This window comes from Balaenoptera physalus (assembly GCF_965194825.1).
Source record: "Balaenoptera physalus genome assembly, chromosome: 1".
Taxonomy (NCBI): Eukaryota; Metazoa; Chordata; class Mammalia; order Artiodactyla; family Balaenopteridae; genus Balaenoptera; species Balaenoptera physalus.
Window position 1 is genome coordinate 164,146,789 of NC_138882.1, and position 54,131 is coordinate 164,200,919.

Below are 54,131 nucleotides of genomic sequence, written 5' to 3' on the forward strand. Positions count from 1 at the left end.
AGCAAATTAATCAATCTCAAGGAGGGGGTCATGGAAACCCATGATTTGTAGCCAAGTGGGATAGAAATTTTGGGTGACGTGGGGACCTACTACTTGTGATTGGCATCTGAATGGGAGATTCAGATGGGAGCAGTTTGTAAGACTGAGCCCTTAACCGTGGGATCTTACAGGTTCTATCTCCAGGTAGATAGCATCAGAATTGAGTTAAATTTTAAGACACCCAGCTTGTGTCCCAGAGAATTGTTTTGGTGTGGGGACCAGAAGTGTCAAAAGTGAAGTGTTCTGTGTGAGTGTGGTAGTGATGTGAGAGTAAAGGAGACACACAGGAAAGAAAGACACAGGAAGTAGAAAACAGGTTTTTCTTTTATATTGAGGATACCCCAAAACTTCATGAGCTAATTTCTGGGATCCCCCTCCAAGAGCTATCAGGAAGGGAACCAGATGAACACACTCACAAGGAATGAGGGGCGAGGACAATCTGTCTCCCTTTACAATCATAATCTCCGGTTTCCATCCTCTTTGTAGAAATCTATTGGGAGGGTAGAGAGAGTCTTGGGCTAGTTTTGAAGTTGAGCATCTCTCAGTAAACACTGCAGGAAGGTGGCTGAAACTACAGTCCTCGGTACTCTGAATTTATAATACCAGCCACTTATCTGCTTGCTCTAACTCTGTTCTCATCCTACTCTGCCCTCCTCTGTATAGCCTGGAGCTGGAAGCCTGTAAACTACATTTCTTAGACTCCTTTTTCAACTGGCTTCCCCTTAGGTTTGGCCAATCAGAGGCGCTGGTGGGAGTTTGGAAGACAGAAGGGAGAAGCCTTTTTTTTCTTTCTCCAGCAGTTGTAAGAGCAGCAAAAACAATGAGTGGCTGCAGGCTCCTGGGTTCCTGCTCAAGCAGCACTCTTCCAGAGGTGGTAGAGGTGGCTGGCACTCCAGCAGCCTCAGCAGCATGGTGCTCTTGAACTCTAAGTCTGGCAGTGTCAACAGCAGCAGCAAGTGACTTCAGCAAGGGTGTGAGCTCCTGGCTTCCTGCAGGGCAGCAGTGGTGGTTCTAGTAGTGACAGCAGCAGGTGCACCAGCTGCCTTCGCAATGCAATGAACATGGGCTCCGGAGAGCATCATCTTCCTTTTTACCCCTCCAGCCCACTGGTGGTAATGCCGTCCCCTAATTAGACATCTCTGGGTAAACTCACTGTCTGTGTTTTGTTCCTAGAGCCCTTCCAACATTTTTGTGTCCAATCTCTTGTATTAAATACACTCTTGGAAATACTAGAATCATTTTTGTTTTCCCTGGTACATGAAAGGAAGCGATATGAGCCATTTCCAACTTCCTCCTTTCTGGTTCCCTTTTCACTGGCTGGAGACCTTAGGAAATGGTAGAATCACAATGTAGAAGGAGCCTCAGTCCGAAATTCCTATAAGAAGGAGAGCCACTCACCAACCTGACACTGACCCTAGACTGTACATAAACAAGAAAAAATTTCTATTGCGTTTGAGTTATGGTATGGTTGGATCTATTTGTTACAGCAGCTTAGCCTCTGCCCCAACAAATATAGCACCTTAACTGTGGTTTATATATTTATGTGAACATAGTGCTTACTTGTGCCAGGCACTCTGCTAAGCAATTTATCCTCCTTGAATGCCTCACATAACAAGTCATTCTTCTTATTATGCCCAATCCCACACGAGGAAAAAGAATTGCAGAGAAGTTAAGTAACTTGTCCAAGGGCTGTCTAACTTGAAAATCAATGCACTTGAAAGTCTGTATATAGAGAGCTACTTAGTATACATATATATGTGTGTATCCATATCTATATCATCTATTTATTTCCCCCATTAGGTTTGTTCTCTGCTTGCCCCCACTTTCTACCCTCTCTGTGCTGCCCCCGGAGACTGACTTGTGAACTTGCATCAACTGGGCTACTTTGCCCTCTGGCTTCTTGTTGTGTTTGGCCAATGGAAGACATGAGTACGAGAATGGCACATGGGAATAGAAGGAGGACAGTGTATTTATTCCACCCACCCTCAGTCTCTCTGTACCAGGCCAGGTGTTGGCAGTGACTCTGTTCCTTTACCGAAGGCCATGGATCCCACTGGAAGACTCTCCTAAAGTAACAGCTCTGTTCCCTTTCTTGCCACGTGAGGCCTAGAAATGGTCATGACTCTCCACTGGCACTAGCCCCAGGATGCTTGACAATACCTTGCTGATTTCTCAACCCTGCCCATATCTGTGTAAATAGTTCCCCCATTGACCTATCTTAGTTATCTCTTTGAGTACCGTCTGTTTCCTGTCAGTACTCTGATAGTATGACTTGTATGTGTTTTTATAATTTAGGAACTTCTGTTGTCCTTGGTAAGAACACCCTCCTTCCCTACTCTGGAGACACACTTCCTTTGGGAGGAGTTGACCTTACCTCCCAGTTCTAGGGGTAGACAAGTGACTCAGCCCTAGCCAATGAAAGCACTGCATCCCCCTGTTTTCAGCAATTGATTCTGAACTTAGCCTGTCCCAAATCAGGCCAATGAGAACCAGCCCAGGATGTTGACTAGCTGCCCTGGGGAAGAGAAACTCTCTTCTTTTCTGTGGGACTCCACCTGAAAGGATGTTGGCTAGAGATGATGGCAGATATCTTGCCTTTATATGGATCCCAAGAACAAAATTGACATTGACACAAGTGAGCAAAGCGAAGCCCTAGAAAGAGGTCAGATATTAATCACATTGTTTAAGCCCCTGAATCAAGCCACCCCTGAAGTCCAGTCTACTCCTGGGGTTTTCCCTTACTGGAGCCACTACATCCTTTTTTTGCTTAGCCCATTGTGGGCTGGATTTTCTGTCATTTGCAACCAAGGGTCATAACCGATAGAGAAATATGACAAACTCATATGAACTTTCTGCAAGCAAACAGAAATCACCTCTAGATAGCTTAAGTTTAAAAAAAAGAAAGAAAATAAATTTGGGGGGAGGGATGTGAAATGGCTCACAGAGACAAAGGAAAAGCAGAAGTAGGTCTTGGAAGACATGTGTACCAAAGTGATCCCTGGGGATTCAGAGAACAGGAATGAATGTACAGTGTCATCAGGGCACTGCTCTGGAATAAATCAGAGCTAATTATCTACCAGCTTTGAGTCACCTTACTCAAGATTCAGATTAGCTTGGGAGAGAGAGAGAGAGAGACTATTTAGCCTTACCTGCATCTCATGCCCAACACTTGTCCATGGGAAGGCAGGACACCGGATTGATAGTCCCACCAAGACTGTGTACAATGGGGGCTAATTCCCCAAAGCAAAATTGGTTCTAAGCGTTTTGCATATATTAACTCATTTTAATCCTTAGAGTAGCACTTTGAAATAGGTACTGTTATTACTATCCCTATTTTACAGATGAGGAAATTGAGACATAGAGAGATAAAGTAAACTGCCTGTGGTCACACAGCTGGAAAGTGATAGAGCTGGGATGCAAACCCAGGCAGCCTGGCCCCAGGGTCTATACATTTAACCCACTACACTATAGGGCTTCTCCAGCAGAAAGTGAGTGAGGGCAGGGCCAGCCAAAACACAAGGTCCCCTGCAGGTAATGCTCAAGGGAGAGAGTATGGGGAACTTCCACCCTCTCTGTATTATTTTTTTAGCCACTATGCATTAACAAGAAAAAAAAAATTAATAGATTTCTATTTTGGAAATTAAAAAAAAAAAAAAATCCTGCTTAGCCAATAGAGAAAGCGAAAGAGCCCAAAGCTGGTGATCTTACTCTCTCCCAGCTACTAAGAAGACTATGAAATATCTAGAACCAAGGTGAATTCCAGCTGTCACACCAGGCTGCACTAGCCAAGGCTGAGGAAACCCAGGGAGTCAGGAAGGCATTATCCATCATAAAGGCACAGTTTGGGACCAACAAGGGGAGGAATGCTAGCATTTTGGTGAAGCAAATTGAAGTGGCCACAGCCTGCGAACTTCTGCCCTCATCGAAACCCTGATGGGCTCAGTGCCTTCTGCGCCTCCTTTTTGGGGTCTCCCACACAGACACACTGTTCCTTCTTCCTTGCAGCCTGCTCCACCCTCCTTATTCTGCAGAGCCCACTCCCTCAACATACGTAGTAGGTATTGCCAAGCCTGAGAACAGAGAGGCCACAACAAAGTTTCAGAACTTAAACCTCATTCCTCTGGCTCAGCCTTTAGCCACAGAACAGTGGAAACAACAACTCTTGTTCTGGACACTCTCCTTTCCCAGGAATACAGGTCAGTTAGTGGTTAAGACTGTGTGCTCTGGAGTCAGACCTAGGTTGGAATCCCAATTCCGTCACTAGTGGGCTGTGTTACAATGGGCAAGTTGTCTAACATCTCTGAGCTGCCATCCACTGCCGTGAAATAAAGTAATGATACCAGCACTGAAATTCTGTCCCTACATACTGGTACAGCTGGTTGTTAAAACATCAAAATATTTGCAAATTGATTGGTAAATAGCCATAGCCTTGGGTCCCTACCTCCCTACCTTCTCTCCTGCCTGCTCCCCTTGATCCAGTAACTAAAGTGTTCACTCTTGGCAGAACAGAGTCCTTGATCTAGCACTAAGGCCAGCATCTGTTCTGATTGGTAACACCTGTGCCTCAACAGAAATGACCCCTGGCAGAGGTCATTTCTGGGATGATGCAGATAAAGGACTAGGCAGAGTTGTTACGGGAAGGGGGACCCCTTCCCGGGCCCGAGAGTGGGCTCTTGTCTCACATTCGGAAATGAATTGTCCGAGGAGACACACGTGCTGACACAGCAAGAGACTTTATTGGGAAGGGGCGCCCAGGCGGAGAGCAGGAGGGTAAGGGAATCCAGGAGGACTGCTCTGCCACATAGCTCACAGTCTCAGGTTTTAGGGTGATGGGATTATTTTCCGGGTTGTCTCTGGCCAATCATTCTGACTCAGGGTCCTTTCTGGTGGCACGCACAACCGCTCAGCCAAGATGGATTCCAGCGAGGAGGAATCTGGGAGGTTGGTAGGACATGTGGACTGGCGTCTCCTCTCTCCTTTTGACCTTTCCCATACTCTTCCGGTTGGTGGTGGCTTATTAGTTCCACGTTCCTTACCAGGATCTCCTGTCGTAAACTAAGTCATGCAAATTGTTACTGTCTTTGCCTGGCCAGGGCAGGCGGTTTCAGTCAGTGTTTCCCCTAACAGAGAGTCTGGGACATAGTGAAGCAACTCAGTCAATGTCAGTTGCTATTGCTTTAAACATCGAACCTAAAGGGCAGAGGCAGGATCAAGATCAGGGTCTCAAGTATTATAAGCTTGTGAAGATGGGTTATGACTGGCAGTTCAGGAACAGTCACAGGGCCTGGGATGAGTCAAGGGCAAAGCTGTGTGGGTGGTCCTACCTGGTTTAAAGAGCCAGAGCAAGACCAATATATCCTGCTGGGCTTTGTCTGTTTAATGCCTTGGGGGATCAGAAAAGAATATTCCAATCCAAGGCCCCTCCCGTTGAGGACTTGAATGATCTTAAAGAGAGGTGGTATTGTGTACTGGCAACAAGTCTGGGCTCTGGAGCCAGACTGCTTGGGTTCAGATCCCAGCTCTGCAGCTTTACTAGCTATGTGAACTTGGGCTAGTCACTTAACTGTTCTGTGCCTCAATGTCCTCATCTGTTAAATGGGAGTGATAAAAGTACCTGCCTCGAAGAGTTCTTATGAGAAATAAATTAGGCAATACATATAAAGTGTTAGAAGAGCATTTGGCACAAAGTAAACTATCTGTATGTTACCTATTGTTAAGAAGCTCACAGGTGTAGGGGAGCAGTCAGATTCATGCCCACATAATTCTGTCCAGGGTGACAAACAATCTTTCTTCACCCTCCTAGTTGAAACTCTTCCCCTGCTCTCCTGGGCCTCCTGTACCAGCTCCCACATTTTACAGACTGGGAGGCACAGAGAGAGAAGGGTCTTGCCCATGGTCACATGTGGGGTCATTGGCAAAGATGGGATTTTATTTTAGTGTTCCAGAGACCACTTCCATCATCTCATGCTGCCTCTCCCCACTTCCTCATGCCTTAGATTATGGTATCTGTGAGCAGGGATGAGCTTTTGCCTGTCTCTGGGTCCCCAGGGCCAGGTGCTCAGAACGTGACAGAGTCAGGGCTTTCAAACACCTGTCTCTCATAAATCACCAAACAAAGGGGCCAGGGACGTGCCTGCTAATCGGTGCCCCAGGTATGCTCTCATCCTGCTAGGACCCCAGAGAGAAGACATAGCCTGCAGCTGGGAGGATGGACAGCAAAACAGTTTTCAGGGGGAACGGGACGATTCCTAAAGAAAAAGAGAGAACTCCACTGGCTCCTCCCCAGCGAGCCTGGCCCTGAAGTTTCTGGGATCAGCCAGAGAAACCTAGCCTCCCCTCTTGGCAAGCTGGTCCTCATCCCCTATCGCGCAGCCCACCTCAACACTCGCTCAATTGCTCAATTGGCAGAAGCCCCGCCTCCCCCGCCCCCCAACCCCGCGCCCCAGCTCTTCAACATCCGGGCTCAGATTCAACCAATCCCCAGATGCCCCGCCCTACTTTTGTCAGATGCTTAGCAGTGCCTCCCCCGCACGTGGCCCAACCTGAGGCTATCTGCACCCCTTTCGCCCCCAGTTTGGAGTAAAAGGATTCCTTCTCATTGCCTTGGGTCAGAAGCTCTCAGCTGCCACTGCAGCTGGGGCGGCCGGGCCCGGCTTTGGGGAGACCCCCAAGTGCGGGGAGGAGGTGTTCCCAGGGCCCTGAAACCTTCCAGACCCACTCAGTGTAAACTGCCTCTGGCTTGTGTCAACATCAGAGGCCGGAGACTGGCGGCTGGGGACAGGCTTCGTCTACGCGACGGGAAGACGGGAGGGTGGGGAATGAAGGGGTTCATGAGGTAGGCAGATCCTTCTGGGGGAGATTCCGGGAGGCCTCTGGGACTCCGTGAGAAATAAGGAAGGGAGGGATCGGAATTAGAGGCTGTAGGGGGCCCACGGCTAGCATGGGGCTAGGTAGAGGCTGGGTACTTCGCCATCCTCGCCCACCCGCCATGGCTTGAGGGGAGTGGGTGTGTTGGGGGAGGGGATGATGCGAAGGCGTGGGCTGCTGACCACCTCATCTCTTCCCTCCCCAACTCAGCTCCTCGCTGCCCTCCTCCGATTTTGGGTGGGATATGGGGTGGGGGTGGGGGTCACATCTTGTGACTCATCCTCTTTTCCATCCCCACCCCCGCTGGGGCCCAAGAAGGAAAGGCTTAGAGACTCAGCTTTGGCTCTTCCGTTTCCATAGTAACCATGAGGTTGTTTTTGCGAATCCAATTCAATCGTGGACACTTTTAACCTCAGACGATGGCCCGGGGTCTGAGCCTCAGGACGGGGTACAGATGGGGGTACAGCTCTCCGCTCTTTCCTCGCTACTCTGGGAAGCTCAGGGCGGGCGGGCGGAGCGCTCTCCTGCAGCCGGGCCTCACTGGGCACCAGGTCCCCACCTGAAACCCCGCCTGCCACTCCGCCTCGGCCGACCCAATCAACGCCCAATCTGCCCGGGATGAGGCGGGGCTTATGCAAATCGTGTCGCCTCTGAGAGACACATAGTGATACAAGAGCTGGGAGGCGGCTCGGGCGCGGACCTTGGAGAACCTGGCCGCCGGCCCGCGAGCCAGTCTCAGTCTCCGCGGCCCGCCGAGGCTCAGAGTCATCCAGCGACCCGGCGAACGGCCTCAGGTAACGTGGGCAAGGCCGGGTGGAGGCCCTTGTCCCTTCCCCCTCCACTCTTCATTCCCATTCCCTCGTCTCCTGCCCCCTCTGATTCATCTCCCTGGCCCCTGGTTCCAGCATAGGCGGCAGCATGTGGAAGGCTCGCCCCTGGCCAGGGGACCCCCACTCCAGTCCACGCCCCACAGGTCCCAGGGAAGGAGGCCGAGCTGCCTCCTTTCCCCCCGAGCAACCACTGCTCTGGCCCCCAATACACAGTCACACGCACACACACACACGGGGGTGTGGTGTTGCTGGTGCTAGAGAGGAACCCATCACCCTCCCTCCTTTGCAGGTGGGTAGTCCGCTCAGCCCCATGGCAACCTCCCACTTCCACACATAGCCCCTACCCACACCCTACGCAGCCCCACCGGCAGCTCACTGCACGTCACATCGCAACGTCCCTGCCCCAAAAGACAGCCTCCACCTCCAAAGAGAGCCCACTCCCACTTCACACTGTCCCCTCAGACTGTCCCCACCTCCACCCCTCAAGGTGACAAAGCTCACAGCATACCTGGGGGAGGGAAGAGGCTCACCACCCAGTTCTCCTCCTTGTGACGCTCTCTCAACAGGACCCCTGCCCACGGTCTCAGTGCAAGGCAGAGGCCCCATGTTTGGCCTCTTTCACCTGGCTTCAAGATAAATCAGGGACACCATTCCCCAGCAGACCATCCATACCTTTCAGTCACCACTGCCAAGGTCCCAAACCTCCTCCGTTCCCCTGACTTCTCATGGCCAAAGCACCAAGTTTTCTCATTCCACCTCTCAAATATCTTTCTAATTCGTACCCTCTCCGGCCTTCTTGCTCCCAGCCACTCCCTCTCTCCTATCTTCCTGTGTCTCAGTAGGGATCGTGCCAAAGCTCCGTGTGGACTGTATTGCTCCTTCCCTAAGGCAGCCTGAACCTGGAGGACAGAAGAGCGGGGTTCAAATCTTGCCTTTGCCTCAGTTGCTGTTTGACTTTGGCCAAGTCACTTCCCTCTCTGATCCTTCGTGAGATGGGGAACAGGGGGCAGGGTGGGCAGGACAGAGAGTGGACTTGATGAGATGATCTTGGACAGCCTTCCAACACTGATGCACTCTGGTTCTGTGGTTGATTATGAGAAAACAGGACCCTTTCTCTCTTACCCTGAACCATTAGGACATTTCAGAGAGGAGGCTTTAGTCTTCACCAAAAGGACATTGCTTCTTACCCAGGCCTGGGTACGGGCCAACCCCTTCCCACATACTCTCCAGGCCCAGGCTCCTCCTCAGCAGTTCGGAGTCCCTCCTAGACCATCAGCCTGCATGGCATGGGCAGCTCCAAGGTGGAGGTGCTCAACAGGGCCCACCTTTTGTTTATCATTCCCTGTCTCTCACTAATAAGGAGAGGAAGAAGACCTGGCTTTTGCTGCTATGGCCGTTGCTTGGAGAAGAGCAAAGGGAGGAGAGGAAGGAGAAAAATCTCCTGACCAGGGAGCTGTTGTCACCATGGCAACAGTCTCAGCACCAGCTCCTCTGAAGCTGGGTGAGGGTGTGGGCTTATTGCCTCCCTCAGTCCCTCCCACCCTCCCTGCCACCTCCCCATTTGGAGCCCACAACCCTGAGTCCTGCCCTCTGAAAGAAGCCTCTGAGCCCAGAAGGGCAGCGGCTTTGTGTATGGGGCAGTGCCAGCTCCTTCACAGCTGGAGGGCAGCTCTCAAGAAGAGCCTGCCCACGTGCAGCCAGGCCACAGCTCCAACAGAACATGCCCCCAGTGGGTTCTGGCCTTCGCCTTTCTGCTGATAGGCTCTACTTGACCTTGGGTGAACTCTTCCTTTCCTAGGGTCTGGGTTCCGTTGTCTCTAAGTGGGAGCAATGGCAGGAGAACACAGATAAACAAAACAGCCTGACGCCATTCCAAGGAGAAAGAAGGGGGTTCTGCCCCTTGCATATAATCCACAAAGGGACATTCACTGAACATCTCTGTGTTCCAGATGTGGCCTTTAGGTCTCTGCAGAGCAGTTCTGTGTTGCCACAGAGGGCAGAGAGGCAACCTGTGTGGGGCAGCTACAGGAGGGCAAGTAGGAACAAGGGGAGAAGTACCTGTCTCACTGTCCAAGCTGCTCCCAAACAGACTGGGTTATATCGGGAGGGAATAAGCTCTTTGCCATGGAGCAGAAGGCCTGGAGAACTTTTTCTGGCTCAGACAAGAGTGTAACGCAAAAGTCTCTGCCAAATCAGGCTCCATTCTGGAATTCTAGAGCAGCAGGTGAGGGTCAGAGAGCTCTGGAGTCTACGCACCTGTGGGGCTCAAGTCCATGGCCTCACGGGGTCTACTCATGCCCAGAATGCCAAGTCCATGCTTCTGACTGTTCACTCTCCAGGCTGGGAGAGGCTGATCATAAGGAAGTGGGCTTCATCAGGCCTGAAGGCTGATTATAGCTGCATCAGCCCCGAAGAGAAGAGAGGATATTAAGGAAGATGGAAACAGCTAAGCAATAGTTGAAGTAGGTTCTGGCTGTGAGAAGACTAACTTGAAAGTATGTAGTTGTGAGGGGAGCAATGGGAGGTGAGGCAAGACAGGTGGACACCTTGACACCAGATTCTAGAGGATTCTGGAGTTTCAGGGGCCCATGGGCATGGCCACCCCTAGCCTATATTGTACTTCTGGGCAAAACTAGAAAAGACATTCTCATGGAACAGAGGAATCAGAAAGAAACACATTCCCTCCGAGGCAGTTGAGCCCACAGGATGGCTTGGCAAGCAGTGCCCCAGCTGGGTTTCAGCCCCCTTGGCTGTGCCCCTGGCCCTGACTATGTGGGGAGAGAGGACATGGTGAAGGTTCCAGGAACACTTCAAAAGAAGGAACAATAGGACTTGGAAGCAAGTTGAACCTAGGGAAAAGGGAGAGGGGAAACTAAGGGTAACTATGATCGCATTTCCCCACTGGGATGAGGGAGGGAAGGAAGGAAGGGCAATGGAGAGAGAAGGACCATCACAGGTTGAGGTGAGTCTGGCTGTAGATGTGCTGAGTCAGAAGCGCTGGTGGGCCACTACAAAGGGTCAATATTTCCTGGGTATCAGATACTGTGGCCTGGAGCCACCAAGATGGTCCCACTGAGGCCAAGGGGGAGATCACAGCTATGGTTTTCCTGGAAGGCAGGTAGGAGTCTGTACTAAACAAGAGTAGCCATGATTTGGAGAGGGTGGTCCAGGCAGGTGGCATGGATTCAGCCTGGGTGTAACTCAGCCAGTTTTCTCCTCTCTCTGGGTTCCAGTTTTCACTAAAATGAGGGGATGATCTTAAAGGGCATCACCAGCTTTGGCCTGCTGACCTAAGAGCACTAGAAGGAATGAAGAGAGATGAAGGAGGAGTCATAGTCCTTGGTGGGCCTCGGATCAAATGGGCACTGAGAACAGGTATGGCCCCAGGAGACAGAAAATGGTAGGAAGGCAGCACAGGGAAGGAGGAGAAAAGGGGCAGGAAGTGAAAGCCACACAGACGCCATCTCACACACACACACACACACACAGACGTGTGCGCTCTGGCAGATTTGCAGTCTCATACGCTGATGTGCTCCCACCCACTCCCAGCCCTTTACGCAGACACTCAGGCACATCCCACAGCAGCGGAGGGAGAGGCTCTGCCTTCTCCGTAAGACGCTTCCACCCCTGGGTTCTTGAGCTTTCTTGACTATACCCTGAGCCCTCAGTGTGCTTTGGGCTGGAGGAGGGGGCAGCTGAGGATGGAGCCTGCCTCCTTCTGCCCATGCGTGTTCCACATGTACCCTTGACTCTGGCCCCAGGGCAGCCATTTTGGACCCCACAGTCCTAGGCTCCTGAAGATGGCACACCTCCCTCTCCCTGCCTTCTTCTGGGAGCGTATAGGACTCCTCATTCTCTGGGGTTGGTAAGTGGGAGAGGATGTTGCTACCCCTACTGCTCCTTGATCTGCCTCATGGTCCAGTAGAGGAATCTGAGGCCCAGAGCTATCCTGTAACTCACTGAGGTCACACAGCAAGGGAAGGGGGCATGGACCTGACCGATCTCAGATCTAGTTGTCCAGGGCACTCCCAGCAGTAAGGAGTAGAAGACACAGTGGCATGCACTGGGCTGTGGAAGTAGAATTCCTTCTGCCAGCCTGAGGGCTTCCTTTTCCAGAGTGTCTTCATGACAAGCTACCCTGCGGTTGGAGTCTGGCACCCTTCCAAAGAGACTCCAGGCAGGTCAAATTCACCTCCCAGGCCATGTCCTGGGAAACTTGGGCTCTAGTGGGACATTCCTGAATGTCCACTCAGCCTTCCGGGTCTGGTGGGGGCCTCACTCTAGCCAGGCTTCATGGGGAGGACCTGTACCTCCCTCTGCAAAAAATTCCTTGGGCACAGGCTACTTGAGGGGCTCATGTTCCCACTGGGGACTGACTTTTCATCCTCTCCAAACCTGTTTCTCAGCAACACCACCTCTATCTATTCAGCCCCAAATCTGAGCATTTGCCGCAATTCCTTTGTCCCTCTCACCCCCGCATCCAGTCAGTCCCCGAGTCCTGCCAAGGCCCCCTCCTAACATCTCTCAGTCCATCCACATCCCTCCACCACCCCTACCCTAGTGTCATCGTCTCTCACCTGAACTCTGCAGCAGGACCTCTCTGCTCTCCCTCCTTCCCCCACCCAGGTCATCTTGCACACTGTAGCCAAAGGAAAAACCCTAAAACACATTCCTTCTCTCTGGGTCCCCAGCACCATATTGTAAGTAATCTATAAGTGTTTGTGGAATGAATGCGGTCCTCTTAACCCTTGCTTTAAAACCCCAGGAGCTTCTGTCCCCCATGGGTAAAGGCCAAACTCCTTGGCGTAGATTGAAGGCCCTTTACAGTCAGCCGTCTACCTCTTTGACCCAATTATGAGTTAGTGAAGGTTGGCTCCTGTCGACTTTATCCCCATCATCGGCACAGGGCCTAGCACACAGTCAACCTCAATAAATGCTCAGGGAATGAATGAACTAATGAAAAGGAGAATGCAATCAGCGTCATCAGTGCTACCAGCTAGGACTTCTATTTGTACAGAGGAAGGAGGAAGAGAAGTTTCTTGCTGGGGTGGCCTGGAAGGCCTTGAGGAAGAACTTGGGAGACATGCAGGGGGAGCATGTGAGGAACCTGCCTGGTAGGAGAGGAGACTGCAGAGGTGGGTAGGGGCTGAGCGCGGAAAGCTCTGAATAGCAAGGAGAGGATTAAGACTCTCTCCTACGGGGGTAGGGAGCTATGGCAGGTGTAAAGAGGAGAGGAGAGGATGAAGATTGTAGCATGCAGACTGGTCAGTGAGAAGGAGGAGCGCTGAGACCTGGAAGGCTAGAGATCCTGGTTTCCAGGGGAGGAACCCTGCTGTGAGGAGAGGGGCGGGGCCTGCTGTAGACAGAGGAGGCCCTGTAATGAGGGGAAGCCCCCAGCCCAGTTGTGTGTAGGGGGGGGGGGGGGAGGTAGGAGATCCTATGGGAAGAGGTGTGGTGAAAGGACACAGCCCAGCTGTAGGAGTTGGGGGTTGTCCAGGGTGGTGGTGAGAGGAGGGGGACCCACCCTGCTATGGAAGGAGGGGTCCTGGCTGTGGGGATGTGGAGTTTGTTATGGGAGGGCACTGTGGTGGAGAAAGGGAGCCTTGTCCTACAGAGACCTGGGGGAAGGCTGCTGAGGTGAGGGCCTTGCCCTGGACCAAACTGAGGGAGCTCCCTGTCCCCTCAGGCCCTGCCATGGGGAAGACCAACAGCAAGCTGGCCCCAGAGGTGCTGGAAGACCTGGTTCAAAACACCGAGTTCAGTGAGCAGGAGCTGAAGCAGTGGTACAAGGGCTTCCTGAAGGACTGCCCCAGCGGCATCCTCAACCTGGAGGAGTTCCAGCAGCTCTACATCAAGGTAGGCGGAGCCAGGCACTCCGGGGGGCGGGCCGGACGGGCGGGGGCGGGGCCAGGCACTCTGCGGGGCGGGGGCGGGCCGGGAGCGCGAGGCCGTTGCTATGCTGCAACTCCAGCGTCCCCGCCTCAGTTCTTCCCCTACGGCGACGCCTCCAAGTTTGCGCAGCACGCTTTCCGCACCTTCGACAAGAACGGCGACGGCACCATCGACTTCCGGGAGTTCATCTGCGCCCTTTCGGTCACCTCCCGCGGCAGCTTCGAGCAGAAACTCAACTGGGCCTTTGAGATGTACGACCTGGACGGCGACGGGCGCATCACGCGCCTCGAGATGCTGGAGATCATCGAGGTGCGCTGGGGCGGATCCCAGAGAGCGGGGTGTGCTGGGGTGACGCGCTACCTGTCTTCGCTGCGGGGGCCCTTCTCTGGCACCGCCCTCTCCAGCCACCCTCCACTCAGGCCTCGGGAGCCACCTCGGGACACCCCACCACCCCCCTCCTCCCTCCTCCCAGGATCCAGTGGGTAGCATTGGTTGGGCGCTCAGTGTGGGACAGGTCTTGTGCTATAGTGCTTTACCCAACAACTCCAGGAGGTAGGTACTGTTAGAAATCCCATTTTACGGGTGAGGAGATGAATCAAGTGGCGGTTCATGATTCCAGTCTAAGGAGTCTGACTCCAGAGTCTAAGTTCTTAACTCATTATTATTTCAACAAATGTATATTGAGTGCCTGCCACGTGCCAGGCACTGTTCAAAGTTCTTGGTTTCATGGGACATTCCTTCTAGTGAGAAAATTTAACAACAACAAAACTTATGCTGTGTCAGGCAGTAAGTGTTATGAAGAAGGTAAGCAAAGCAACGTGAGGAGAGAGAGCGATGGAGGAAAAGCAATTTTGTGTAAGGTGAAAGGTGAGCAGCGACCTGGATAAGGTGAGGGAGCTAACCACATAGGTGTCTGGGGGAAGAGTGATCTGTGCATGGGGAACAATAAATGCAAAGACCCTGAGGTTAGACTGTGTTTTCAGTGTTCAAGGAGTGGCCAGGAGGCCAGGGTGGTGGGAGAGAAGTTAGCAAGGGGAGAGTGGTAGGAAGGGGGTCAGATAGGTAGCCAGGAGTCCGTCTCTTAGCATCATAGTCTGGGGTAGAGACTTGACTTTCTTCTGAGTGAGATGGGAGGCCCTTAAGGGCTCTCTCTATTCTCTGTGTGGAATAGGGGGTGGGAGGGCAGCAGAAGTAGGGAGACCAGTTTGGAGACTTCCACAGCAGTCCGGTCAGGAGGGGATGGAGGCAACAACCATGGAGCAGTGGAGGTAGTAGGCAGTGGCTGGTTATTGGACCTATTACAAAATTAAGGCTGACAAGATTTGCTGAAAGATTGGATATGGGTGTGAGAAAAGGAGCGTCGAGAATGGCATCAAGGTTTTTAAAATATTTTATTTATTTATTTATTTTTGGCTGTGTTGGGTCTACGTTTCTGTGCGAGGGCTTTCTCTAGTTGCGGCAAGCGGGGGCCACTCTTCATTGTGGTGCGCGGGCCTCTCACAATCGTGGCCTCTCTTGTTGCGGAGCACAGGCTCCAGACGCGCAGGCTCAGTAAGTAGTTGTGGCTCACGGGCCTAGTTGCTCCGCGGCATGTGGGATCTTCCCAGACCAGGGCTCGAACCCGTGTCCCCTGCATTGGCAGGCAGATTCTCAACCACTGCGCCACCAGGGAAGCCCAGCATCAAGGTTTTTGATCTGAACATCTAGAAGAATGAATTTGCTGTTCACTGAGACAGGGCATGCTGGGGCAGGAGCAGGTTGGAGGTGAAGAGTTGGGTAGTAGACATGTTTGGTGTGAGATGCTCATTAAATATCCAGTCTTAATGACCATTTATCACCTTCCAGTATCCTCACATCTCCCAGTGTTCTCCATGCCCACCCCCAGGCCCTTTCGTTCACCCCCAATCCTCCCTCCCCATTGTGAGTGTTCACCCCTCCCTCCTTGCCCCACCAGGCTATCTACAAGATGGTGGGCACTGTGATCATGATGCGCATGAACCAGGACGGGCTCACGCCCCAGCAGCGTGTGGACAAGATCTTCAAGAAGATGGACCAGGATAAGGACGACCAGATTACACTGGAGGAGTTCAAGGAGGCGGCCAAGAGTGACCCGTCCATTGTGCTGCTGCTGCAGTGTGACATGCAGAAGTAGAGGCTGGTGAGGGGCAGGGCCCCTGGCCAGGAGGGGCGTGGCCACCTCCCAACCCAGTGACCTCTGGCTGGCCCTTCCCCAAGGGGAGGGGGACTCCAGCCTCACTCTCTGGCCCACCTACCCCTCTGCCCAAGTCCTTGCTCCCCTCAGTCAAGATTCTTGAGGGACCACCTGACTCTGGAATAGAGACAGATCCTCAGGTACCCTATGGTCTAGCCCCAGCCCCAGTCTTGGCCCAGAATCAACATCCACTGGGCATAGGGGAGTTGGTTTTTGCCCCAAGGTGCAGGGTGAAGGAGGGGGGCTGGGTTCTGCTTTGAAATTCTGTTCTTCCTGGGATTGTGCTTTATAGGATGTGGTTCCACAGACCCTGGTTAAAGGGCCAAATTGGGTCTGTCCTTTGCTGAGGACCCAGATCCCTTAAAGGTGGTCTGTGTCCTGCCCCCACATGTCTACCTGGCCCTTCTGGCCCCAGCCTTTGGAGTGTTCATTCAGTCCTTTCTTCAGCTAACATTTATTGAGCACCTGTTCAGTGCCAGGCACCTCTAGGTGCTAAGGCTATGGTAGTTTACAAGACTCATTCTGTGCCCTCCGGCAGCTCGTAGGGTAGTTAGTGGTCAGGGTCTCAGACAGGGATGTTGAGCACAGGTGAGCCGAGGGTGCGGTGAGGCTGGTTAGTTTGAGAGGAACTATTAAATCTTTCTGCTCAGCGCCACACAGAGCTGCAGAAGGATGAAATGAAAAGTGTTTGGAAGTCTAGGAACCGTGTCAGGGGGAATTTTAAGAAAAATTGAAATTTATGTAATACTTATATTTTTAGTACCCTTTAAAAGAGCTAAAATCATTTTATTAGTCAAGGATATTAAAACATACTTTATATTACTTGGTTTCTTGTAAAATGATTAAATGAATACAGAAAATGCTAATTTTCAGGGAGAAAAAAGAACTGAGAAAAAAAGAGAGAAAATATCACCCAACTTACCAGATGACACTTTTTCTTATCAGGCTAAGTCCTGAGCTGTCACAGTCAGCAGTTGCTGCTGCTTCCTTTTTAATGATCTTTTTCAATTCAGTGAGCAAGTCTCTACTGTGCACTTATTCTGGTTAGGTGCTGACTTCAGAAACAGAGAACACAAGGTTTGCCAAGAGTGAGACAAGTGTAGTTCCCACATCTGGATTTGGTCTAGTTTAAGGATGGGCTTATTCTTTCACTGCTACAGAAGCAGACAGAGCTAGAAGAAGAGGACCAGCCGGCCGCTGTTTTGGCTGCCAGGCTGCATTTATGGACCAAATGCCTAAAAATGTGCTGGGCATGCTCCATTGAAAGGCTTTTTCTAACCCCAAATCCTAAGTCCACCAGGTAATTTATCATCTTCCAAGTGCACTGGCTTTGCTTTCCAATGTCTGCTTTCCAATTTTGGATCCATGAGCTATACAGCTGCATGCTTTGACTGCCAGAAAATTAATCTTGCTTCTTCATCAAGTCTTTCACTTTACTTTCTCCTGTGCTTGTAATCAGAAATTAGCTTCAATGTGCAGTGACAGTGGATTTTCTCTTGAACTGCTGGTGAAAATAGTCTAGTACACAGGTGCTGTCAGCCCAGGGTGGGAGCAGGGAATGATTGCTGGGTTGGGTGGTGCGGGATTGTATCTTCAGGAAAGAGATGCAGCATATCTCTTACTTTTGAGTGCTCACCTGTCCTCCGTCTCTGCAGGTGGAACTCTTGGGGATGCTGACCTGTGGTCTCAAATTCTATTAGACTTTCCTTCTTGCTGCCCTTAGGGGTGGCAAGTCTGCTGGGTTGCCACCCTCTTTTTATCCTGCCAATGACCAGCCACATGGTAAGACTGGGGAATTCACATCCTTGGGCAGTAACCAGCAAGTTTTTATCCAGTAATGTCTCAAGGGATGTTTCATTGCTCTCAGGAGCTGGCCATTAAGTGTGTCTTGTGCTGTCAGTCAGCACCAGAGATACATAGGGACTCAACAGCCCAGCTCAGCTGAGACTTCCAGTGGAAGGCTTTTTACAAAGTGGGGTTCCTATCCCCCCAACGTTGACTCTAACCTAACTCACAATCACACAGAACTTCATGGCTTTCGAAGGCTTGAATTGACCCCTCTCATTCTATCCTCACAGCCTAGGGAAATAGGATTTTTCATTCCATTTCTCCAGATGTAGAAGCTGAGGCACAGAGTAGAGTTCCTTGTGCAAGAGCACAGTCAGGAGGTGGCTCAGTGTCAAGACTTGAACCCAGGGCTCTACGAGGGTTTCTTCCCTTCAGAGTGTCTTCCCTGCTCATTCCTCTGACTCTGAGTTGTACAGAGGTTGACTGTAGGACAAGCTAAGTTGGTTTTGGTCTTTTACAAGCTTCCTGCTAAGAAGTTTCTGAGGCTGTGGTCTTCCATAAAGAAATAGGAGCTTGACTGAAGTCCCCACATTTTCAAGCGTCTTATTTTCTGTTTCTGGGCAGCCCTGCTAACAGGTCAGTGCTGTCCTAGGAGACCTCTGACTCAACCCGGGAAGCCTCTTTCACTGTCTTTATTATCTTCCTCCCTGAGAGAACTGTTTTGTTTTTTCCTAGATGGTGGGCAAGTCCTACCCATGAAGGCATGTGAGATCACTCCAAGCTTCTGGACATATACCCATGGGTGATATTTGGTCAGGCCAAAGATTCTCAGACATCCCAGCAGTGTGAACACATAGTGCCAGGCTGGGAACTGGGACCACCATCTTGCTGATGGAAAGAGCCACAGGCGGGCCAGACCTTGCTCCCACTTGCTCCTGGATGTCCCCAGGGACTGTGTGCTTGGGAATTCCTGTGGTAGAGCACCGGCCCTGCCTTGAGAAGAGAGGCAGGCCTCCCATCCCTGCCCCAGCTAAGAGGGACTTGCCACAGAGCACAGGGTTAGCAGAGACTGAAGTATGACTCGCCTAGACGCAAAAATATACAGTTAAAATGCTGAAATATCCAAACTCTCTTTTGAAGTTCTGTATCTTCTTGCAGCAACTCTGTGAATGACAAGGTCCCCAAATCTGCCTTCTAACTGTATTCTGTCTTCATTCATCCTTTTGGGCTAATTGAAGGCGGGCCCTTATTTCTTATCTCTAAAAGTCACCACCAAGGGCAACTTCAGATGGCCACTGTAGTCTTTTGAGCTGTACTCAAGATTATATGACTTACGTTTAAATCAAAAGTTAAGAAAAAGGAAGCCCATAAGCAAAGGCACTGAATCTTTTCCTGATAATGGCAGAGTCCCTAGAGGTAGAAATTCATCCTGCTGCAAAGAGAGAGAAGGAGGAGAGGGGAGAGAAGGGAAAGAGAGAGAAGAAGAGAAGAATCTGGGCAGGGTAGAAAGCTGACACTAAATATTTTTACACAAAAATTTACTAAAGCAACAAATATTTCCTGAAGATCCACCCTGGGTGAGGCTTTGTGCTGACCTTAGAGATCACTGTGGGGGCATGAATACATTTCTTACATATTTTATTCATCAGTTTTGAAAAACAAATAATTCAAATATGCAATTGAAAAGTCTCAGAAAAATATGGAATTTTTTTTTTTCTGAACTTTTCAACGTTTTCTTTTACCTTTGCCAGAGTGTTGGGGGCAGGATTGGGCCTCCCAGGGTGTATGGCCCTTCCTGCTTTGTTGGAGGCTGCAGGAGTGTGGAGGCCTGGAGAAGCAGGGGGGCTGGGTGGCAGAAGGGGGGCCTCCCAGCTCATTCTCCAGCGTGGCCCCCTCTCCCCTTCAGATGTGCTTCTCCAGGCTGTGCCTGCAGTGAATGTCCTCGGTGTTCGACCCTGTGCTGTGTGGTGTATTTTTTTTTTCACTGACAGTGAATAAAAGGTGTGACCATACAGAGGGCTCCTTCTCTTCCCTAAGCTGAGATAGGGCTGGGGTGAGGGGAAAGGGGGAGAAGAGGCCTGAGGGAGCTCGCACAGTGAGGGAAGCTCAGCATCCTTCTTGGGGCTGAGGGCCTTGTTCTAGGTTACGTGGAACAGAGACGCACTTGAGCTAGTTCAGAGAAAGGGGTGAGCAGATTACAAGGGACCCTAAAGATGGAAATTCAAGAATGTCTGGGCCTCAGGAGAACTGGAGCTGTCAGTGGGGCCTGTGTCCTCTCATCTCTGGGCCTGCGGGTTCTCATCCCTTTGGCAACATTCACATCTGTGCTCTCTTCTTTAATTTCTCTTCAGACATTCATGGTTTCCCAACACAAAGTAGCTGCCTCTCCAACTCTGTATCCAGGCTCACCAGCGACTGACAATTCCCTTCTGTGTCTCTTAATCCAGTTCTCAGGAGAAAGAATATGATTAGCTTTTGGTGGGAGCCCATGGTCCATTCATCGATGGCCAGACCAGAACTGATTTGCGGGGTCTGTGGGCAGAGCAGTTCCCCCATAAGGGAGCTAGTGGCAGGAGAACTTGGACTCAGTTTCTCCTTGTGTCCAGTGGAAGGCATCGTGAGAGCCCAGATGAGTGGATAGTGGGCAGCGGGGAGAAAGGCTGAGAGGCAGGATTACAAGTAGTCCATCTGGGGCTCTTTGCACGAATTAGGAAAAGGTGCCCCTTTGAGTGTAACAGTCCCATAAGCATTCAGCTGGGCCAATGGATGGCACCTTTGGGCTAATGAGAAAAATATACCCCTTTTCTGAACAAATACAGCCTTGTCATGCCACGATGCACAGCTTGGCAAGTGGCAGCCAGCCTGGATCTCAGCCTCTACCTGCCCTCCTGGTCAAGGGTGTTGTGTAGTGCAGACACTGTTCCACCGTCCACAGGAGCCCAGAGCCCTGAGACACCCTACACTGACCCAAATGTGGTGGGGTGGGGATGGGAATTGGTGGTGAAGTGTTTTTCTCAGAACGCCCCCGCTAAAGCCAGAGAAGCGCTATTCTCTGCAGGGAGTCCGGGGTGGGGGCGGGGGGCAGGTGCAGTGGCAGCTGGAGGTGCCTGCTTCCTCCTGAAACGCTCAATTACTTTTACAAGGGTTTTCTCAAGGACGCTTGGAGGGGGCCAGCTCCCTTGACAGGAAGCAATTAGGACAGAGGAATGAGGCTGACCTGGCCTCAGGGCAACCATGAACCTAAGGAGGTGACTCAGAAGCCTGAGAACTGGGGGGGGTCTGCTACTTGCAGCTGAAACCACACTGAGGGGAAAGGGAGTCGAGTTCCTGCCTGTCTTGAGGTCACAGGTCAGTCCAGCTTCTGCTTTCAAGTTTGCCCTCTGGACCATCTGCCCCTAAGGAACCAGAGTGATCTTCCTAAAGCACCAATCTGACCATGTCAACTCTCCAATGCCCCCCTTCTTCCCTCAGTATAATAAGCTCCTTCGAAGTCCCTCACAGCCCTGCATGATCTGTCCCTTGCTGACCTCAGAAGTCTGCTCTAACCCCCACCTCCCCCTCCTGCACTTGAGCCACCCTGAATTGCCCTCTGTTTCCCTAAGGGATCTCTTAGGCTTCTGTGCCTGTGCACAAGCCATTGCCCCTCCCTGGGCCACCCGTGTCCCTGTCTCAATGATCTCCTCCTCTGTGAAGCCCTCCCAGACCTCAAACAGTTGGCCCCTCATGTGTACACGGTCCATCATAGTAACCAAAGAGCTTCCCATGTGATTCCCTGTCAGCTGAGCTGAATACACTTTTAAGTCTCTATTTAAAAAAGAAAGAAAGAAAAAAAAAAGACAGGAAATGAAGGCTTAGAGAATGGATGGTAAGGCTGGGACCTGAACTCAGGTCTCCTAACTTCAAGGCCACTGCTCATAGTGCTTCCTCATCCACGGGAGGGAATCCAAATCTAGAGGTGAAAAGGGAGGTAACAAACCTTGAGCTCTGGGCATCAGAGGAGGGAGGGTCTTGCCTGGGGGGGCCAGGAGGTAGGGGAGGAGAAGGGGAGGGGGACAGGTAAAGGATGAAGGGAGGCTTCATGGAGGAGGTGGCTTCCACCCCTGGTCTTGCTAAAGACCAGCCCACAGGGGGAGCAGTTCAGGTGCGGGGATCCTGAGTCCTCTTCAGATGGGCTTCTCCTGCCACAGGGAAAGATGGGTCTCAGCTCACATTGTCCCAGATTAATAACCCCAGAGAAGACAGAGCCAAATCTCCCAGCATCCCTGTACAAGAGTCTGGGAGAGTGGCGCAGCTGAGGTCGCATCCCCATTGTGGCTCAATCACTGTGTCCAGGGAAATAGAGTTATATGACTGGGCAGCGTCACATGCCTATTCCTGTGACCAGGGAGGCAGGGCCTGTTGCTAGGAGGAGAGGGTGGGAAAAGTTGCTAGTCAAGCAAATCCAATAGCCACCACCTTTTTGAGGGGCATTTGTTGAAGCAATGTGGAGAATCTCATGGAAATTTAGAGATGGGCATTATAGCCAGGCTTCAGCTAGGACTTGGGAAACTATCAGGACCAGCAGCAGTTCCCTCTCAGGGCAGCACGGCTTCTCTTTCATGGGGTCTCTGCTGCCCTCTGCAGAAACCCTTTTCCATCTTTATGCTGATGGGCTCATTCTGCTCACAGAGTTTCTGCCCCCTCTTAGATTTATGTTGCACGTAACTGCAGCTTGCTAAGGCCCATCCAGGCCTCTTGGAAGCCAACTGTATTTCGCAGCATCCTTGGCTTCTGTTCTTACAGTTGACTATCCAGCCCCTGTTTCCCAATTCTAAATTCCTGAGAAAGAGGAATCTGGTTAGCCCAGATCATCTTTTCAACCCAGGCTACTACACAGGTCAAAGGTCACTGGACAGCATGGGGATGGTTCACCTTTGGGTCAGGTGCTCACTGCTATCCAAATAACTCTATACATTCTCCCTGATGACCTCCTCCTCCTCCTCCTCCATGAGGCACCTGAGAATAATTGACCCTTTCCTAGAGTTTCATTATTTATTGCTGTGTAACAAGCCACCCCAAAATGGAATGCTTAAAACGATAAAAACGTATCATTTTTCATGATTCTTTGGGTTGGCTGGGCTCAGCTGGGAGGTTTTGCTACTTTATGTGCTGTCGGTGGAGGTCACTCCTCCTGCTGCACCCCACTAGGAGCTGGGCTGGGGCTGGAACAGTAAGATGACCTCACTCATATGTCTGGCAACTGATGCTGACAGTTGCCTGGGAAACCACTGTTCTCCACTGGCTTCTTATCCTCCAGGGCCTCTCTGCCTCTCCATGTGGCCTTTCCAGACTCCTTTACATAGTAGCTGGCTCTCAAGAGGGCAAAAATGGAAGGTGCAAGGCCTCTTAAGGCTTAAGTTTAGAAATCACACAGCATCACTTCTACAGCATTCTATTAGTCAAAGCAAGTCAAAGCAAGATGCTGGGTCAACTCAGATTCAGCTCCACCTCTGGATGGGAGAAGTGTCCAAGTCACATTGCCAAAGAGCAAGCAGGATGGGAGAGAGTTTGAGGCCATCTATAGAAACAATCTACCAAGCCTGGAGAAGGACAAGTCTAAACATACTTCCCCCAATCCTAAAACTTTCTGTTATGATTATTTCTCCTTTTCTCCCATGCAAGGTTTGGTTGGTTCCTCCCAGGTCATGAAGGAGGCTGGGAAGACCCCTCTATTCTGTACCCCATCCCAGTCAGACGTCCACCAGGCTAAGCCAGTATTTTCTCCTGCTTCTCCCACCCACCTTTGCACACTTCTAGACACACACAGAGATGCCCCTTGTCTGCTTCCTAGCCTGTGCCTTGGAATGAGGGGCATTAATGTCTGCACCTCGGGGTCTGCACCAAGGAGGGCAATGCCCTAGAACTCCAGGATGTTGGTCCAAGACTCTTGGGTTCCTAGGCTCCTTTTCTATCCTCTTTCAATCCAGCCACTTCGTGGCGGATAACTAACCAAGCTCAGCAGGTGGTACCTGGGAGTGCGCTCCCCCTGCTGGCCATCAAGGGGCCAGCAGGAACCGGGGTCCCCGGGAGTCTCCCTGGTCTGGGTCCCCCGCCAGGCCAAGGGGAGCCTGGTCTCGCCACCGACTTCAAGGGCCCCTCCGCCTTGGCGGGGAAAAGCTGCCCGGCTGGGCCCTCCACTGTGCCCCCAGCTAGGAGCAGGCTCCTGCTCGTGGAAGGAGCTGTCCATCCACCACCTCCTCCCCCTCTGCGGAATGGACTAGGGTTTGAGGCAAGAGGACGCCGCTCAGGGTCCCACTGTCCTGGCATCAGAGGGGAAAGACGGGGACTAGCTTTTGTTTTGTGGGGGCGGCTAGCTTTGCATTTTCTCCTTTGTGGATCACCACCCCGGGGGAAAAAAGTTGGCAGGCCTCCCCCTCTCTCGGTGCCGAATAGCTCCTGCGAAGAACACGATCCCCGCAATCCCGAACCCGCAGCAGCCCGCAGGCCCGGCTTAGGCCCCCTCCTCCTGCGAGCCCGAGGGTCCAACCGCCCGCCTCCCCGCCCCCCCCCACCCGCCTCATTTCGGGGAAGGAGAGCGCAGCTGTCCTGAAATACACATCCACCAGCAACAGCAGCAACGCACCGGCTGCCGACAGGGCGAGCTGAGCACCCCAGCGGCCGGCCCCCCCCACCCCGCCCTCCGGCCGGCCCGCACGCGCACTCTCCACCGCTGCCCGCCCCCTTCTCACCCCCGGGACGCGCCTCCCTCCCGCAGCCCAGCCCCGCCGGCTCCGCTCTCCGCAGCCGCCTTCTCCGGCTGGGCCGGGTCAGAGCCGAGCATGGAGCCTGGGGAGACCCGGGAGCCCCGCGAGCCCGGGCCGGGGGCAGAGACCGCCGCGGCCCCGCGCTGGGAGGAAGCCAAGACTTTCCACGACAACCTCGCGCCCAAGAAGAAACCCAAATCGGTAAAAGCAGGGCATGGGTATGGGGGAGGGCAGGGGGAGGGTCACCGGAGAGGGGGTCGTCAGCCCTCTGGAGAGGCACCCGTGGTGCCCCTCCGAGAAGGGACGCAGCTCCTCAGCACCAGAATGCGCCAGGCCGTTGGCACGGGCTCGGGTTTATTTTTGGAGCTCTGCTCCGGTGTTTCTTTTATCTCGGGGCTCGGGTTCCACGCCAGGATCCCCCTCCCTCATGCTGACATCAGGGCCCAGCTTCAGGCCGCGGCCCAGCCCCTCCCCTTGCAGGCAGCCTGGGGCGAGCGGACGGCATTTGTTGGCAAAGCCGGTCAGCGGCGCCTGCGGAAGCGCCCCGGGCTCAGGTAACCCGGCTCCTTGCTGTGCGCTCCAGTTTCTGCCATCTGGGCACCGGGCTCCGGACCCGAACCTCTGCGTTTAGGGTCTGAGTCAAGGTCCTGCGCCCTGGGCTCGGGGCGCCGGGTTCCCCGCGTCTTAAGAGAAGGGAGCTGCACTGGAATCTGCTCTCTGCGCTTAGGGCTCTGCGTCCCTGGTTCTGGGATCCCGACGCTGGACTCTGCTCCCCAGCTCCGGGCTCTGCTCGCCTCACAGGGGAGCCCTCGCTGGCATCGACATCTCTGCGACCTCAGTGGTCGTCTCAGCCCTTGGGGATTCACACAGAGGAGGGAGCTCGTCTCCCCATTGGACAGATTCATGATGCCCTGGTTGGTCCCTGGGCCTTGCTCACTCCAGCCTCCCAGATCTCAGAGCTTGGGAAGGGGATAGAGGATCGAAGCTGGCTCAGAGCATCCTCCAAAGAGCTCCAGCCTGAGACCCTTCCCGTAAGGCCCACCCTGTCAATAGTCATTCCCCCAGAGCACCTCCAGGCCTGCCCAGCAGTGGGGATTGAGAATGAATTAGACTGAGTCCCCGCCTCAGGAGCTCACAGAGACCCTGGACATGGTGAGTGCTCAGGTGAAAGACCCTAGCCCTGGGAGCATAGAGGCGGGAGTGACTGCCAACTCAGGAAGTCTTTTAGAGGTGGCATTTGAGCTGATTTTAAAGCCTGAGTAGGTGGACTTTCCCAGGCAGAGAGGGAAACAGGCTGGGCAAAAAGCATGACTGATGTCTTTGAAACTGAGAGGATGCAGGATCTTAAGGAGAAGAGTTGAAGTGATGCCAGAGACCCACAGAGGGCCTTGAATGCCACATTAAGGAGTCTGAACCTTATTCAGTGGGGTTAGGGGTCTTAAACCTAGGTTCCATGAAGCCCCATGTTTCAGGGGGTCTACTCACATGTGAAGCCAATTCATTTTCTTTCTTCCTCAAACTATGTTTTACACAAGTAAAAATAGGTGATAAAACTCAACTTACTCAAATGTGTTATTGGATATTTTAGCACCTTGGAGACTGCCCACATATTAACTTATGCTACAGGTTGATTATCTTGTTAGCAAACCTCAGAATAAAGCTTTTCCTGTGATCTGTTTTAATAGAAGAGTATCTTGAGATTGCTGACAATCGTTGCTGAGTCTCCTGAGGGTTGTAGTTTAAAACAGAACAAAACAAAAAAGGCTTTTACCTGGGGCTTCCCTGGTGGCGCAGTGGTTAAGAATCCACCTGCCAATGCAGGGGACATGGGTTGCGAGCCCTGGCCCAGGAAGATCCCACATGCCCCGGAGCAACTAAGCCCGTGCGCCCTAACTAAGAGTAGCCCCCGCTCTCGCAACTAGAGAAAGCCCGCGCGCAGCAATGCAGCCAAAAATAAATAAATAAAATAAATTAAAAAACCAAAACAAACCAAACCTTAAAAAAAAAAAAAAAGGCTTTTACCGTTTGCAGCCACTTATTGGTGTGAATCAGGGCTTTCTCAATGCTGCGCAAAAACCAACAAACTGAAACAGAAACAAACTGACTAGATGATGAAGCTTAAATCCACACTGGTCTCCTGTATTCATTGGTTGACATTATAATAAATATATCGTGAATATGTAATACATTTGAATTTGTAGTATAAATTTATACCAATAAAATATGGTACTATATGGTTTACATATTGGGGTTCCTCCCAAGAGTTCATTTGCATAAAATGTCAACCTACTTTTAAAAAAAGTATGAAAACCATTATGGAGCTATCGCAGGACTTTTCAGCAAGGGATTAACGCGGTCCATTTTCATTTTAGAAAGGTCACTCTGAGGCTGTGTTGGTGGATGGATTGGAGAGGGTGTGTCTGGTAGCAGGCAGATCCGTGAGGAGGCTGGTCTCTGCCTGGGGAGGAAGCTGGACTAATGTCACGTCCTGGGGGATGGAAAGGAGGGGTTGGACATTGGGAACTAGGGTGGTGAGTGGAGCACGTCAATCTGTTTCCTCCCCAAGCACCAAGGAACCCGGGAGCTCAGGCCCAGTCGTCAGTTATGACCTCTCGGTCAGCCCCTGGCCCTCACTGTTCTCTGGGAGGCAAGGAGACTGGTGGCTTCTTGGGCCCTACTCCTTCCTGCAGAAACCCCTCCCCCCTACAAGCTATTCTGGGGGCTTTGGGCCTCCTGGGCCCCATCAGGGCCTGGCCTAGGCTTATTCTCATCCCCAGGAGCCTGAGTGAAATATTTAACCCCCTAAGGCCTATAGGAGGCCCTCACCTCATGAGGTCAGAGGACTACCTCAGTCCAAACCTGCTTTGTTCCTCTCTCCTCCGGCAGCCCTTCTCACTCTAAGTCCTTCTAGAAATAACAGCTTTTGGCTATGTTCCTATCTTGGGCCCAACAGGCAAAATCACTTTGGCCTCAGTGAGAGCTCCTCAAGCAGGCTGGGTGGGGCTGGACTGCCCTCCTTTATCCCTCCATTCCTGTCCCCGAAGCAGGAGTAATCAGCTGGACCCCCCAATACCACCCCCCTCCAGTGAAAGACAGGGAGAGCTGGCAGGACCTTGGCTCCCTGGAGCCCAGTGTTCCCAGGCTGAGTTCCTGGTCTGGGGTAGGGGGTCTTTCTGACCCAAGCTTCAGTCTGGCATCTGGACTTCTTTCTGATTTCTGGAGGAACTGTCTCTAGATGCACCTGACATCACGTGACAGGGTGGCCTCCCTCTGCAGCGAGGTCCAAGGGGGTGTCTTAGTGCTTGGCTTCTCCCCAGCTCCGACCAGCCCCTTTCACTTGTTCCTTCAGCTCCGCCTGGAGCCCAGACAGGCTGCTTCTCTCTCCCAGCTGGGATTCCATATTTCCCCCAGCAGCTCATGCCCGCTAGGCCCTTAGACTGCTCCTCACTTGTACAGAGTCAGAGCAGGCTGAGCAGGGAAGCAGGGTCCTTGCCCTGGGGCCCTCCATTCTGGGGGTAAAGAGAGCCCTGCCCTGAGAAACCTCACTCTGAGGGCATGGTGCCCCTCACCAATTCTCCCAGATCTGGGAAGGGAGGGCTGGGGTGTGGGGAGTGTCCCAGGGAAGTGCCTGAAGTAGCAGGGGTTGGGGTCTTCTGGGAGTGGTTGAGGAGGGGCATATGGGAGTAGAGTGCTGCTGTGTGGACAGAGGCCAGGCTGGAGGCCAGAGACTTGGGATCTTATCCTGGCTCTGCCTTGCCTTTGCTGGATGACCAAGAGTAATACTCTGCCCCTCTCTGGGCCTATTTCCCCATCTGTAAAAGAAGGAAGTGGAGACTCCTGGGACCAAGGCAGCTGGGATATTTTTCTTGCAGTGGCCAGAGGTGGGATGGGATGGGGTCTGGGCCGGTCAGCCGGAGGAGACCCAGAACATAGCAGTCTGGCAGGGACTGTGGGACAGAAAGTGACGAGCGAGACCTTGGCTGGCTGCCTGAGCTGGAGCAGCGGGCTTGGGAACCTGCCTGAATGAGCTGGAGGGTAGCTGGCTCTCTGTCCTTGAAGGGGTGTTGGGCCTGTCCCTGGGGCAGTAAGCCCAGGGGGCTAGGCGGTCTTAGCCCTTGTCCTGAAGGCCAGCAGGCTTCCTGGGTTTATGAGAGTGGGCCTCCCCACCCCCCCAACCATACCCTTACCATCCCTGGCCATCCCTCTATCACCCTTTTCTTTAATTTTTATCTTCCTTCCTTGAAGGCTCATGGTGGCTGAGAGGTTTGGGAGGTACCCAGCCCAAGAACACACAGACACTTGGGGGCGGTTGGCAGCTGGGAGAGTTACTGGGCTGAGCCCCAGAGGACAGGCACCTGTCCTGCCAATGCCTTATACTCACCCTGCTGGGCCCACACACCATCTTGGTTGGGATAAAAGTCAAATGCAAACTGAGGTCCACCTCCTGAGTTTGGGGACTCTGGTCTTCTATTCCTATCTTGAGGTTCTAAATCTTCATTAGCCACTAGCCATTTTTGGCTACTTAAATTTAAATTGATTAAACTTAAAATTCAATACAATTAAAGATTCAGTTCCTCTGTCTCACTGGCCATATTTCAAGTGGCTCCCTAGCCACATGCAGCCACACGGAGAGCACTGGACATTTCCATTATCACAGAAGGGTCTATTGGACAGTGCTCTTCTAAAGCATGCACAAATCTCTGCCTTGGGGGTAGATCATAAGCTCCATGGGGGCAGGGATCACAACTGTATGATCCCTGCCATGTCCCCAGCACAGTGCCTGTCACATGGTCATCACTCAATGTTGTCAACTGATTGGGACCCAGGCTTGACTCCAGAGAGAAGAAATGGGATTGAGTGCGTGACCTGCAGGGCTATAAGGAGCAGGCCAGAATGCAAGGTCCATTTATGAGTCTTGCCCCCAACTTGAGTCCCTGTTTCCTCATCTGTAAAGTGGGAATCATAGTCCCAGGATTGCTCAAGTCATAGAGATGTGGTGGGACTCTCTGGGTGTCTGTGAGTCCCTTGGGGACCCCAGGGATTATGAAGGGTCCAGCTGCTGCCTGTGGTGGCATTCCTCTCTCCCCATTCTGCTGGACGTGCCGAAGGAGTTCTGAGGCTCTCCCGGGCCCCTGAAAGAAGGCCTTCTGCAATCTAGCACCTGCCTACTCTTCTGGGCTCAACTACACTCTGCTCCCATGCACAGAGCTCTGCTCACCTTTGTGAAGGCACGGCGTATGTGCACACCTCCTCGTGCCTTCCTTCGCCCCACTCCTCCTTCAAGGCTTTGCTGAAATGCCTCCTGTCCTATGACAACTTCCTCTGAACACTTGTCATCGAGACTTTGCTCTCACCTGGTTCTAGCACTCATTTCAGTCCCCTTTGCATCTCCTTCTTTCTCCCCTACCAGCCTGTGACTCTGAGGGCAGGAGCCAAATCTCCACCAGTATCATTACCAGACAGAGCCCAGGTGCTTGGCACAAAGAACCAGTAAATGTTTGTCAAATTTGCATCAACCGAAACAATATTCTCTGAGCATTTACTATATTTCAAGCAACTTGAACAGATGAGGGCACTGCGCTGGAGTTTCTAGTTCATGTTAAATTTGGCATGGCAAATACTGTCTCTCATTAAACTATATTGCTTAAAAGTTCAGAGACATTAAATATTTACTGAGCACCTACTATGTGCTAAGCACAGTTCTGAGCACTAGAGATACTATAAATGAACAGGATAGTCCCGGTTCCTGCTACCTGAGAACTTAAGCATGGTTCCTGCTTCTAGAGCTCTGTCTAGAAATAGAAATAGTTAAATAAGTAATTATAATTTAGTGTTAAATTTTACCAAAAAGGAAATCCTTAGGAGAGGTAGCAAGCCCATGACTAGGGGTAAGGGAAGGCTTCCTAGAGGTGACTTGTAGTTTGAGACCTGAAGGTTGGATAGAAGTTAGCTGGAAGGGCAATCAGGGAAAGAGCACATCAGGCAGAGGAAACATCATGTGCGAAGGCTCAGAGAAGGTAGAGGGGAAGTGTGCTCAGACATGAGAAAGGTCAGATTGAGCAAAATGGGGTAATAGGAAGGTGACAGTGGAGACAGAGGTAGGGTCTGTCATGAAGGGCTTCCTACTCCATATTGAAGGCTGCCGATCAGAATGTGAGAAGAGTGGGTACCACTGAAGGGGGAAGCGGGGTATGATCAGATCTGAATCTGGGAACAATCCCCTGACAACAGTATGGACCACATATTGGATGGAATGAGAGATGGTGATGGGCCAGACCATGGTAGGGAAGACAGAAAGAAGTGAATGGATTCTAGTAGAGTTGGCATGTTTTGGTGACTGATTGATGGGGGAAGGGGGTGGAGGAAGAGGGAAGACTTGCGGTTGACTTCCAGGCTTCTGGTCTAGGTGATGAGTGGTTGGTGGTGCCAAGCATTGAGATGAGGAAAGCGGGGAGGGGACCAGGTTTGGGGGTGCAGAGAATGCTGGGAATTCAGCCTTGGGCATGATGAGTTTAAGTGTCTATTAGTCAACTGGGGCAGTTAGATATATGAGTTTGGAGCTCAGGAGAAAGATTTGGGCTGGAGATAGATGTTCTTATATAATTGTCATGTTTCTGGGCACCACTTCTTCCTAAGGGCATGTAGCTCCCATTTTGTGATGGAAACCATGTGGAGACCATCTTGAGCATCTGTCATACTTTGGCTATATACACTGTATTCATTTTTCTGTCGAGTCCAGATAGCTGGTTAGATTGCAAACTCCCTGAGGGCATGTGCCTCCCATCCGATTGTCCTCCTCCGTGGGGAGCCATCAACTCCCTCAGTCCCCAGTTGGGTCCTGCACAGAAGGGGTCCTGATCTAGGTCTGCCTCTGCCCAAGGCTGAGCTCCTTAGGGCAGAGGCTGGACCTGTGTCTTCTCCCTGTCCCCAGTCCCCGGAGGGGCTGACACATGAGACCTTCCTCAAGAGAATCTGAGAGTCAGCCCCTTCTCCTGCACCCCTGCAGCCCAAGCCTCAGAATGCAGTCACCATTGCCGTGTCTTCCCGAGCCCTGTTCCGCATGGACGAGGAGCAGCGGATCTACACAGAGCAGGGTGTGGAGGAGTACGTGCGCTACCAGCTGGAACACGAGAACGAGCCCTTCAGCCCTGGGCCGGCCTTCCCCTTCGTGAAGGTGAGGGGCAGTTCCACCACTGGCCGTACAGTGCCTTCATGGGCATTAGAGAAAAGCACTCCCATGGGTGTATGAGTAAGTAAAAGGGGTCCCCTCTGGGCAGATGCCACCACACAGGAGCATAGTTTGGCAAGGGGACAGCCATTGTGGGAAGAAGAGGCCACCCCATCCTCTGGACTAATGCAACACCACTCCAGGTAACCAGCTTAGTGCGTGGAACCTGAGCTGGATTTCGACCCCCACTCACCCTTTTAGTGAGGCACCCCTGGGCAATAATCAACCCGCACAGTGGCAGAGACTAGGAGGAGATAGCCCGCGTCCACTGGTCTCACCCCGAGCCTGGCCCCTGACCTCCCCTCTCCTCCCCGTGTTGGATCCCAACTCACCCCTCCTCCCCAACCCTGGCTACCAACTCCAGGCACCAGTCCCTGGGGGTCTGAGCCCGAGGGTCCCCTCTCCCATCCAGGCTCTGGAGGCTGTGAACAGGCGGCTGCGGGAGCTGTACCCTGAGAGCGAGGACGTCTTCGACATCGTCCTCGTGACCAACAACCACGCTCAAGTGGGCGTCCGTCTCATCAACAGCATCAACCACTATGGTGAGCATGAGGGCTTTGGCCATGACACGACCCCTACCGGACACCTGGGGTTGGGGTCACACCTCTGCAGGGTGCAGGTAAACCCGCTGGAACCGCGAGCTCAGAGGGGTGCTGGTAAACAGGCCCTTTCAAGAAACAAAACAAACCCCCAAAACCCTGCTTGTATAGCATTGCCATATTCAGGGTGTAAATATTCCCACCATGGCTGATGTCAAGCTACCAATAGTTGAAAAATCTAACTGGCTCCAAAAGTCCCTGGATGTTTAACATTCGGCTCTTGCAAGCTGGTACAAGCCGGCTCCAGCACATCGCTGCACAGGCCCCACTCTCTATGTGATTGGGCAGGGCACTTGCTGCCCCTGTGCCTCAGTTTCTCTCTCTGCAAGAGGGCTGACAGGCCTTAAAGTCTGCTGGCGGAGGCAGGTGCAGTCATCAGAGTGAAGGGACTTTGTGTCTTAGTCCAAACTCTTGATTGAAAGTAATAGACCCTCCAGAGCCAGCCTAAGCTGAAGAAAATGATTTTTTTTTTTTTTTGGCTGTGCTGCATAGCATGCGGGATCTTAGTTCCCTGACCAGGGATTGAACCTGTGCCCCCTGTGTGGAAACACGGAGTCTTAACCACTAGACTGCCAGGGAATTCCCGAAAATGATTTCTTATTAGGTTACAGGTGTGCCTCTTGGAACCACAGGGAAGGAAGTGAAATTGGGCCCACAAAGGCCTGAATCCAAGTACTGGAAATCTATCCAGGGTTTTTTTTTCTCTCTGGACCACATGAGCCCTTATTTCTGCTTCTCTCAGCAAATCTGTTCCTTTTTTTTTTTCTTTTTTTTCTGTCTCTTTTTCTCTTTCCTCAAACTAGGTTTCTCTGCTTTTCATGAATATGGCCAAAATTTACAAGTTTACAAGTCCTTGTTTTCAGCAACCAAGAGAGGCCAGTTGGCATTTTTCAATCCTAATTTCAAATTGTTAGGAGCAAGGGTGATATTCAAAATATTTAACCACCTTGTGACATAAGTACCGAGGAATCAGGATAGACACCACCTATGGTACTGGGACAGAGTCCTGAAGGACCCCTGCTGTGCCCTTCCACTGTGGACCCTCCTGTGTGAGGGGCTGGGGTAGTGATGGAGTAACTCTGTGGGCTCAGAGCAGCAGCCATTTATCAACAAGCAAAGTTTTACAACCTGCACAGACATAGGTACTAGGTGACTCTCAGCCCAGGCTGGAAGGGAATCTAATTGGCCCAGCTTGAGTCAGGTGCCTACCCCTATCCAGTCAGCTATGACCAGGTGGGACCACAAGCCACAAGGCTGGGACCTACTTTTGTAGTACTGTGATCCCCTGACAAGGGGATATTACTGTGAGCCAGGCAACCCCTCCAGAGATGTGATCATCCCCATTTCATGGTCGAAGAATGGAGGATCTCAGAGAGGGGGAACGCTGGCCTAAAATCACTCAGAGAATCACTCTGCTGCCCCACCACCACTCAGAACCAAGATGGCGTCCACTGAACACGGAGGGACCACTCTGAGGTCCTGAGGGTTACTCTCTATCTCCTCTCCAGACCTGTCCATTGAGAGGTTCTGCATGACAGGCGGGAACAGCCCCATCTGCTACCTCAAGGCCTATCACACCAATCTCTATTTGTCGGCTGATGCAGAAAAAGTGCAGGAAGCCATCGATGAAGGTGAGTCAGACTGGGGAAGGAGAGTGTGGGGAGTCTGGCTAAGGGGTCTTAGAGATAGGAAGCCTGGTCCCAAAGCTCTGAGCAGGCACTAGGGGTTGCCATGGTAACTGGAAGGGCAGCACCTTCCTTAATTCCTATGACCTGTCCTGTAAACTCTGAGAACAAGGCCTCACCTATTTCACTTATTGCCCATCTATTCCACTGTCCCACCTCCTCCCCTGCCATGTTAAGGATGCTTTTACTCATCAGCATCACCCAGCCTTCCGTTTCCATGGGAACCCTCCTTACAGTCCAGAAAGCTACTCCCTTCCAAGAATCTTCCAGGTCAGTAGGAGTTCTAATTCCTGTGTGACCATGGGCAGCCTCTGTCCTTCTCTGGGCCAATGAGGAGGGAAATCAGTACCTAGTCCAGCCTGAGCAGTAGAGTCTGGGAAATGGGCAGCATTCCAGCAGCTGGGCCGGCCAGTGCTGAGGTGAGGTTAGAGACACGGCTGCAAGTGCTGACAAAGAGAATTTCCCTCCACGTGTCTCTTTCAAGGGGCAGTTCTGGGGATGGTATCCAGTCTCCTGACAAGGTGTGTTTCCCTATTGTTCACGGAAGAAGACAGGCTCACAGGGGAGGAAGAACTGCCCACTGCCTGAGAGGGTTCCTCAGGCTGAACGCTACTGTTATTTTATTTATTTATTTATTTTGACATTTTATTGGAGTATAGTTGATTTACAATGTTGTGTTAGTTTCAGGTGTACAGGAAAGTGATTCAGTTTTATACATATATACATTCATTCTTTTTCAGATTCTTTTCTCATATAGGTTATCACAGAATATTGAGTAGAGTTCCCTGTGCTATACAGTAGGTCCTTGTTGGTTATCTATCTTATATATAGTAGTGTGTGTATGTTAATCCCAAGCTCCTGATTTATCCTTCCCCCCGGTGTTTCCCCTTTGGGAACCATAAGTTTGTTTATCAACCAACGATATGTTTACTTTCCTCTTCCTCTTTCATGCTGTCTCCTGCCTGGAAGCCTGGCTTCTCTCCCGCTGATGCCTCACTCCCCTGTGCTGCTTGGGGTTCCAAGAGACTTTCTTTAACCAGGAAGCGGAAGCCATTTCCCTAGACAGATGTCACTCCCTCTGGTTGGGGTCTTGGCATTGGTCCGCATGTGTGCCTCTATATGTCTATAATTTAAGCCCAGGCTAGGGAGCAAGGGATGGTCAGGAGGCAGGCCTTCCCCAGGTCCGGTGGTTCTGGTTCATCTTGGTTCCAGCACTGGCAAAGCTGAGAAGGTGCCTGGCCTGATGTCCAGGGCCTGGGCCTACTTACACATCCTCAGGCTAGTGAAGTTGTGGGGAGGCTGGCATTGCTCTTTCCTCCCAAAGCTCTGCCTCTGTCCAGGTCTGCGACCCTAGATTCCCAAAGAGCAGGGCTGACATGGCCTTTGGAGAGGGGAAGAATCGGGGTTGCGCTGAGCCCACTGCCTGGGTCTCCAGCCAGCTGGTACTGCTTTTTGTTGTCCAGTGAGCTCTAGTTGGAGCCAGGGTTCCCAACAGGCATACTGGGCCCTCTGGAGAAGCCCAGAGTCTGTGCCGTTGTGGCGGCAGACTGAGGGGTGCCCACACCCACCTCACTACAGACTGCAGCCTAGAATCTCAGCCCCAGACAGAGCTGAGCGCCTTAATTTTATCTTGGTCCAGAGAGGGTGAGGGACTTGGCAGAATCAACAGCAAGAGAGTAACTGAGGCCCAGCCAGGGTTGGGGCTCCTTCCCAGCCCCCATGTAGATCTACATCAGGGGCCTGTGAGGAACTCCAGGAAGGACAGTGGTGGCCTGGGGGACCCTCCCTTCCATCCAGGACTGATGTTTGTCTGGTCCATACCAGCATGAACTTACTAGATATTAAAGTATTGAAATTCCCCCATGCCGATTGATAAATAGCTCCTGCCCTGAGTTCTCTGAGTGCCCCCTGTTCCCTGGGACACCTCCCAGACCTTCCCTCAAAGCAGCAACTAAAAGGGAAACCCTGGCATAGGCTGGGGCCTTCAGAGCCCTACTCAGAGCAAAAGCCACTATCCATTCTTACTGGCCCGTTTTGAAATATTCTGAATATTAGCCCTCGTTAGCCGGCCCCTGAGTCCTAGGTGAGGCAAGCAGGGCAAGGATAGCCTGAGATAGCCCTCTCCTGGCCCCCAGGCAGCTGAGGCGGGTGTCGGGGCCCTATTAGCTAGACGAAGGCAGACAATGCTTGCCTTTCTCTGCCCAGGGATCGCAGCCGCCACCATCTTCAGCCCCAGCAGGGACGTGGCTGTATCCCAGAGTCAGCTGCGGGTGGCCTTCGATGGGGATGCTGTGCTCTTCTCAGATGAGTCGGAACGCATCGTGAAGGCCCACGGGCTGGACAGGTTCTTCGAGCATGAGAAGGCCCACGAGAACAAACCTTTGGCCCAGGTGCTCCACACACTCCCCGGAACCCTTGGGTGGAGCAAGGAAGCTCCCCAGAACCTGCCCTTGGCTGGAACCACCAGCCCAGAACCAAACCCCAAGCTCAGCCCAGAATCCAGCCAGCTCCCCTCCCTAGGCCTCCAGCCTTCCTCCCTCTCATCTGACCCCTGGGTCCCCTCAGTGAGCTTCTACCTCTTCTTTGAGCTCCCATCTCTCTCACTTCATTCCCATCCCCCCTTTGAAGCCCACATTCTCTCTCTAAGCCCCTCTCTGAAGCCCCTACCTCTTCTTTGCAGCTCCGTTATGAGGTCTCCATCCCCACCGCTTCTCGGCCTTTTGGCTAAAATCAAGTGTAGGTCTCTATCCCCTTCCTGAAACCCCCATCCTCCCTCTAAGCTCCCAGCTCCTCTCTGAAGCCTCCATCCTCTTTCTGAGGTCTCCGTCCCATCTCTAAAGTCCCCATCCCGCTCTGAAGGCCTCATGCTCTCTCTCTGAAGCTGCCATCCTCCCTCTGGAACGCTTGTCCCCTCTGAGAGATTTCCCCACCCCTCTGAGAGGTATCCCATCCTCCCAAGAAGTCCCTGCTTCCCTCACTGGAGGAAAGGAAGAGCTGGGCTAGCGCCCTTCATTGGGGCAAGGAGATCCAGCTAGTGTGGGGTCTGGGCAGCCCATCTGCTTTGGGCCACACCAGCCCTTCACACCTCCTGCCATCCATCCTTTGGCCAGGGGCTCAGAGACCCTCACTCACCCTTAAACTGCTCAGAGTCTCACTGAGAGCAGAATACACCCTAGAGCTGGTGGAAATTCCCTGGGGTTGGAGCAACTGGCATTCTCCAGCCCTCCAGCGAGCTCCTATCTGTGCTTTTAACAAAAATCTGGGTGCTCAATAACCCCAAAGCCTCTCTCTCCAAGAGCTCAGCAGGCTTCAGCTATGACTCCAGAGTATTCATTTCACTTTCCCTCTTGTTGGTTCCCTCTGAAATCCTTGGGAATCCAGAGCGGGACAGTTTTTCCACTAAGTGGTAGGCAGAGCCCCAGGAGACCACTGCTTGCCCCAGGTCACCCAGCAAGTGAGGGGTCTCCAAGATTAGAAACCTACCGTTCCTGATTTCCAGCTGCGTTACAGTTTTCTTCTTCATCATCCTCTGGTTCTTTATTCACATCTCCTCATGAAGCTTCATTGCTCCAGGCACTGTGAAGAATAAACCCTTCCCCTGACCCTACAGAGCTGGAGCACAACACCCTGAGCCACTCGCCTGCCCCAGGGGCAGGGTTGACATTGGGCAGTGACACATTGGTCTGTCTGTCCCAGCTAGAGTCCATTCTGATTGAAGGGTGCCCATGCCATAGTTACTAAATATTCTTTTTTTTTTTTTTTTAAGGAATTCCTTTTTTTAAAAAAATTATTTATTTATTTTTGTTCATTTATTTTTGGCTGTGTTGGGTCTTCGTTTCTGTGTGAGGGCTTTCTCTAGTTGCGGCGAGCGGGGGCCACTCTTCATCGCGGTGCGCGGGCCTCTCACTATCGCGGCCTCTCCTGTTGCGGAGCACAGGCTCCAGACGCGCAGGCTCAGTAGTTGTGGCTCATGGGCCTAGTTGCTCCGTGGCATGTGGGATCTTCCCAGACCAGGGCTCGAACCCGTGTCCCCTGCATTGGCAGGCAGATTCTCAACCACTGCGCCACCAGGGAAGCCCACTAAATATTCTTAATATCCTCCCTGCTGATGAGCACAAAGGCCAGACTTAACGGAGTTGCAGGGCAGACACCCATGTACCTGGTGGGCTGCTATAGTCACAGCCCTGATATAGTTTTTCTGACGCAGACATCCCCAATCACAGCAGTATGGACACCTAGACTGCCATAGAGACCTACAGTCCAATTGATGCATGCAGTGGCCCGAGCAGGCATAGCAGAACTGAGAGATTTAGAGATCCTGAGAAACTTTCCCACCCCAAACAGCAAGATCCTAGTGTTATAGGTAGGAGCCCAGCAGGGGAGGGGGCAAGTGTCTGGGAGAGGGGTGAGCTCACAGTGTTCCTTTGCCTTCTCATAGGGCCCCTTAAAGGGTTTTCTGGAGGCTCTGGGTAGGCTGCAAAAGAAGTTCTACTCCAAGGGGCTGCGGCTGGAGTGTCCAATCCGCACCTACTTGGTGACGGCACGCAGTGCAGCCAGTTCTGGAGCCCGAGCTCTCAAGACCCTGCGCACCTGGGGCCTGGAGACGGATGAGGCCCTGTTCCTTGCGGGAGCACCCAAGGGCCCCCTCCTGGAGAAGATCCGCCCACATATCTTCTTTGATGACCAGATGTTCCACGTGGCTGGGGCTCAGGAGATGGGCACAGTGGCCGCCCACGTGCCTTACGGTGTGGCGCAGACACCCCGGCGGACCACACCCACGAAGCAAGCCACATCTGCACTGTAGCTGAACCACCAGCTTTGCTGACCCACATTGCTCCAGGCATGGCTCCATGTCATACACGTCGCCCAATGGACCCTTCTAGTTCCTCACCTCTCTGCCCTTCTGCATGTCCGCCCTCATCCCTATGAGTGAGGTACTTGTAGGAAATTATGCAGACTGGTCCGGCATTCTCACCAGCTCCCCTTTTGGGCAAACACTGTGCCATGATCCTGGCTCAGAAAGTAAGACTGTGCAAAAAAGCTGGGTTTCAGGGGGAAGTTGATGGGACTAAGGGTGAGAGGGTCAGAGCAGCAGGGTGCCTCAAAAGGGGCTTATGAAACCAGCTCAGTGTAGTACAAAGAACACTGCTTTGAGAGAGATGGGATCTGGCTTCTAAGCTTTGTCCTGGCATTGTCCACGTCTTTAAGTTCCCTTGCAAGGGACTCTAGGATGAGGTGACTTCCCCCTGTGGTGCACTGGTGAACTCTCCATCCTTGCAGGAGCCCCTGCAGCCCCTTTGTCACCACTTCCAGGGGAGAACCCTCACTGCTTGATGAGTCAGTTTCCCCATCATTTAGGGGGTTTTCAAACTCTTCTTTAGCTAAAAAGGCTTGGTTTTATAAGATTGCCCTCTTTGAAGGAAGGATTCTGAGCCAGGGCTTCTCCTGATATATATGGCACCTTCGTACAAATTATAGAAGGACGCCGTCTCTAGAATGAATTGTGAAAAGACTGCCCTTCCTCTGGGCTGACCCGGACCACGCTGGGGCACACAGCTTGGTCAGCAGGCTATAGGCTGGATTTTGGCCCCTACCGGCTCCTCAGCCCAGAGGCCTTTGTCAAATGGGCAAGGCACACAATCATCCACAGCAACCATCCCTATAATTTCACACGTTTGAAAACCACTGGATGAGATGACCTGTCTGCTTCCTGCGATGCCTTAATCTGAGTCATCAAGGGTCAGCTGCCAGGTGCAGGGTTTGTGGAAGGAGGGAGGGAGGGAATTTAACCTGCATGCAGACTCTCCTCCGGCCAGCAGGGGGCACTGCAGGCTCTCCCTGGGAAGGCGCTTTACTAGGCCTGCTCAGTGCTTCCTTCACTTTTGCTTTTTAGCCAAAGTTAATTTGTTCCTGCCTATCAACCCCCTCACCTCAACCCTCACTCCCTCAATGACTGTGTCCTACTCTGCTTGCCAAGCAGCCCTGCTGGGGGGAAGAGGTGGAGAATTGGTGTTTATTATTGTGAGCTCAAATGCAAGGGGAGAAACCTTAGGGGCTGAAGTGGGAGGTGGTCCAGGCTGAGCCCAAGGGAAGGCCTGCCTGGAGTGATATAGGAAGTGTGGGGAGGTCAGGTCTGATGCAGTGACTGGTTAGAGAGGAAGGAGCTGCAATGTGCATTAGCAAGATTCTCCAGCTATGGGATTGTGATTGGAGGTAGCGAGCTCTTCGTCACTAGGATGCTGTCAAAGGGACTCCAGGATGAGGTGACCTCCCCCTGCGGTGCACTGGTGAACTCTCCATCCTTGCAGGAGCCCCTGCAGCCTCTTTGTCACCACTTCCAGGGAAGAACTCTCACTGCTTGATGAGTCAGCCTCCTCCTTTGCTGACCAGCTTGGCTTTCTCCGGAGAGAGGGTGGGACCTCCAAAGGCTGGTCCCTCAGGAAGACCCAGAAGGGGTGAGGAGATGTCAGTGGCGGGGACTGATTGCCCACCCTCCTGGGCGAATCCCAGCTGTGAGCAAGCACTTTATGAAGAAAGCCAAAGGTATCATCGGAAGTGTGTGCAGGGGAGCTGGAACACTTCTGGGGGCAGGAAAAGGGGTGACAGGCCACGTGGGGCCTGACCTTTATCCTTTTGAGGACTCAGCCCAGGGTCTGAATGGGCACAGGTTCTGGGCAGTGGAGGGCAGGATCGTAATGTCAGAAAGATAACGCAGGAGGGAGAACGAAGTCAGAAGACTGAGGTGGTTCTGGAAATGAGCAACAGTTTGGGTGAGAAGAGAGTCCTGGGCTGGGCTTGTCCTGTCAGTGCTGGAGCGGCTGAGAGGCTGGCTGTGGGGAGGAAGGGCAAGGCTGTGCTGAGTGGCTGGGCACCGCCAGGGGACGGGCAGGTGACGAGGATGTCCTTGCACAGGGTCATCCCATCAACAGCCAGGATCCTTCTGGCCAACAGAGGAGGCCTCAGGGCAGAGGATCTGGTTTGGAGCTCTTTCCTCTGCCGAAGCTCCCAGCCCAGCCAGAGATACTGTGAGACCTAAGGACAGCCTCCAGGAAACCAAAAGGAAGTGAGAGAAGGAACTCAACCCCAGTCACTCTTGATCTTGGCCGAACCACACAAAGGCCTGCTTCTCCTTCCTCTTGGGTCAGAATCACCCCTTGGGTGAGCCTCCAGGGCTCACAGAGCCAGCTGGTAGCCATGAGAAGCCTGCAAGGCTGGGCACAGCCGAGGTTCACTGCATGGCACTAGGCTGTGTGACCAGGGTGGACACATGCCCTGTGAGGGCAGCACCAGATGTCACCTAATTAAGATGCACCGAGGGATGCTGAGACCAAGAGGTCCTGCCCCCAGGGCCTCGCGATAAACACCCCTGATTCTTCCAGGTCTCTCAGGAAGCAGGAAAACGTGATGTGGGAAGCAGCAAGATAAGGCGCCATAAAAGCTGTGTATTTCACTGGAGCACTGTTAATAGACTTGGACAGCCCTCAGCGATGAGAGACACTAGGGTCCAAATTCTATTATTGAAACCATAAATGAGCATTTCAGGCCTGGAAAAAAGCTTTCAGTGTCTGGAATAAAAGGCCAGAAGTCCTGGGGGCAGGCTTAGACAGCTGCCAGACACACCTTCTGATTGTTTCAAGCGATGAGGAGGCGTCCTGGGGAGAAGAACATCGTTTACTGTATCAGCAGACAAATTAAAAAGCCATGCGAGCACCAAAGCCCCAGGCCCAGCCATGGACTGCAGCACTGGGCCAGAGGAGCCACAGCTCCTGACATGCAGAACCCCTGGAGCCCAAAGCATGGCACCCCAACAGCGCCTGCAGAGCACGTCCCAGGAAATTCTTGCCAGCCAAGTCCCAGACCCAATGGAAACTGCCACTTAGAAAAACAGAAGCCCTGTTACTATGCACTGAGATTGCCAAGGTCACTGCAAAATAGCCCTCTCTGCTTTCTGAGAGCCCAATCAGAATGATGGGGATGTAGCAGAAGGAGTTGAAACCAGCAAGAAGTGTAAATCCAAGCTGGATCCAGCATTATAATGATACTCAACTGGTGTGCACCAGCAGCTAAACTAGTGATTAAAATATTGAAATGTCTCCATAACAGTTGTAAATAGCGCTGGCCTGAGCCCCTGACTTCCCCCTCCCCATGGACTCAGCTGCCCTGGCCCCTTCGTCTTCCCACGATCCAGCAAAAAGGGGGTCCGGGAGTCTGTGCCAGCATGATGGCCAGTGTCCACTCTGTTTGGGGGTCCCCTGGCCATGCTGGCTTGGAGAGGTTAAGTAAGTTGCCCAAAGTCACACAGCTGGTAAGTGGCAATGGGAGGACTCGAGCTCATGTCTGTCTGATGGTGGGACTCAGGCCCTTAACTCTTTTGCCATACGGCCCATACGTGCATAGACGTAGCAAGAGAAGCTTCATAGCAATGGCGTTCCCTTGACAGTCTGTTAACATGTTGACCCCCTGCATGTTAAGATACTATAATAGACTTGAGAGGGTACATCTTTGTTATAGCTTTCTAAATAGCTAAGAGGAATTTAAACTAGGGCCAAACATTTGCAGATCTTCTAAAGCACCTCCAGACAACCCCAAGTTCTGTGGAACCCGGTTCTTATTGGGCTAATGCTGGGTTTGGCAAACGCAGCTCCTTGGCCAAATATAGCCCACCACGTTTTTGCAAAGAAACTTTTATTGGAATACAGTCATGCCCATTTGTTTACATCTGTCTTCAGCTTTCAAACTATAGCAATGGAGTTGAATTGTTTCAACAGAGACCAAGGAGCTGAAAATACCGGGTCAGCCAGAAAGTTCGTTCGGGTTTTTCAGTTCCAGCCTACGAAAAACCCGAACGAACTTTTTGGCCGACCCAATATTTCTCTGGCTGTTTGCAGAAAGAGTTTGCTGACCCCTGGGTTAAGGCAAACATCCCTGGCCCGCTCCTCTGTGGGAGAGTCCAGCTTACATCCACCTAAGCATTCGGAGGTAGAGGCTGGCTCGTTTGCAGAGGGGGCAGCACGAGACGTCTCTGTGCCCATCTGCAGGCATCGTCAGGGATGGCAGGCACTAACTGAGAACCTTGATGCTAAACCCAGCAGACCCTTGGCATCTGAAGATTGAAGATTTCAAAGTTTGACCATTTTCAAATGACCCACGGCCTGTTGTGATTTGGAATGTTGATGCACACATTTGATTTTAGCGTGCTCTCCCAAGCTGCTGGGTGAGGGGCAGGGAGCGGGGCCCCTGGCTAGGGCTGAGCCCAGCTGGCTGGCCTCTGCTCAGCACGGCTATGTTGTTCTCAGCTCCTCATTGCCTTTGAGGGGCCTCTTGAGAAGTAGTAAGTGCTGGTAGATGGATGGGCCTTAGGTAAATATTAATTTTGGATAAAGTGAAGTGCCCCACGTTGACTTAAGGACCCACATCTAACAAGTCATCCATATGCTCTCTGTGGAAGCAAGAACAAGCTCTTCACGAAGACGGTCCCGGTGAGGACTTCAGCTGGCTCAGAAGTTACTGATCAAGTGAGAGATAAAACTCCAGTGAAAGTTGGAATGACAGTTTTCTTGCGGTATTAGGGAGTGAGCAACAAACACGCATACCCTTATGATGGAATTGTGAATCAGGAGAAATCTGCCAGTGTAGGGAATGGCAAGTGTAGAAGTGGTCCTACCTACCGCCATGGTTGCTGGCACTGTTCCGTCGGGATACTCTTCTACGCTAAGCCCAGGCTTGACCTCGGAATCCTTCTCAACCCAGCATTCCAGGCAGCTACTACCAGTGGGTTGGAGTTGGCATGAAAGATGAAAAACCTATGTTGCCATCCCTATTGGTGTTGGATACTGCTTTCCAGGGGGGCGTGCAAGGCCCTGAATGTTCATTCCCCAATGTTGTGCTGCAACTCTGAGGATGCCAGGGTCTCACCCCACTCAGGCAGAACACAAAAAGGAGGAAGAATGGCATCCTGTGTTGGTGGCTTCCTTAGAAGAGGTGCCTGAGAAGCAGTGTCCCAGGTTTCATGGTCTTCAAGCAAAGTACAATACGGCTGGCAACTTTTCAGTTACCCCTCCTACCAGTAGGTGGCACTGCAGGCCAACACTCCGCTGCTGGCCATAGTTAATGGTTTTCTTCCCTGGTTACTTTTCTCTCCTTCCATGTTACTTGGTGCTGTGCTGGACTCCCGCGAGTAGCTTAGCCAAAAAGGACTTTAGGTGCTGCTAAACATAACTGTGTGATGAGCTGACAGCTCCTACCAACAGCCACTGTGATTGCATGTATCGACACACTCATATGAGTGTGCGCAACAGGATTAAAACTGCACGTATGCATGCTTTTGTGGGTGTATGTAATGGGGCAGATATCTCTGCTGACGACTGTGTGTGTGTGTGTGTGTGTACAAGTTGGTTATCTCTGCTAACTAAGGGTCCTGGACCCCACATACTGATGGCCAGCCCTGCTTCCTGGGACTAGTTCTGGCTCTTCCTATCATCTCATGGGCATTTGCACATATGCAGTGTGGGGCTCTCTGAGGCCCTTATCTATCTCTCCAGCTTCTAGACTCTGGCCAACAAGGTCTTGGCTCCTAACCCTCTGCCTCCCCCGCCCTTATCCCTGCAGCCTTGGGGACAAAGTGGTAGAATCACTTTTGGCTGCACCTGCCTCACCATCTACATTTATTTCTTCCCTCCCCTTGACAGTCCTGAGTCCAACATGTACAGTTGGGCAGATTGTGCACTGAACAAAGGCAGATGGAACCATTCACACCATGAGTGATACCTCCTAGGCATCTATAAAAGCTGCCAACTGTACCCAGCTGCCCTGGTCGTCTCATGGCCATGGCTAGGAAAGCTTCCTTCTTCCCTGCCCTCCTGGCCCAGCCCTGCCTAGGCTGGGATTCCTTCCTCTGCTTGGGTGTTCTAGTCTGGCCCAGAAGTGACTTACCCTTGGCCTTGATCAGGAAGTATCTCCCTGATGGGCCATCCCCAAGAGGCCTTTGGGTTCAATTTATGAAAATGAAATATGGCTGGCAACTTTTCAGTTACTGTAAGACAAACCAAAACTCTGCAGATGGGGTCGCTGATTCCCACACTCCTGGCCTGCAGGTGAGTACGCCTTCACGGGCCAGCTGTTAAGATGGCTCTGCTATGGAATTAGGGTAGAAGCCTCAAGTCTAGGTTTATAGCTGCACCAGGTAGAAAATCGTGAGGTCGCCATAGACTGGACACCTGTGCCAGGTCACAAACTCTGATGCCTCCAAGGGCTGGACGGGAAACATCAATGAGCGAAGAGGATTAGGCAAGGACTGTAGCAAAATGCGGAACACATATGCTGTAGTCTGACACGGTTGCTGCCGTGTGGGAATGTGGCCTGCTGGTGCCAGATATTCCTCCCCATTTTCCAAGAGAGGCTAGAAATCTGGACTTTTAAATGTTGGCAACTGAATTCTGAATTTAGAAAACACTGTGCATGCCAGATAAACCACATCTTACAGGCCAAATCCGGCCTTTGAATTTCCATTGTGCACCCTCTGACCCAGGCCCAGTGAATGGGGTTTTTCAGAACTGAGTAATTGAGTATGAGGATATTACACTCAGACTCACAGAGCTTTGGATCTTTAAGATAACTTAAAGATAACCTAGTTCATTCCTTGTGTGTTTTAAACTGTGTACATACAAACTTTTTTATTAACAGCACACATATCCTTAAGTTCTAGTTTCTACCTAAAAGGATCTCTGTACCCCCAATTTAGCACAAGATTTAAAATGAAGTCTCTACACATAGTAGGCTTGGATCTACCTGTCAGAAGCCCTATTTTATACCATTTACTTTATGACAGGTCTACTTCTGTCTTTTGCGAACATGGGCTGCCCTGGTCTTCCTTATAACCTAACTTCTCTGGGTTGCTTTCCATGGTAAACCTATAAGTGCCTCCTTAAACAGTTGGGCCCTGTGTTTCTTCATCTGTGGGACTTCCCTTGCCTGGGGGTGAGACTGCTCACACTTTTCCCAGCTTGGTCCCTCCGTGGTCTGCCCTCAACCTCCAAAGGCCCCCAGCTCTGTCCGGCTCTGCGGCATTTACCAGCTCACACGATAAAGGATGCCACGTGCTGGTCAGTGTGGATCCCTTTCACTACTCATGCTTGTCCCATACCTAATGTTACAGCCTCGCCTTCTGCTTCTTAAAAGCCATTCAAATAAATAGAAGAATTTTAAAAATAGACTTAGGTTGCCTTCTTGTCCCCCCTCACAACTGTATTCACAAACTGGCTTAGGGTCCCTTTAAGAAATGCCAATGGGAAGACTGGATATATGTATACGTATAACTGATTCACTTTGCTGTACACCTGAAACTAACGCTACATTGTAAATCAACTATACTCCAATAAAAATTAAAAAAAAAAAAAAAAAAAAAGAAATGCCACTGGGGACGCAAGGAGTGAGCAGGCCTGGGATTTGTTCCATCCGTGGGTGCCAGTGTCTCTCCGTAGACCCTCCCCACCCACACGAAGACCACCCTGAGGGGAGATTCTGTGATGGACGGCAGTCTGAGCCCATCAGAAGGCAAGCTTCCTCCAGCAGTGCTCTTGGCGTGGACTCAACGTCCCCATCTGGAACTACCAAGGCGGAGGGGCAGGGGGATGGAGTGGGAGGAAGAAGAGGCGCTGAGAAAGCATGTGAGCTGGAGGAGGAAGGGGGTGACTCAGACTCCAGCCTCAGCCCTCACATCATCCTTCCTCCTGCACCTCAGCCCCCTCCACAGCAAACCCAACCTAGGGCCGATACCTCTCTTCCATTCTGTCCACCACCCTCATTTCTCCCGCACTTGCCTTCACCTCCATCCGCTGAGGCCCCGTCAAGGCTCATCTCACACACAACTTCCTCAACTAGGCGCCCTCAAAACTCTGTGTATCATGAGGAACAGATCACTTCCTCCCTTGAACAATATTGAGGTCTGCTGTTCTTTTTCCCATAGCCCAACAGAGTATTAGTTATGGGAGCCAGACTAAGTGGCTGTGAATCAACCTGCCTATAACTGAATGATTGAATTCAGAGCTGATAGGACTGGGCCAGCTCTTTGCAGCCAATGTCGTTTCTGAACTGGTTGTAAAGTATTTTGAATATCTCTCTAAAAAGTAAACCAAAGGCATGGGAGTCTTACAGTGAACTAGTTATCTGTTGCTATGTAACTAATTAGTCCAACACTTAACTGCTCAAAACAACAAACATTTATTATCTCACAGTCTTATGGGGCAGGAATCCAGAAGCAGTTTTGCTGGGTGGTTTTTTTGTTTTTTTGTTTTTTAAGGCAGTGTGCTTTCTTTTCTTTTTTTTTGTTTTTTAAGTTATTTTATTTCATTTATTTTTGGCTGCATTGGGTCTTTGTTGCTGTGCACGGGCTTTCTCTAGTTGTGACGAGCGGGGGCTACTCTTCGTTGCGGTGTGCGGGCTTCTCATTGCAGTGGCTTCTCTTGTTGTGGAGCACGGGCTCTAGGCGCACGGGCTTCAGTAGTTGTGGCACGTGGGCTCAGTAGTTGTGGCTCATGGGCTCTAGAGCGCAGGCTCAGTAGTTGTGGCACACGGGCTTAGCTGCTCCGCGGCATGTGGGATCTTCCCGGACCAGGACTTGAACCCGTGTCCCCTGCATTGGCAGGCGGCTTCTTAACCACTGCGCCACCAGGGAAGTCCTGCTGGGTGGTTCTTGCTCAGAGTGTCTCATGAGGTTGTCATCAAGCTGTCAGCTGGGCTGCAGTCATCTGAAGACTCGACTGGGGATGGAGGATCTGCTTCCAAGATGGTGCACTCGCGTGGCCATTGGCAGGTGGCCTCAGTCCTTGCCACAGGACGGCCTGAGTGTCCTCACAACATAGCTGTCGTCTTCCCCCAGAGTAATCCAAGAGAGAGCAAGGCAAACTTGCTTTAAAAAACTGTCTTTTGTGGTGCATATAGACAATGGAATATTACTCAGCCATAAAAAGGAATGAAATTGTGTCATTTGCAGAGACGTCGATGGACTTAGAACTCTTATACAGAGTGAAGTCAGAAAGAGAAAAACAAATATTGTATATTAAATGCATATTTGTGGAATCTAGAAAAATGGTATTGATGATCTCATTTGCAAAACATAAATAGAGACTCAGACGTAGAGAACAAACATATGGATACCAAGGGGAAAAGGGGGGGTGGTGGTGGGATGAATTGGGAGATTGGGATTGACATATATACACTACTATGTATGAAATAGATAACTAATGAGAACCTGCTGTATAGAACAGGGAACTCTACTCAGTGCTCTGTGGTGACCTAAATGGGAAGGAAATCCAAAAAAAAGAGGAGATATATGTATATGTTTGGCTGATTCACTTTGCTGTACAGCAGAAACTGACGGCAGTATAAAGCAACTATACTCCAATAAAAAAAAAAAGTTTTGAAAAGGCAAAAAAACAAAAAACAAAAAACAAAAAACTGTCTTTTATGACCTAGCCTCAGAAGTGACATATTATCACGTCTACCATATTCTATTGATCACATAGAGCAACCTGATCCAGGGTGAGAGGGGATGACACAAGGGTATGAAATGCCAGGGAGTGGAGATAATCAGGGGCTGTCTTGGAGGCTGGCTCCCATGTATTATTATACCCTCATCAGCCTGGTATAACTAGGGGCCTCTACATTTATCTTAATCACTTCCTTTCCGCTGGTTAAGACTAGACCTAAATGCAAAAAATTAAATAAAATTTTTAAAAATACTTAAAAAAATAAAGACTAGACCCAAAAGTGCCTCCTTGATTCTCCAACCTGAAGCTCCCCACTTCCCACCCAGTCACCAGGGAGAAGGAGAAATGTGACTCCTCATCTTCTGCCTTCCTGATACCTCCCATCCAGCATACTCTTTCAGGAGCCCTTGGGTCACCCACTCGGGAAAGTCATGGAAACTTTGTGTTCTGAGACGTCTTGGTCTCACTGTGAAGTTTTTATAATGTCCGTAAGGCTGGTGGTACCAGAGCTGCTTACGTTGGTTTGTAGCCAATGGACCATGTTTAAGGTGAGGGGAAGGGCAGGGGTGGAGGGAGGGGAGGAGAGAGGGGTGGTGGCCTAACACCCTTTCCTACCCGGACCTTGGATGAACAGACTCAACCCTCTGGTGCCAGAACTAAATCTTCTATTTTCTGACATGATCTTGGACCAGATTTGGGAGCAAAACCCTCATAATATGGTAGAGATGTGGCTGTGGCTTAGAACAGAGAAAGAAGGAGCAATGGGACGGAGAAATCGGGGACACAAGTCCTTCTCCTCCTCTGTGCGCCCCCTTTTCCACTTGCAAAGCTCTTCCAAGACTTGAGAACTATGTGTTTTCTTTCTTTGTCTTTTTTTTTTCTTATTGGTGGTTAGTTTTACTTTCCCATGAGTCATTTAAAAAAAAACCCATTTTTTATAAACAGGTCACTCAAGAAATAAAACTACAAATTCATGTCTTAACAGTGAACAGAATAGACTCTGTTTTAAACACTTAATCCAAACCAATTCATTTCATCCTCACAATAACGCTATGAAGCAGTTACTACTGTTATCCTCATTTTACAGATGAGGAAACTGAGGCTCAGAGAGGTAAGGTAACTCACTCAAGGTCCATAGCTAGTTAATTGCAGAGCTTAATTTAAACTCAAGCTGTCTGGCTCCAGACTGTGTATCTTAAGTGCTACACTATATTGACTCTCTCATGTACATTTTAAGATTAAACACACATAAGAAAATTTGAGCTTACATTGTTTTTTGTTTGTTTGTTGTTTGTTTGTTTTTGTCCGTGCCTCGAGGCTTGTATGTGGGATCTTAGTTCCCTGACCAGGGGTTGAACCCAGGTCCTCTGCAGTGAGAGCACGGAGCCCTAACCCCTGGACAGCCAGGGATTCCCAGAGCTTACATCGCTAGTTTGAGATATGCCACCCTGAATCTCAGAGGTAGTACAAATAATTTTCTGCCATTTGGGTTACTCCAGGGGAAAAGTTTGAGAATTGGTCTTTAATGGGTACCTCTGTAAGAAGCCGAGCCATCTTTCCCGAGATAAAGCTATTGGTTCCCCTTGCCCCATTGTTTCTGGATCTGGGCAGGAGAAGCATGGGTGAGCTATTTCCAACCACATCAAGAAAATAGTGAAAACCCAGTCTTAGAGACAGGAAGCAACTTGTCTGAGGACACATATCAGTGAATGCAAAAAGGAAATTTAATGCCAGGCTGTTGTTCCAAATTCAGCGCTATTCTCTGAAACACCATAATTTCACCCAACTTCACCCGAATCTTCATTCTTTCATTTGTCTGACAAAGTCCCCCTTAGAAGCCCTGTGAAGATCCAAGTGCCTTAAAGCTCACCCCTGTGTCAGGATAGTGCAGCCACAGCCCAGGCATGAGAACTTGTCACCTGCTTGCTGGGCTGGGTGACCTTGCAAAGCACGTACCCGCTGCAGCTACCAGGAGGGTGCATCACTCGTACCTGCCTTCAAGAGGACTGGCTGCAAGGAGTGTCATTAACTCCTTCAGCTGCTGTCTCTGTGGATCTGCATATAGTTTGCGTTCCCCGGGCTGCTCTGGGTCAGTGACTGGGGCTATTTCTTCCCTACATGGGGCTCCTCTAATGCAGTTTTTACCCTGGGCCTGACCAAGACTTTCTCAGAGCTGCACTGCAGTCTGGGGCTCTTCCTACCCAGTCCTCCTTCTTTCTCCCTCCCCTTCACAGGTGTCAGAGCTCCATCGTGGTCAGAAGGCTGTTCCTGCTTCCTCCTGTTCTTTCCCTCTATCCTTACAAGCCATTTCCTCAATAAATCTCTTGCACCTCTAATTCACCTTAGCATCTGTCTTCTAGAAGACCTGAATGACACACCCTCTCTGGGCCGTAAGCCCTACATCCATCTGCCCCTCAGGATAGCTTGTCTGATGGTCTTAACAATTCTCCATCATTATTGAGTGGTGGAATTGAAGTGTGGTTTCCCTGTCACCACCAGGGGACATGGTGGAATCCAATTCCAGCCATAGCCAGAGGTGAGGGACAGCTGCTTTCCAAGCCTGGGGCTCCCACCCAACCCATGCCCTGCCTCGACCCCATCATCACTTCCCAGCCTCCAGATCCTCTGTCTAGGAGGGAGGTTCAGGGTAGAGAAAAGGGCCTCAAGGCTTTGGACTGGGGTAAGAGCCCTCAGTTCTAATCCTGTCCCTGCTGCTAAGTTCCCTTCTCTGGGCTTCAGTTGTCCCCATCTGTACAGTGGGACTTTGGCTTGGCTGGCCTGGGTGGGAGAAGGGGGATTTAAAGGCCCTGGATTTAAGAAATGCCTTGGCAGCTGGTGAGGACTAAGCTATTTCTTCTGCTTGTTAAGACCAGACCAGAAGGGACAGGTGGGAAGTTCTACCTGGCAGCATTAGGGCCGAGGCCAGGCCTAGAGCCATGTCCTGATTATGGTCTGACACCCGCAGGTTGCAGACTGCTGTGCCTGGGCTCCTGCGAGCCCACCCCAGGAAGGACAGCTCCCTGAGGAGCCACAGTCAGGGGAGGTAAGCAGACAGCAGCGGTATGGGGAGGGAAACACAGAAGTACAAGGAGGCAGTACCAGTGCCCAAGGGAGGTTGGACAGGCTTCCTAGAGAGAGAGACTTTTGTGCTGGGCTTTGGAGGCTGAGTAGGAGTTTTCCAGATAGACAAGGGAAAGACTTTCAAAATAGACAGAATACAAAGACTCAGAGACATGAACCTATGTTATGTGTCCTAAAACATAAGAGAAATGGCAGGACTGGGGTGGAGGTCAGGGAAGTAGTGAGTGAGCTGTGCCCAGACTATGAAGGACTTCCATTAAGGCTGAGGATTTTACAGCCTTTATATTACCCTTAGACAGTAGATGCTAGTCTTAGTTCCATTTTACAGATGAGGAAACTGAGGCCCCCAGAGATGGTGAGGGGCTGTGATGGGAATGCATGGGGCAGTGTCAGGCCCCAGTCAGGCTTGGGAGCCACCAGCCAAGTCGTCCTCTCCTTATTTGGTGGGCAGTACCAAGGACCAGGCTCTCCCCCACGCCACCCCCTCATGGCCATCTGACTCCAGGGAGCTTGGTGTCCCCAGTCCCTCCCCTCCCTCCACTCCCAGTGTCCTTGTCCTGCTGACATCATGTACACACGGAAGAGAAATCTGTGGAGATTCCAGAAAGGCCAGAGTGTGGGAACCAGGACAGATGCTGCTGGCGCCACCCCAGCAGCGGAACCTCTGGAAGCTGCCAAGGGGGCTCTGGGATGTGTCTGAGGTCTCCGGATTCCTCTGTTGCAGGCCACCCCCCAGGGCCTGAGAAAGCTAGGAAGGCCCTAATCACCCAGCTGGCCGTTCTGGCCCCAGGCAGCCTCTGTGGAGCTTTGTGCTGCCTGCACACAGGCATGGGGAATATATGAGCATCAGGACAGCTGGGCCAGCCCAGCCTGTCTGCTTTCAGGGGTCCTGAGCTGGGGCCGCTGGACCCCCTGTAGATGGAGCAAGACCCCCATGAATTCTGCAGCCTGGGGATGGGGAAGGGAACCAAAGCAATACCGTCCACCACTTGCCCTGAACAAGGAGCTGTGCATTGTGTGTGTGTGTGTGTGCGTGTGTGTTGTAGGCAGACAAACAGACACAGACAGATGGTCCCAGCCCCCACCCCCGCTGGCCCCAGGGGTGGATGTGCACCACCTGTTCCGCACATGTGGCTCTCAGCAGCTGCACATTCCGTCAGTGACCAGCTGTGGTGGCAGCTGGGGAGGTGGGGAGTGAGCACTGATGGGTCCCAGGGGAGCAGGGGAGGAGGGCAAGGGGAGGACAGGAAGGGCCTGAGAGGAGCAGGGGTCAGGGAGGGGGTGAAGCAAGGAGGCTCAGTTTGTTCTCAGGACAGAACACTGAGCAGGAAAGTGGTGATGGGGGTACCTGACATCTGGGCTGGAGGCCCTGTCGGTGTGGGCCTTGGCAAAGAGAGCCTGGGGGACATCCAGGGCAGGCCTGGCACACCTGGTTAGGTCTTGGCATATAGGTGGACCAAACTGAGTGTAAGGAGAAAGATGGTGCAGTTGGATATATGAGTCTGAAGCTCAGAGAAAAAGTCTGCATTAGAGATAAAAATTGGGGAATCATTGGCTTATAGGAGGTAAAGGCAAGGGAGTAGATGAATCACCTAGGGAGAAAACACATGGAGACAGAGGCTGAGTCCAAATGCTAACATTACCGAGTGCTCTTTCTAAACACCAGGCACGGGACTTCCCTGGTGGCGCAGTCGTTAAGAATATGCCTGCCAATGCAGGGGACACAGGTTCGAGCCCTGGTCCGGGAAGATCCCACATGCCGCGGAGCAACTAAGCCTGTGCGCCACAACTACTGAGCCTGCGCTCTAGAGCCCCCAAGCCACAACTACTGAGCCCGTGTGCCTAGAGCCTGTGCTCTGCAACAAGAGAAGCCACTGCAATGAGAAGAGTAGCACCCCCGCTCGCCGCAACTAGAGAAAGCCCGCACATGGCAACAAAGACCCAATGCAGCCAAAAATAAATATAATAAAATAAATAAACTAAACTTTCAAAAAAAAATTAAAAAATAAAAAATAAAAAAAATAAACACCAGGCACTGTGCTATGCATCTTACCTCATCTAATCCTCACAACAAGCTTATGGAGTGAGTAGCTTTGTTATCATCCCATTTTACAGATGAGAAAACCAAGGCACAGGAAGTCCTTTCTTATCCTGGCTCACCTCTTGCCTCACTGTGTGGCCCTAAGGATGTTTTGCCCCTCTCTGGGTCTCAATGTCCACAGACACAAGGAGAGGGGCAAGGGCCTACAGAGGGAGAGCTGAGTGGCACCCAGGTGCTCCAGCCACTCCCCCCAGGCCCTGGGCCAGGATTCTGCCCATTGTAACTCTGCTGTTTTCCCTGGGACTGGGCACCACCTCCTCCACAGAGAAGGTAGAGGCCTTCAGGAGCCCCCCAGCTCCCCTCCCCATCACTAGTCACTCGCCAATATTTACCAAACACCTACTACATGCCAAACACTGCTAGGCACGGGGAGACGATGGGGAGCAAACAGCTTGGGTTTTGCCTTTATGTCCCAGAGACAGACATAAATTATTGCACAATTAATAACTACCAATGGCTGCCCGGAGCATCTCTGTGACAACCATCCTCTCCTCTGGGACCCCCAATACCTCCATCACTCAGCAGTTAGGTGCTCAGTGTCTGGCCCAGCAAAGGGCTCTGGAACCCTGTTCCAACATAT

General features: G+C 51.7%; 2 protein-coding genes across 2 annotated transcripts; both read left to right on the forward strand.

Moving 5' to 3' along the window:
• The first annotated feature begins 7,555 nt into the window (after window positions 1-7,555).
• Window positions 7,556-19,640, forward strand: HPCAL4 (hippocalcin like 4). The gene is made up of 4 exons (XM_082460709.1): window positions 7,556-7,700; window positions 13,423-13,592; window positions 13,722-13,937; window positions 15,583-19,640. Exons 2-4 carry the CDS (start codon window positions 13,431-13,433, stop codon window positions 15,778-15,780), a joined length of 576 nt encoding a protein of 191 aa, XP_082316835.1. The 5' UTR covers window positions 7,556-7,700; window positions 13,423-13,430; the 3' UTR covers window positions 15,781-19,640.
• Window positions 19,641-24,327: 4,687 nt separating this feature from the next.
• On the forward strand, window positions 24,328-46,092 carry NT5C1A (5'-nucleotidase, cytosolic IA). The gene is made up of 6 exons (XM_082464513.1): window positions 24,328-24,572; window positions 31,378-31,545; window positions 32,012-32,141; window positions 33,707-33,829; window positions 36,089-36,273; window positions 38,322-46,092. The coding sequence occupies exons 1-6, from the start codon at window positions 24,447-24,449 to the stop codon at window positions 38,685-38,687; spliced, it is 1,098 nt and encodes a 365-aa protein (XP_082320639.1). The 5' UTR covers window positions 24,328-24,446; the 3' UTR covers window positions 38,688-46,092.
• Window positions 46,093-54,131: the final 8,039 nt, after the last annotated feature.

Excerpts from the sequence above, each read along its gene's own strand:
- HPCAL4 (XM_082460709.1), top strand. The coding sequence starts at position 13,431 with ATGGGGAAGACCAACAGCAAGCTGGCCCCAGAGGTGCTGGAAGACCTG. Across the intron at positions 13,593-13,721 it reads TCCAGCAGCTCTACATCAAG|TTCTTCCCCTACGGCGACGC; the intron begins GTAGGCGGAGCC and ends TCCCCGCCTCAG. Across the intron at positions 13,938-15,582 it reads AGATGCTGGAGATCATCGAG|GCTATCTACAAGATGGTGGG; the intron begins GTGCGCTGGGGC and ends TTGCCCCACCAG.
- NT5C1A (XM_082464513.1), top strand. The coding sequence starts at position 24,447 with ATGGAGCCTGGGGAGACCCGGGAGCCCCGCGAGCCCGGGCCGGGGGCA. Across the intron at positions 31,546-32,011 it reads CGGCCTTCCCCTTCGTGAAG|GCTCTGGAGGCTGTGAACAG; the intron begins GTGAGGGGCAGT and ends TCTCCCATCCAG. Across the intron at positions 32,142-33,706 it reads CAACAGCATCAACCACTATG|ACCTGTCCATTGAGAGGTTC; the intron begins GTGAGCATGAGG and ends TCTCCTCTCCAG.